The sequence below is a fragment of the Capsicum annuum genome, chromosome 12 (genome assembly GCF_002878395.1).
Source record: "Capsicum annuum cultivar UCD-10X-F1 chromosome 12, UCD10Xv1.1, whole genome shotgun sequence".
In the NCBI taxonomy this organism is placed as follows: Eukaryota; Viridiplantae; Streptophyta; class Magnoliopsida; order Solanales; family Solanaceae; genus Capsicum; species Capsicum annuum.
Window position 1 is genome coordinate 215,033,750 of NC_061122.1, and position 72,089 is coordinate 215,105,838.

General features: G+C 35.0%; 1 protein-coding gene across 1 annotated transcript; it reads left to right on the forward strand.

The window, feature by feature from the left end:
* Positions 1 to 24,212: 24,212 nt before the first annotated feature.
* On the forward strand, positions 24,213 to 30,694 carry LOC107851891 (disease resistance protein Roq1-like). The gene is made up of 5 exons (XM_016696984.2): positions 24,213 to 25,086; positions 25,734 to 26,826; positions 26,945 to 27,232; positions 28,153 to 29,619; positions 29,700 to 30,694. The coding sequence occupies exons 1-5, from the start codon at positions 24,608 to 24,610 to the stop codon at positions 30,498 to 30,500; spliced, it is 4,128 nt and encodes a 1,375-aa protein (XP_016552470.2). The 5' UTR covers positions 24,213 to 24,607; the 3' UTR covers positions 30,501 to 30,694.
* Positions 30,695 to 72,089: the final 41,395 nt, after the last annotated feature.

Consider the following 72,089-nt stretch of genomic DNA (forward strand, 5'->3'; position numbering starts at 1 on the left):
CACCAACTCATCATACTTTTTGATATCATTAAGAGTTGGGTTATCTCTTAATGGCTAGACAGCAGGTTCTCCTCTCTCAACGATATCCCACAAGTTGAGAGCCTTCAAATAAGCCTTTATTTTAGTGGTCCAAATATGGTAATTCTCCCTCGAGAAAATTAGAGGACCCGTTGTTGGTTAATTTTCTAGTGCCATATTTTTTCAGCAAATAGATCCAAGAAAAGGACATAAAAATAAGATGAGCCAATCAATAGAAAATAAATTCAAACCCCATAAGAAATGGTCTCTAATACTATGTCAAAAATAAAGGGAAAGAGGAGAGTAAAGTTATAAGGAGAAAAATATAAGAAAATTACAGCTGTAAATTGCTATAAAAGAAACTGCAGGGAAGGGAAAAACTGAAACTTTTTTGCTTTGTTTTTATTTTCTAGTAGTTATAAATGTCTAATGTCATCCCTTATTTATACTTATATAGGATAATTGTAGATACTACAAATCTAGAGTGTTCTATACAAATATCTCCCTCAAATATCTAGCACCCTCTAGTATCTAGATTTTTCCTAAATATAAATATCAAATAGACTACACTATTCCTTTCTAGATTCTTCTACCTAGAATCACCTAAATATCTAGATATTTTTTTAACATGATTATCCTAGAAATTACACTCGACTATTCTAGAGACTTAACTAGAAATCTATGATTCCAAAAAATCTACTTTAATATTTTCACAAAAATCAATTCCTGGTGAACTCTTAAAAGCCATAGAAGAAGCCAGATTCCCGATCGTGATATTTTTAAAAAGCTATGCATCCTCGAGATAGTGTTTAGAGGAGCTTGCACACATCATAAAGTGCAAAAATGAATTGAAGTAGATTATGATTCCAGTCTTCTATGATGTTAGTCCATCAGATGTATGCCATCAAAATCCCCATTCCACTAAGTCATTCTCCAAACATGAGAAAAAGTATAGAGATGATATGGAGAAAGTCCAGAGATGGAGGGATGCATTTACAGATGTTGGGAAATTATCGGGGTGCCATTTACTAGGTTTCACAATAGCAAGAGGAAAAAGGACCACATTTTTAGTGATGATTCCACACAATTATCATCTATACTTTTACTGATAAAGGAACAAAGATCTTGAGTATGTGTTTGTTTGATGATATAATTGGATCTAAAAATGTTATAATTCATTGTAGTTTATTTGAACCATCATGTGACACCGGGAAAAAAATATCACCTTTGTGACATTATTCTCTGATTGTTTTAGACGTTAGTCTATGAAGACTCTTTTTTTATCTTCTATTGAATTTACTCTGAGATTCTCTTCACAGTAATATAGGGATGAGGGATTGCATTAAGAAGTTTGTTGATGACATATTTCCTAAGTCGCTTCAAGTTATTTCACCTTTCCCGGAAAGCTTAGTGGGCATGAAATCTCAAGTGGAGAAAGTAGGGCAAGTTTGCCAAAAAGGATAGTTTTCCAAACTATTTTGCCAAATAGCCACAAGTTTGAATAAATTGGCCAAATACCCATTTAATTCCATATCACCACCAACTTTTCCAACTTAACAACTTCAACCCCAAGTTTTATAATAATTCACTTTAACCCAATATTTCCAACTTAATAAATTCACCCACAAGTTTCTAATAATACACTTTAACCCACTCCATCATACACCATTATATATACAAACAAATCTAGGTTTCCAAAATTATTTTAAAAAAAATTCAAAACTTAAAAATAGAAGGTGGTTATTGTACCTCCAAAAAAAGCTCCGATTTCGGCATCTTTTCTGGCGTTATTTTTCGACAATCAGCTCTAAATCAGTCTATAAACATCATAAGCTTGTCCATTGCATCCATTTTATCCCATTTGTTTGTTATCTTCTCAAACACACTTTTCACCATTGTTAAAAAGCTTTAAATCAGTCATATCACTCAAAAACTCTTTAGAAAGTACATTTCTTAGTATTTGGAGCTTGCATACGGGGATATGCCCACATGAGAAGGGTAATTGTCGTCGATGGCATACATTTGTATGGAAAGTACAGGGGTGTGTTTCTGAGTGCTATTGCATAGGACACCAAAAATTATATATTTCCAATTGCCTTTTGTGTCATGGATAAAGAGAACGATGCTTCTTGGACCTTCTTCTTCCAGAAGTTGAAGTCTATCATAGAAGATGAACCAGATCTATGTGTCATCTCCGATAGGCACATTAGCATTGCCAATTCCTTCTCCAGTATTTACAGTCATGCACATCATGGACTTTGCGTAAGGCACCTCGCTAAAATCTGCGTGTAAATCAGCACTGTGGAGAACATCTTTATCTGTTCCACGCTGCGGCAAAGGCTTATACTATTGATGAGTTTAGCAAGCATTTTGCCGAATTGAAGAATAATTGCCCCGAGGCAGCACATGTTCTTGAAAATATGCTTCATTTTGAGAAATGGAGTTGAGCACACTTCCTGGGCAATAGGTTTGATGTGATGACCACAAATATCACCGAGTCGCTTAACTTGGTGTTGATACATGAATGGGAGTACCCCATGTAGTACATATTCAATTCAATTGCTAAAAAAATGATGAAAAGTTTAGGGAGCGGCATGCCTTTTTTGATGGTCAAAACAACAAATTTATGCCTTGTGCAGAAAGGATCCTAAGGGATAACAAGAGTGTGAGCGGTTCCTTGTTATGACTAATGCAAACGGGGGTCTCAACCAATTCACAGTGTTCAGAAACGACATTAATACCAAGGTCAATCTATTGGAGAGGAGTTATTCTTTTCGAAAATTTAACTTGGTGAAAATATCATGCGAACATGCGATGACAGCTTTGCGAGCAAAGTATGGATGGTGTAGATTATGGTAACTCTATTTATGAGTACTCTTCGCCAATTTATAAAGTCGAAACTTACCTCCTCGCATACTCGAAAGCTATTAATGTTGTCCCTCCAAATGTCGAATGGACTGTACCACATGAAGTGCAAGACAATAAGATTTCTCCACCCCCTACGATCGCAAACTCGGAAGGAAGAAATTCAAACAGACTAAGGGCGTCGGTGAGACATTCAAGTCCAAAAGAAGGAATAGGTGTTCAATATGAAAGATATTCGCGGCACAAAAGAACTATATGTAGAATGGCCAACAAATCGTAGACAACTTTTTTTTTGCTTCAGTTGTAAGGCTACTATTTTGAGGGATAAATGTTAATTTCTATAGAATTTAACGTTCAGTTGTAATAGACTTAAAGCATTGTATATGATAGACTATGTAAATTCTATGGTATATCATTCACATGGTCTATAAAATATTATGTATTGGTTATTTTATTACTGATCAAACACGCTATGTTGGTATTTTTACCACCTTATCTCTCCAATCTATGCAATGAATCATTGTTTCCCATTTTCATTTAATGAAAAGCTGCAAAAATGTTTGTTCTCAAGAAAAACCGCTGGTATACGCAAGACAAGCATTTTTTATGGTCACACGCGTCGACTGACCATTGAGTGGAAATATGAAAGGATGCCTTCTATAGGTCTATAAATGAAGTGACCATTTCTATGTAACCCTTCAGTTGTACCTAAACCCAACATACCAGAAACCCTCGTCTTTTTCCCCGAAATTGAAAACATGACTGGTCATCAGTTTCCCCTTCGCCCAATCAAACGAGTTTTGCCTCATCACTACGATCTATTACTACTGCGTAATGACCTTGATCACCTTCTATGGCCTGGGAGAAGACCAAGCATACATAGAGTGTGAGCTCCGACGTATTACTCATTTTCTTCGAGAAATTCTGGAGGGGCTTGGCATGAACGGCAATGACTACATCACCCCCCACTATCCCCCTAAATTTAGTTTAGGTTTTTATTTTAATTTATGTATTTAATTTTTTTTTTTGAAATATTCATTGCAGAAGAAGCTTTCTTGGTAGGATTGTTGTTAGAAGAAAGCTTTTTTTTTTTTGGTTTATTTTGCTTGTTCTGGCCGCTGTGCCAATGGATGTATGATTCCCAAATTTTGCAATGAACCAATGTTAATATATGTATTTCTGATTTCAAATTTTATTTCCCTCGTTTTGGTTATTGTTGTTTTTTGAGTTTGCTTTATTAGATATTCAATGAATGCATCTGTAGATCGACTTGATTGAACACGTAGAGTAAATAAAGATCACATATATAGTCTATCATCGATCGTAGATTCAGTATTGCGTCGACCAAACATGGTAGTCAATCGTAGACTTTATGAGTCGATGGCCCATGAGTGGCTTGTAGTTTGAAAGAAATTAATTAAATTAGAAAAAGGTTAAATAAATAATCACATGATTTGGGGCTGGTGAAAGAAAATAAATTAATTAAAAAAGATTTAAACACATAATCGCATAATTTGGGGGTGGTTAAACAAACAATCTTGAACTATTGGTGACACTTAATAGACTGTCATCAATGTTGACCCATGTCAAATCCATGAAAAAAATATACTTGTACTTTGAGGATCCATTGACCCGCTTGGTCTACCATAGAGTTACATCTTCAGAAGTGCATAGATTGGTCTCCTGATTATTCGTAGACCACAAGTTCTATGTACACTGCTATATACCAACACTTGGATGTTGTTTAAAAATAAATAAATAAATTAAAAATAAATATAGTGTGCATTTGTACACATATAAAGGTGTGTAAATAAGTCACATAATCATATTAGAGCTTATACAAATTAGGGATGGTGAATTAAGGAGTGGGTGGGTGGGTATTGGTCGAAACAAATAATATCCTAAGAGTAATGCTTTTCGAAGCACAAGTATGTTTTGAGGATGTTGATTGTATTTGATGACTACCCATTCCACATACTTCTTCAATCACCACTCGTCAATCACCACCCCCAAATCAAAAGAGTATGTGGAATGGATAGTGATTGAACAATCATCATCCTCAAAACATACTTGTGCTTTGACAACCATTACTCTTAGAGTGTTGTTTGTTCGACCAATACGCATCCACACACTCCTTAATTCACCGCTCCTAATTTGTATAAGATCTAATATGTTTATATGACTTATTTACACTCCTTCATATGTGTACAAACCCACACTACATTTATTTTTTATTTATTTATTTATTTTTAAACAACATCCAAGTGTTGGTCTATAACAGTGTACATAGAACTATGTGGTCTACGAATAATCAGGAGAACAATCTATGCACTCCTGAAGGTGTAAGTCTACGATAGACCAGGCGGGTCGATGGACCCTCAAAACACAAGTATATTTTTTACATAAATTTGACAAGAGTCAATCTATGCACTCCTTAAGGCATAATTCTATAATAGACAAAGCAAATCGATGGACCCTCAAAGCACAAGTATATTTTTTACTGTAATATTTTTTATTTAACATATTATTGAGGGTCCATCGATTATGAGAGTCTACGGTAGACTTTGGTATCTCGTTGATAGCTGACATTGTTCATGATCTACGACAGTCAATTAAGTGTCAACACCAGTTCCAAAATAGAAAATACTATTCCATCGGTAATAAACGGCTACTTTTGTAATCCATCAGTGTTAACACTTCGTTTTTACTTCATATATAAGGTGTCCGTCCGTCCATCCCTCATTATTTTCTTTTATTCACTTTGTTTTGTTTTTAAAAATTATACAATGTCTTGAGCATCTCAAATATCCAATTCTAAAAATACTCTAATTTATCATTGTGGGAATGTAGCTGTCTTGAGGACGTCAGTCACAGATTCAAATCCAGGTCACAAATTTTATAATTGTGCAATTGCGAAGGTGAGCTCTGTGTGTCTTTTTTATAAATTTAAGTTTATCGTTATGTAATTATTAGTTTTTCTAGGATAATGGCGCATGCTCGCTTTTTAAATGGCTTGATGAGTTATCACCTCCAACTAGTCCATCAACATTGAGTCCGGGACCCGAGACATCAAATTTTCAAGGTTTGGCAAAATTTAATCTACTATAAAGGCTCCAACAATGCGAAGAAAATAAAGATTTTCTCATGACTTTGTTCAAAGAAGTCGAAGAACAAAGGGATCACTTCAAAGTATTGCTACATGACATGCAAATAGAGAGGGATCAACTCAAACAAAAAATGATTTTGGCTGAAGAAAGGGAGAATGACCTAAAAATGATGTTATGTGCTATAATGCTAGTATTCGTTCTTTGAAAAAGTGTAACATGAATGTAGTAATATTGAATAAATAAAAATACTTCTATTTTTCTATTATGTTAATACTATTTTTGATAGAATCATGGTCAATCAAACAACACATCAACTAAAATTCGAGCAGCATGGTAATGATAGACTATGCATGCGGTATACGACAGATTAAGTATGTATTCTATAATATCAAGCATACACTGTACCAACTATGACAACACCCTGCATATTAAAATTTCATGCCACAAATCAGTTTGATAGAAATAGATTCAGTGCAGAATCATAATAAATTTCATAAAATAAAAGAATATTTGTCATATCCTACCACCAGATACTTCAACCTTCATATTTGTGAAATAAAAAAAATTATCATAGCCTAACTACTCATCATTCAACAACACATTACCAATATTAACATTCAAATGTCTTTTTCCCTATGTTCCTCATAAACATAAATGTCACTGTTGATTTCATCACCACATCTTTTTGGTTAGCTTCAGCTCCTTCCATCACCACATCTTTTTGGTCAGCTTCAGCTCCTTTTTTCTCAACAGATGTAGCTGCTTCTTTATTCTCACCTTCTTCTCCTTTTTTTTTTCAGCATCTACAACAGCTAGTGCTTCTTCAACTTCCTTTTCTTCCTCAACTTCTTCTTTTTCTTCATCTGCAGTAGCTGTTTCTTTCTCAGCTTCTTTTGCTTCACCTAATGCTTTTTCTTCAACTTTTTCTTTGTCAGCTTCTTCATCAGCTTTTTCTTTTTCCTTGTCTTCTTCATCTGTTGCTGCTTCTTTTTCAGCTTCTGCAATTGCTTCTTTTCCACTTTCTTCTTGGCTCTTATCTTCTTCCATTTCTTCTTCTTCAACCTTCTTTTATTTCTTTTTTCCTCTTTTACCACAACGGAGGCCAACTCACCCTTTTTGCTTTTTTTTCTCCTTTTTCATTCCTCTTCTATTCACGAAGATCCATATGCACTGTATCATCATATTACTTAGTGTTACTAATATTTAAAGCTGGAAATTCATTAACAACATCAATTATTGAATGAAGTTACCTCACTCGTGTTGTCACTTATCCTTTTTTTTTCTTCAGTCTTTTCTCTCTGATATAGGAAACAATATCCAACAATGCTTCCTCGAGCATAGAAACCCGCTTATGAAGATCTCCATGGGATGAGGTGCCCGCTGCATCTTTGGAGGTGCTCGGAGAAGTATCATCATCAACGCGTACTCCAACGGGGTTACCACCTAAATCCTCATCATCATGACTCTCCTTATTTGAAGTAAGGACAGTCACCCCTTCTAACTCTTTCTTCAAGCCACCGAAGACATTATTCTTCACCTCATTCGTATATGGCTTAAACGTAATCATGTAATCCATTTTCGTCTCATGAACTGGAGGGATGATGTACGCGTGCACATTCTACAAAATATCAATTAATAATTACATAACATTCGATACAACATTAGTATTATTGCATAATAAAAAATAAGTTCATACCTCGGTAACTTTTCCTTTATACTTGAATGGGTCGCCTTCGATTATCTTGTCACTTTTTATAGTATGCCATCTGAGGATGCGGAGAATGGAAAAGGGCTCATCCATTGGTTTTCCAGTAAATTCTCCAAAATGAGGAAAGGCATCATAGATCCAAATTTGTAAGTAGTACAACAGTGAAAGAAAGAACTCAGAGTCTATGATAGAGTATAAGTAAAACACAAATCTACGATAAACTCACTAAAGGGTTTATGGTAGATACCATGAATGCCCAGGAAAATCTGAATAGAGCTTAGGATGCCTTCTGCTTCTCATCAAATACTTCCCTCTGCTTCTTCAGGTCACTTTTCTTCTTCAGATAGTCCATGGTCAGTTGAAATGTCTCTTTCCCACATAGATAATTTTTGAAGAAACTCAAATAATCGACCATTCGAATCAGTTTTGTGTCGACAACCTTCATCGAATCTTTTACAAGCAACATAGTGTGCAAGAACCACTGTAAACAACAGTTAAATTTTTGGTCCTTATTCAGCTTATTCTCTCGGATCAGGTGTAACAAGTTGGCCGTCGTGATATTTTTATTTTTCATCACCTTAAAGCAAAAACTATCCCCCTTTGCTAACATCTTCTTCATTTTTTATTCACTGGGGTATGATGAGATGTTCAGCCCCGTAATCAAACAAAACTCTTTCAAGATAAAACAGGCAGGCTTGTTGTTAACGCAGAACCCCATATCATGACGCATCTTATCGTTCTTCATGCGTTGCAACAACAAATAATGGACCAACTGCCCATTGAACTTGAGATGTTCCAGCAGGTTTCTCAAGTGTCCAAAATAGGACGTTTGAATCTTTTCACCAATTCCTGGTCAACAAGAACTTGCTTAAATTCTTGATAAGCAGTCATTCTTGATCTGACTGATATCTTTGTTGGGAAAGATCCGACTTCGTCAATTATTATTCGAAGGTCATACCGCTCCACAGAAATGCAGCTCGAAAGAAATGACACGGACAAAGGATCATTATCCCTATCATCACTATTTCTCCCACTTCTCTCGCTTTTTTTACTGTCACCACTGACACTGCGTTTGGCAACATCTTTACTAGACTCGACATAGTCGTCCATCTCCTTCAACTTCGAATCTGATTCGGACACTGCCTCTTCAATTTTCTTTTTTTTTTGAGATATTTTCAACTGCCCCGGCTTTTCTTTTTCTACTGCTACCAATAAAATCAGAAGCAATACCGTCTTTGCCTTTAGGAAGGATGATTTTTTTAGCCATTTTCAACACAATCTACACCAGCAAAACAAATCTCCCCATTTTCACTTCAAAGACCATAAGTCTATCAACAGAAATAACTCAATGCTCAAATGAGCCCCCCTCCCCCCCAAAAAATTAAAAAATACCCTACCATTAAACAGTTGACTACACAAACATACAATAACTGAACCAAAATCCAACATGCAATATCAAAACACAACAATTGCTAAAAATCAAACTAGTGCATCTAATCAAACTAATTAGCTATTAATCTTTCAATTTTCACTATTTCAGCAATCATATTTTAAAAGAATTTCATACATCTAAAAATTGATTTCAATCTAGGGCATTCTCATTTCATAGACCACGAGTCTATGGAAAGATGACGGGTTTACGGACTGAAACAGGTCACTGTTCAGATCAAAATGCCAAAATATCTCTTCAAATAGCAATTATCCCACCATTCAACACTTCCTTGCTAAAAAAAATCAGAACTAAACCAAAACTCCTAAACAAAAGTTTCAAAATTCAACAGTGATCAATGAAAAAAACTGTCAAAAATGTCGCATAAAACCTCAACCATTGCTTCAAAATCAAACTTTTTACCTATAAAATTCTCATTTTTTTAACTACTTAATCAACCAAATTCAAAAAAGAACTTCCTACATCACTATGAATTGATTAGAAAAGAAACTCGTTTAAATGGATCTAGAAATGATCGAAACTTGATTTTAACTAACCTTGCGAAGCTACAACGGGCCCTTAGCAGCTGGAGAAGAAGATGAAATGAAAATGACGTTTTTGGGAGCAATGTTTCAAAACCGGGCGTTGGGAGAGAATTGAAGAGGAGAGAGAGGGTTTTTTTTATATTGGAATAAGTGGAAGGTGTTAGGTGTATTATATTAAATATGTAAAGTTGTAAAAATGATGAAATAGTCCCTTGGCCCACGTGTGGGCCCCACTTTTTCAACTTTTCCCCACTTTTTACACTCTAACCCTAAAAATTAAATCAAAAAAAAAAATAGTGGGTATTTGACAAAATAGTTTTGGTAAGTGTCGTTCTTGCCAATTTTTCCCGAGAAACTAGCCTCATTATATGATATGGAATCAAATAATGTTCACTTTATTGGGATTTGGTGTATGGGAAGCATCGAAGGGGCGGACCCACGTATATTTTTGGGGTGCTCGAGCACCCACTAAACTCGACGTAGAAGAGGCATAATTATATAAGAAACAGTGAAAAAATGATAAAATATATAAAAAGGCACCCAAAGAACAAAAGCAGGGCTGGGTGCTTTGGCTTTAAGCATAACTTTCATGTCTCGCATCTTGGGATCGAATCCCAGCAGCTCATTGTTTGAAAAAAAAATTTTCAAAGCACCCACAACCTAAAAACTAGCATGGCTAGCACAAGTCGTCATTCGCAAGCTCTTGGGTGAAAAGATGACCCTTACTAGTAAACATGAAGGGATGATTATTTTAAAGAATATGCTTCGCTGGAAAAAAGTTTTGTCCATTCTCGATGATGTAAACCACCGAGAACAGTTGGAATTTTTAGTTGGAGAGCCTGAGTGGTTTGGTATGGGTAGCAGTTATTTTAACAGCAAGACATAAGCACCTGCTAATCAGTCACGTTGAGGATAACGTGTATGAAGCCCAACTATTATCCGACGATGAAGCACTTGAATTGTTCAGTAGGCATGCTTTTAGGGAAAAATTTCCAAAAGAAGATTATATGGAACTTTCAAGACAAGTGTTTACGCATGCTAGTGGACTCCCTTTAGCTCTTAAAGTTTTGGGTTCTTCTTTTTAGAAACGAGACAAAGAGCAGTGGAGAGACTTAATTGCTCGGCTTAAGAGAATCCCTCATAATGATATTATAGGAAAGCTTAGGCTTACTTTTGATGGTCTGGACAAAGGTGAGAAGAAGTTATTTCTAGATTTTGTATTTCTAGATATTGCATGCTTGACTAGAAATGATTTTGAACTTTATATGGAACCTGTACTTGAGAGTCGTGGTTTTCAACTGCTAAGGGTGGATTACCTTCTAGAGAAATCTCTGTTATCCATCGACATACATAATAGAATCGTGATGCATAATATGTTACGAGATATGGGTGAAAATGATATACGGGAAGAGTACGTTAACAGCAGAATATGGCTTCTGCAGGAGGTTCATGACCTTCTCAAAGGAAAGTTCGTAAGCAATACTTAATTAGTAGGAACATTTTCAAGAGGATGCAACGGTTACCAGTACTCATAATTGGTGATGGAGCTTTTAGCTCAAACTTTGATATCACATATCTTCCTTCCAGCTTGAGGTTTATTGAGTGGCAGGGGTATTCTTCAAGTTCATTTCCAGAGAGCTTTGAACCATCTCAGCACGTTGTGCTTCGTTTATATGAAAGTCAGCTTGTTGAACTTTGGCCAATATCAAAGGTGTGGCGTTGTGCTTTATTCTCTCTTCATCGCACCGAATTCCATAATTTGTTTAATTTACTTAAGCTATTTAATTACAATTGAAATGCTACAAGAAATAAATATTATATTAGTCCATCTTAGGGGTGTCAAATTAATCCATGAAGTCATGATCCGCAAGTTAATGACCCATTCATATACATTACCAATTGATGCGCGGTTGCTATTTTTTGTTACTAAATCTACAAATGGATATAAAAATATATTTGATAAATCGGTTGTTTGTTTTTCAATTCCATTTGTAAATGTTTGTTTCCATCAATTCCGTTAGTAATAGTAAATTTGGTAGCCTTTTTTTTTGTGTAAAATCATTATGTTCTACTAACACCACCACCATTTTTCCTTACACATTCGGACCCATACAACACTCTTGGGGTTGAGTTAGGCTCGTGGAATGGTGATGAATCTGACTTTGATATCGTATAAAAATATGATACCTGAACCTCCATCCTTAAGGCCAGATAATGTTAGGTACTTCGGGAAAGAATCGATTCAGGGGGCGATATATAAATTCAGCTCGTCAAAAGGAAGACTGAAATCTTAAAGTTCAATGAAACAGAGAACTCATATCTCTTCATCTCGTTAAAGGGAGACTGAAACCTTAGAGTTCACTGGAAGAGAGAACTTCAATCTCTTGTTTTTTGCTGAAATATGACTTATTGATTTATTCTCCAAAAAACCCTTTTAAATAGGAGTATTACAAAAATAGTTTAATCCTTATGAAAGTATGAAAAATAAAACTCAAGTCTAATTCTAATGAAAGTAGGAAAACATAAATTCCTATTCTAGAATAATAAATAAAACTACTAAAATATAATGAAATATTTAATGAATTGACTTCCACGGATCCACAACATTACTCCCCTCACGTTGAAAGAGTTTGTCCTCAAGCTCGAATTTCAGGGAATAGTGTAAACTAAGTCATCCAATTGCAGCCCTAGCCAACTTTTCTTAAAATTGATGTTGATAGATTTCAGCTATAACAGTTTGCCAAAATGTGACTAATTTTTCCATTGGATTGCTACTTTCACAAGGTCCAAATTGCTAAAACTAATGTTTTTGTACTTCTTCCCAACTCATTTGTCTCTTTACTTATTTAAGTTGATAATACCCTAATTGTGCTTCTCCCAACATATGAAACCCAACCACTTCCATTTTTTTCTTCCGTTCTATGTTGATTTTCAAAAAGTTGTTCGCAACGATGTCCCTAAATTAATTGATCGGTGTCATCATAAGTATGAAATTCTATCTTTGTATACCTTGGTACTGTCAAATGAGAATTACCACTTATTGGATGATTTTGATCAGTCAGTTGAATAGGGGTTTATTGCATTTAGTAGTAGGAGTTGTTGATATGTCAATCGTTGGGGCGCTACTTAAGTGGGTTGTTGGTTTTGTGGAGCCGATTTCCAAGCTAGGCAATTGTTTTTGGATGATTTGGACAATTCTTTCACCGAGGCATTGTTCTATTGCTGCAATTTTAGAGCTCATTAGGGTTTCTGTAATTGCACATTCTTCCTAGAATTTGGAATTGATCTCATCTCCATTGTGTTAGGCTCTGATACCAAATTGTTAGGTCCTCTAGGGAAGAATCAATTCATAGGACGATATATAAATTCAGCTCATTAAAGGGAGGCTGAAACCTTAGAGTTCAATGGAAGAAAGAACTTTGATCTTTTCAGCTTGTTAAAGGGAGACTGAAACCATAGAGTTCAATGGAAGAAAGAACTCCATGTTTTTTGTTGAAATATGACTTATTGATTTATTCTCCAAAACCTCCCTTTAAATAGGAGTATTACAGCAATAGTCTAATCCTTATGAAAGTAGGAAAAATAAGACCTTATTCTAGAAAGTCTAATCCTAATAAAAGTAGGAAAACATAAAACCCTATTCTAGAATAATAAATAAAACTACTAAATATAATTAAATATTTAATGAATTGACTTCCACAGATCCACAACAGACATCATCTCAAAGCAAGTGAACTTGGCCTAAAATATCCAATTGGGTCTGAACTGCATAAAAAAAAACTAAGGTATCATCCACGAACAATAGGTAAGACATGATATTGCCTCTGCACCCTCAGTGTCGTACTGAAACCCTTCAAGTAACCTCTCAAAATAGTTTATCCATCTGCACAATGCTTCCATGACTTGAATAAATGTTTCCTTTTCTCAAACTCCTTGAACTTGCAAAGAAGCCACATGGGTTACCATTCACCAACACAAAAAATCTCCCTAAAGAGATGCAAAAGGAAATTCATTTACTCCATTTCTCCCTAAATCCCTTTTGAAGCATAATGAAATCAAGGTTTACATGATCGTATGCCGTTTCAAGATCAAGTTGATACAACATACTTAACACTCCTTGCTTCTCCTTGAATCCACCACTTCATTTGGTACCAATGTTGCACCCAAGACATGTTTGCTCTCCAAAATAGCATTCTATGAAAAAGAAACAGTCTTGTTCAACACCTTACTATGTCTAATGGAAAGCACCTTAGAAATGATCTTGTAGACACTCCCTACTAGAGTCTACACTAATAGGTATATAGTCCTTTATGCTTGTAGCCCCCCCCCCCCCCCCTTTAGGAATGATGGCAATGAATGAAACATTCATACATCCACCTGTATCTTGAAATTCGACAATAGTATTCATCACATAGGTTTTGACTGCATTCTAACAATGTTGAAAGAAAATCAAAGAGAAACCATCAGGTCCTGAAGCTTTGTCTCCTGCATAACACTGCACTGGTTTCTTCACTTCCTCCTTCTTGATTGCCCTCTCCGACCACTCACACTCTTTCTCTCCAATTTGATTGAACCCTTCCCCACCCCCACTCTATACTCCGACATCGGCCTTCACTTTTCACTTTGCTTCCTTTTTAAACAAATGTTCATAAAAATCTATAGCTGCCTAATCTACTTCCTTCTTTCCTTGTTCCCACGTGGCTCACTCTATTGACCTTCGTTGACTCTGAAATTCCTCCTCCTATTTGCCACTGCTATCATGTGAAAGCATTTTGTATGTGATTCCCCCCCCCCCCCCCCTTCAACCAATAAGGCCCTTGATTTTTGTCTTCAGTTGACCTCTTGTACTAAGGACAAATGAGCTAGATCCTTTTCCAACTCTTTCTTCTAACTCCCTCTCTATTTCTACTCTTTCCAACTCCCCCACTTCATTTATTATCTCCTCATTCTCACTTCTTTCCTCCCAAACATTATTTTTATTCCACATCCTTATATCTCATTCAAGCAATTACAACTTCTTGGCAAAGAAGGCCCCTCTTCCATTGCATAACTACTCTACCAACTAGCCACTCTTACCCTGAAATCCGCCACACCAACACTTTGTTTGGAAGGTGGTTTGTCATGGTTTCATAATGTACGGTACTGTATGGTATGATGTACAGTACAATATAGTACAATACAATATTTGGATAGACTGTATCGTTCACTGCGTTTTAATGACGGTTTTATTGTTTGATTTGACAGTATGATATTGTATTGTAACTAGTAAGTTTACTAAAATGTCCTTAATTATTATAAATGTTAAATTAAATATTAATAAAATAATTTTCTTCCTATTAATTTATCATAATTATGTCATGTAGATATATTAAGTTGTTAAATTCATGCAAATTCTAACAAAGTCAATAAAATAGTAGATCAAATAAATATAACCGGATTTATTTTTTATAGTAACAAATTTTATTTATTTTTGGTGTTTTAAGGCATGACACCGACGATAAGTACAAAGTTTGAATATATTTTTTGTGTATGCTATGGGTGTGTTCGGTATGAATTCAAAAAAAAAATATTTTCCAAGCAAATAAATTATTTCTTTCTTATTTTCTTGTTTTCGTAACAGAAGTAGATTTAAAAAAAACATTTGTATATATCTAACACAAAATAATGAAAATGAATATGATAAAGGGTGGCGAAGTTAAAAAATTAATTTTTTTTTAAAAAAAATATTTGGGGGTGGGGGTAGTGGAGTAGGGGCTCGGGATAGAGATGGGTTCGGATGAGGGTCGGGTAAGAATAAGTTTTTGAAATATTTTTTTTTTAAAAAAATTGGGTGGGGGTTTGGTGGGGGTGGGGTCGGGTCAAGGTGGGGGGCGAGGATGGTGGGGTGGGAGGTCGGAGTAGGAGGTGGAATTAAATAATATAAGGTGAAGAAAAAAATAAAATTATATAATATTAACTAAGGGTATAATTGGAAAAAGATAACCAAACCATGAGATACCACCAAATTGGTGGTTACATAAAATGGAGGTTTCCATGGTTACCAAACCATGAAATTAAACCATACTTCCATAATTACCAAACCATGAAATTAAACCATACCATTTTAAGAAACAATCAAAACAAACATGATTCTCTTAATAAATATATCATCCAAACAGAGGGTAAGCCACATATTCTCGAATCTGAAAGGAGATCTCATCTGCCTTCCTCTACTACATCCAACAAGATAGGTGAATGGTCCGATTACAATCGCGGAAGAGGAGGCATTTGTTAATGGAAAATCAATAAGAAAAAATTTATTTATAAACTAACTCTTTCATGGCCCTGGAAATCACCCTATACCCAAACCTCTCCTCTCCTCTGGGAATCTTATAGTATTAAAATTCCCCTAACACCCAAGGTATATCCCACTTCCCCATACCAACACCTAACTGCTCCCAAAAAATATCCTTAAATTCTCCCACACATGCCCATAACTATCCCCAAAACCCCACTCAAATCTATTCGAATGAATAAATAGCTTGTTATAATTATTACTCCTACAAGCTATAATAAAAGGTTAAGAGATGACTCAAGGGTTAGTCCCAAGGCATGGAATGCAGAAATAAAATTCACAAAGAGGTTAAGATATAAAAAAGTTTTAGTTCACTCTTTGTCAAGTAAATGTTGGGACATTTAGGTGAATTTGGAGGAAAAGACACAAGCCCATATATTTAATGAGGTAACATGGTTACTTACTTAAAATTCAAATTAGGTACAATGTTTTAGTAGGTTAGCAAGATACAATTTGTGTCAAAGACAATTATGTGCTTTAAAATAGAAGTTTGAAATTAGGTACATATTTGATGGACATATTTGTATTGAAAACAGTTTCTCTAGCCCTTCTATAAGGGGTAAGGTCTGCATACGTTTTACTTCTTCCGTTTCATTTTAGTTGATCCTTTTTCTAAAAATATTTGTTTCGCTTTAGTTGTTCCTTTGAAGAAATCAAAAGGATTTTATTATGTTCTTCTAATACTACTCTCAAAATTAAATGATTAAACAAAGTGTTTTTATTCAAATTTATATTTTCAAAGCATAATTAATAAGACTAATTTAGTAAAATAAACACCTAATTAATTCAAAAAGGAGGGAGTACCTTCCCCATACCCTACTAATGGAGATTAGACTGAGTACAGGGGCAGAGCCAGCCTTCTTTAGGGGGTTCGGACAAACCCCTTTCGACGAAAAAATATACTATTTATACATGATTAAAATTATTTTTTATGTGATTATAGTAGGTGTTGAACCCTGTTGGGTACGATGTAGTTTTAATGATTGATAAACTAACAAAGTGATATGAAACATGTCAGTCAAGCTGGTTCATAGATGCATTGTCTCATGTAGCTGAAACTTGTAGCAAAATCATTGATGATTAAAGATAAGGGTCGAAGAAATCAAAAACCAGATGAGTGATTAATTCTGATAAACTCAAGAAAATAAACATGTTACTTGAGCTGGTCCAAGCATAGGAAGACAGGTTTCAGGTTTTACTGATAGATGCAAACAAAGATTGCTTAAAGTCAGGAATAAATGAGCGAGCCTAATTCTGATATACTCAAGTTACTTATCACGTGAGAAATTGAAGAAGTTGTGGTTGAGTAAAATACTTGAAGATAAGCTGATTTAAAGAGTTGGAGTTTGACTATAATACTAAGGAGATAAGAGTTGGAATTGAAGAAGGAGTCTCACTTGAAGTAGAACTCTATGCAATGAGAGTTTTAATTAAATGAGGAGTTTGAAATAAAGAATGACTCTTTGGAGAGCTGTGCTTAAATAGAAAATGTATTATTCGGAATAACTTGCGCACTTATAGAGAGAGAAAAGGCTAAACACGAGCAAATTAAGAAAGTTCATAATTGGGAGAATTCTGACTGAAGATTCGAGTACTGCCAGTATAAAGGAATAAATTGACGAATCTGTGAAACAGGATAGAACTTTACAGTTCATGAGTCAGTTTAAATGTATTGTTCTTATTAAGTTGTAATTTATTGCTTTCTCAGATTGATTGTGTAGGAACAATACTGAGCTGAGTTAACTTCAAGTTTGGGATAACTCGAAGTGGGTTCAACAGTCAAGGGTGATTGTTGAGTTATAGGAATTAGAGTTTATGATTCTTAATTGTTGAGTTATAGAAATTAGAGCTTATGATTTCTAGTTATTGAGGTATAGAAATTAGAGTTTATAATTTCTATTGTTGGTTACAAGAGTTTTATAATCAGTCGTTATTGAGACTCAGAGTTATTTAATGAAGTTGGGGCTAAATCCTGTAGAGGTGCAGGTCGTGGTTTTTGCACTTTTTTGAGCTGGGTGTTTTCCACGTAAAAATCATTGTGTTCTTTACTTACTGTCTTATTGCTTCCTTGGAACACGTCAGACAACCCGTTCCATCCATAGGTAACTCTTACATTAAAGTCACTGATCAGTAGGGCACGTACTCTAATAAACCCCCTTCGATTAAGTTTTCTTTGAATATTGACCCCCTTAGTTGAAATCCTCGCTCCGCCTCTGACTGAGTATGATGTTGTTGTATTTGATGAGCATATTGAAAAGGTGAAACTTGTCCTGTTTAGTTTAAATTAAACGTAGTTTCTATCAGAGAGTCAATATGTTTTATATTTTGTTTTGCATGAAAACAGAAATTGAGCAACTTGAAGCATTTGGATCTCAGGAGAAGTCTCGGGTTAACAAAAAGCACTAATTTTGGTGATAAGCCAAACTTGGGAAGACTAATTTTATGGTACTGTGAGAATTTGGAAGAGGTCCATCCCTCTCTTGGATATTGAAGAAAGCTTTATTTATTTGGATTTGACAAGTTGTACAAAACTTGAGAAGCTTCCAAAATTTGTTTCCATGGAAATCTCTTGAGACTCTCCACCTTGAAGTATGCACAAGTTTATTAAGATTCCCAGAAATCTGTGGAGATATGCGGTGCTTATCAACACTGAAGGTAGGATCCCCCAGGATAAGAAGCTTACCCCTGTCTCTCACCGGCCTGAGCCATTTGTTTTTGTATGGGTGTGAAGTTCTTGAAAGTATTCCGGACACTATTCAGAACCTTAGAATTCTGGAGATTATACTTCGTAATAAACTTGCAACACTGCCAAACAGCCTCTTTGAATCAGAGCAATTGGAGCTAGTTAATATGTACCATAATTCTAGATCGGTAGAGCTCTTTGTATCTGTTGGGAGTTCAAAAGAAGCTTCAAACGTTAAGCTTATTCAAATTTGACAACTTAAAGAAGCTTCCAAGATCTATTCAGATGGAATCGCTTGAACAACTCATGATAACTAATTGCCCCAAATTAGATACATTCCCAGAAATCAACGGAGATATGCATTGCTTGAAAGAAATGACTCTGGATTCTATTGGGATAAGAGAACTGCCTTCGGCCATTGAGAATCTGTTCGGCCTCGAATCTCTCAATCTGGAAGGTTGTGAGGATCTTGTAAGTCTACCAAACAGCCTATGTAATTTGAAGAATCTTCAACATCTTTATCTTTGTGGATGCAAAAAGCTAGAGAAGCTTCCAGAAAACATTGGTGATCTAAAAGAGTTAGAGACACTTGATGCAAGAGAAACTGCAATCTCCCAACTACCTCCCTCCATCACCAAGCTTGTCAAACTGGGGGAGTTAAGTTTCTCGCGTGTTGTACAACATGTGTGGCATTCCTCAATTTTTGGTTTCCATCAATTGTCAGCTTTATCCTACTTGAATGAACTTCATCTCAACAATCTCAATATTTTGGGTGGACTTCCTGAGACTTTAGGATCTTTGCAATCTCTGGAACATTTGGATGTTAGTGGAAGCAATATTTCTGTCAAAATGTTACTGAACTTCCAGGAGAGCTACCATCAAATTTAAGGCAACTATTTGCAGATTATCATTTAGCCTTTAAGAGCATCAGAAATCTAGTAATTATCTTAAGCTGCGTTTGCTCACAATATCATGGTGTGGACATGAAAAATCCAAATGTCGAAGTGTCTCAAGTGACCAAGTTAATGTGCTGAAGTTGCTACAACATTTCCTCAGAACATTCATCCAGGTTTTTATCTCTGCCTCATATATATGAATGTTAAATATTCGTGTCAAATTGATTTTTATTAATAATAATTTTTGTTGCAGTGTGAATTCCACCACAAGAATTATTTTCTCATTTCTTTCCCTGAAGTTAGAAGTCCCGAGTTGTTCGATGATCAGTTTATAAATCAAAAAGACATCTCATTTGAGCTGAACCCATCTTGGTATACCGATAAATTCATGGGGTTTTCGATATTTTGCGGTTGTAATGCGATTTATGTGGGATTAGTGGCTACATTGGTCTGCAAATCTGACCCTGAAAGAAAACATTCCTTGAAGTATGTCACCAAGTGTTGGTTCAAGTCTCCTATCATGTGTTTCTTCTACATACCATTTAAAACATAGTGCCACACTTCTGATAATAAAAAAAGGGAAGAGCCCAAATGATTATTACCTTTTTGAGGTATCTACAGAGTGCAGAGAGAATGCATATTGGGGAATTCGCCTGGAGTATGAGAATAAAGATTGGAGATGGAGAAGGAACCAACGAACAACACAAAGTCCCAAAATCTTTCCAGTTCCGCGAAAAGATACTTCAGTAACAGCTAAAAGTGTCTGTTACATTGTACTTGAGCAACCAGAGCCATCTCTTCCTTCTAGTTCACTGGCGTCTACTGAGCATGACATTGCTACAGATAGCGGACTATACTTAGGGTATGAGAAAAAATCTCTAGAGGTGGATCAGGCAACAATGACAGTTCAAAAGGAACATAAATCTCAAAATGTTCAGCTGATTAGAGTTTGTGGTAGCCCATCAAGGAAAATGGACGATACTTCAAGAAAGAGAAAGAGGAGAAGAAATAGAAAGAAAAGGAGAAAGATAGCAGGGACAGATGAGAGCAGCTTGCATGACTTTGATGGATCATGAAAAAACACTTTGCTAGCATGCACCTACATATCATTTGAAACACTGTGCATGCTTCTGGCAATAAAGAAGGGAAGAACACTAGAGATTATTACCTGTTGGAGGTATCTTCATTTTACGGGAATGAATTACTGTGGGGAATTCGCCTGGAGTATGAGATAGAAGCAACGAGTGATGCGGAAGTCTTTGTTTGAAGTAAAGAGAGTTACTGTAATTATGTCGGATTCAAAATTAGTAGTGCATCCCTGATGTCTGCACGTTTTTATGATACATATGCTGTTCTATGTTTTTTTTAATGATTTGTACCTTAATCTTCTTAACTGTTTGCAAAATAAAAAATTACTTTTTCCAATTATTTGCAAGGGATAGGAAAATGTTCTGTCGACAGCCCTCCCTCCTTTTGTCTTCTTTTATTCCCCAAAAGATTCAATTGACTGGTGAATATGAAGTAAGATGGTGTTCAATGGAGGAATTTCTTCTTACTTTATGTTTGTCATTCAGTTATGTTGATTTATTTAGAGAAAATGCATTGTTTCCGTCCTAAATTATATATGAAATTGCTGAGACACACCTAAACTTTAAGAGGGTTCTATTAGCACTAAACTAATTAAAATCAAATTTTTGGCAATCTTAGTGCCTATGTGGCACATACGTGTGCCTATATTTTTGGCAACCTTAGTGCCTATGTGGCACATACGTGTGCCTATATGGACCTTCAGTGTGTTGATTTACTGATGTGCCATGCCAAAAACACGGTTTTAATTAGTTCAGAGATAATAAGACCCTTCTAAAGTTCGGGTGTGTCTCAACAATTTTGTGTATAGTTCAGGATGGAAACAGAGCATTTTCCCATTTATTTATGCGAGAATGGAGAGTCTATTGAGAGAATCTGGTGGACTATGGAACTCTTCGTGGTCAGTCTTTTTATTTTTCTTTGTGCTTTTTGAGTGTTTCTTCTGAACTGTTACGAAAAGTTTGTTTGATTTTTCTTCAATTTCTGGGTTATTGTTTTATCTGGTATGCCGATGAATTTATATCACTTTACAGACGAGGTATGATTGAGTCATGTTAGAATATGAGTAGGAATAGTATATAAAATTCTACTTGAAAAAGAATTATTATGTAGTGTCCTATTAGGAAAAAGATTAAAATATAATGTCTATAAACAGGTCTTCAATGTAATAATGTAGTTACAACAATTCAATATTATTCTTCTCTTATATTTCTTACATGGTATCAGAGTTTTCACTATCTTGATAAAAAATCAAAGAGTTTCCGCTACTGGCGAGCGACTATAATCCATATATGCCACCCGTTTGGCCAATGATTATGTTAGCAAAACTTGGGTCACCGTGTATCTTTTTGGTGACTATTTTTTCATATCTGATTGCGTCGATCGCGCATCTATCCGATGACTACTTTCTCATATCATATTTGCGTAGCACCGTATATCTCTCCGGACTACTTCTCGTATTTAATTTGCATAGTACCGTGCATCCTTTCGGACTATTTTCTCATAGCTGAATTACATAGCACAGTGAAATGTGATGTTCTATGCGTTTTTATGGTGACTCCTCATTTTTGATTTGCGTAGGGCTGTGCCATCATTTCGATTATACCCATATAATTTTTTTTTTTCAGTAGGGTTGTGCCATCATTCCAACCCTACCCATATAATTTCTCTTTTTCAGTAGGGTCGCCATCATTCCCACCCTACCCATATAATCCTCTTTTTTAGTAGGGTTGTGCCGTCATTCCCATCCTACCCATATAATTTCTATTTTTACGTAGGGTAGTGTTGTCATTCCGACCCTACCCAAATAATTTTTCCTCAGATTTAACCACTTTTCGGCCATCAAATCTAATAATTAGGCGTGTCAGCAAGTTTCATCCAGTTCTTCGGCGACTTTCTTGTTCAAGATCTACTCATCGATTTTGAGTTGACCCATGTAGTTGATATCAGTTTTCGATAATTTTTTAGCGACTGATCGACTTTCCGGCGATGTTTACTACTTTTCGAATCACTTTTCAGTTTATTCCTTCTCAATTGAGGTCTCCCAGACATCCAGAGTAGTCATTATCAATTTTCTTACATATATCTTTATCAAGTCCTTCACCGATCCTCATATTAATTACATCCATAACAAGCTTGGTACATATGTATTCTATGCTTCAGCTTGAAGAGAGTGTTAGAATATGATTAGGAATAAGAATAACATATAAAATCGAATTGTTATGTAATGTTCCATTAGAAAAAGGATTAGAATATAGTATCTAAATAGAGCCTCAATAATATAGTTACAACAATTCAATAACTTTTTTCTTTTATATTTCTCACAAGTCAAAATGGAGAAAACTTAAATTTTGCCCCAATTTCATTGTATTACAAGCTTAAAGAGACTACACACTCTCTCTCCATATATCTATCTATCTCTATCTCATCATTTTTCCCCCGCAATTAGGAAGTTGGACTTGGACGCATCAGTTCACTCATTTTCTCAACAGGATGAAGAATTCAAAGATGATATGGATAAGATTCAAAAGATGAAGGGATGAATTTGCAGAGGTCGGAAATACATCAGAACATGATCTGAATAAATTAGTAAGTAAACTTTCTTTTTCTTTGTGTTTGTTGACCCAAATGATGTTGCATGGAAACTTCATAAGTAGTTGGATCCATGTTTGTGAAAAAAAAATGTATATAATACCAATAAGTAATGATAAGAACACACCTGGATATTATTAACAACATTAAATTAAGAGTACGTTCGCCTCAACAAGCTTAAAGTCTAACGGCTTGTATCAGTCTCACTGACTCAGTCTCAAATCCATTATTTTAACTGCAATTTGTTTTGGCCAATTTAGGTCTACTCCCATGTTTCACTTTTTAATTTCTCACAAATAATGAAAAAAGTATCGTTATGAAAGATAGGAAGATGATTGCAAATTTTCCCGTGGACTTTAATTCTGTAGTCTCATAGCTGAGAATTAGTTTGCCGTTGAGGCTTCAAATATTTCTCTTTACTAGTATTTGGGTACACGCATTGCACTAGTAAATATTCAATAATTCTGTATAACTCAAATACGAATAGTCCTTCAAACTGAACCACAGATTAGTCCAAAATAGAGGCAGGATTCTACTACAACAACAAAAAATAAAATAAAATAATTCTACAAAACCCATAGTGTTGGAAGTTTGTATCTTTCCAATTTCACAAAGAACTTAAATTTATTTTCAATTTTTTTTTTACTCTCTTCCTAATAAGAAGGAAAATCCTATGACATCTAACAAGGGAAAAGTATATTTACAATTCACACAAAGAGATTTTACCTGAGGATAACACAACCTTTGTGAGGATATATAATACAGATATGTGAATGTCAAGGACTATGGTGTTTCCAGGCTGAACATGCATGAGTTTCTCACCATTGTCAGTGTCGAGATATGGCTGCCCCGCCACTTCATTGGTTCTTCACAACTGTCCAAGAGCCTTTGGTCTTCTTGATACAGGGGATTAACTAAAACAAAGCTAGCTTCCATGCCTTTTCAAGCTTGTAAGATGATGAACTGATTTTTTTCAAGACAAATCAAAGAGTCATTACCCAGTAGGATGTGTTTACCTGGACTATAATTTAAAAATGAGACGAAAAATCGAAGAGTGATTTATTGGCGTTTCCAAGTCTTTTGGTGCAACAGAAACATAATTTTACTTTACTTTTTAGTTGATTAACATGTAAGTTGAAGATAATGTTCAAGTAAAGGGCAAAATTGTCATTCAACTTTTGAAGGGTATTTTAGTAATTCTATTTTAACTTAATGGCTTTCTACATACATTATAATATGATGACGATATGATGATTTTGCAGCAGAACAACTATATAATATGAGTTTCCTTGCCATACACCCAAAGCTGATTTTCCTTGTTAGGCTTTAGCATATTCTTATACAATGTCTCATGCTTCTTCTTCCAAAATTTCTAAGTACGATGTGTTTTTGAGTTTCAGAGGTAAAAATACACGTAGAACCTTTGTGAGTCATCTCTATAATGCTCTAGACCAGAGAGGAATCCACACTTTCAAAGACGATGAGCGGCTGGAAACAGGAAAACCAATTTCTGGTGAACTTTTGAATGCCATAGAAGAGGCCAGATTCGTGGTCGTGATATTTTCAAGAAGCTATGCATCCTCAATATGGTGCTTGGAGGAGCTTGCACACATCATAAAGTGCAAAAATGAATTGGAGAAGATTGTTATTCCAGTCTTCTATGATGTTAGTCCATCAGATGTACGCCATCAAAAAACCCCTTTTGCTAAGTCATTTTCCAAACACGAGGAAAAGTACGTAGATGATATGGAGAAGGTTGAGAGATGGAGGAATGCATTTGCGGTGGCTGGGAAACTAAAAGGGCACCATTTACAAAATTACAAGTAACATTTCTTTCCTTTTTATATTTATTTATTACTTTTCTTGTCTTAGAAGAGAAAATGGGGGAAACTTTTTTTCTTATTTTGCATTTTCGAATTTGAATTAATTAAACTAAATACCCGATCGGGCTCCTCTCCATTTTTTCCCCAAAGTCCTACTTGGATTGGGAACACATATCATGTTTAAAATTAATCTCTAAGATTTAATTGACTAAAGCAAGGTGCTAACCATGATCTAGATAATTAATTTCATAAATTTGCTTCCAAAAATTTAGTAATCCTACAGTCATAGCAACACATTATCATGTCCATTAATATATTAAAATTTCTAGTACTTATAAATCATTGATTGAAAATATTTTGCCACATATTCTTGTGAAATGCAAAACATATAGGCAGGAATTATGAATAATTGGTGAAATTAATTTCAATCTTATCAGTACTCTAATACACAGGTAAGGCTTCTAATTTCTAGTATAATGTTAGCTTTCCAAAAGTAAAATGGTGAGTTGATAATAACTACTGCTAATTTAAACTTATGTGTGGTATCATTATAGCCCTGCGTTTTACTTCGTCCATTTGAAGCATCTTGGGAAAATGGGTTTGATTTTTAGAGTTTATGGATTTGTTTTGGTTGTTGTAATGTGTAGGGATGAGGGAGAATGCATCAAGAAGGTGGTTGACGAGATATCATCCAAGTCCCTTCATGTTATTTCACCCTTTTCAGACGGTTTAGTGGGTATACAATCTCAAATTGAGAAAGTAATCTCACTATTAGATATTGAATCAAATGTTCATGTTGTTTCAGTTGGAGTATGGGGGATGAGTGGTATCGGTAAAACAGAAATTGCAAGTGCAATATATGGGGAATATTTCCATAAATTTGATGCTGGTTGTTTTCTTGATGTTGGGGCGATGTACCAGAAAAAGGGAATAACATGGTTACAACAAGCTCTCATTCGTGAGCTCTTGGGTATAAAGAAGACTATAACTAGTGAACATGTAGGTGCCACATTTATAAGCAATAGGCTTCGCCAGAAGAAAGTTTTGATCATTCTTGATGACGTAAACCAACGAAAACAGTTGGAATTTTTAGTTGGAGGGCCAGAGTGGTTTGGTAGGGGTAGCAGAATTATTTTAACAGCAAGAGATAAGCACCTGTTAATCAGTCACGCTGGGGATAACGTGTATGAAGTCCAACTATTATCCGACGATGAAGCACTTGAATTGTTCAGTAGGCATGCTTTTAGAGAAAAATCACCAAAAAAAGATTTTATGGATCTTTCAAGGCAAGTGGTGGAGTATGCTGGTGGACTCCCCTTAGCTCTTAAAGTTTTAGGTTCTTCATTTTATGGACGAGACAAAAAGCACTGGAGACACATAATTGATCGGCTGAAGAGAATCCCTCACAATGATATTCTAGGAAAGCTTAGGCTTAGTTTTGAAGGGCTGGACAAAGATGAGAAGGAAATATTTCTAGATATTGCATTTATGGATATTGCATGCTTCGGTGGTTACAATTTTGGTCTTTATGTTGAACTAGTACTGAGAGACGTGAGTCGTGGTTTTCAACTGATAATGGATCATCTTATTGAAAAATCTCTGTTAGTGACCGGCATAAATAATAGAATTGTGATGCATAATATAATAAGAGAAATGGCTCAAAATGTCATACTGGAAGAGTACGCTTACAGCAGAATATGGCTTCCTGAGGAGGTCCGTGGCCTTTTAAGAGGGAAGTTGGTAAGCATTATTTAAAGTAATTAATAATTTCATAAGCTCTTAGTTCTGTTAATTTTTTTTTTTTTTTTGGTTTCATATTTATTTATTGGCAATTATATGTACATTTCATTCTTTACAGATGACAGAAAAGGTGAAAAGCCTATGTATTCCAAAAGATTATGATTTTGAAGATGAACTTGTCAATTGTAGCAAAATCTTCATGGGGATGCAAAGCTTACAAGTACTCATAATTGGTTTAGGAACTTTTAGCTCGGCCTGCGCTATCACTTATCTTCCTTCCAGCTTGCAGTTTATTGAGTGGGGTGGGTATCCTTCAATTTCATTGCCAGAAAGCTTTGAACCATCACAGCTCGTTGTACTTCGGTTTTATAGAAGTTGTCTTGTCGAACTTTGGCCAATATCAAAGGTAATAGCTGTTCTCTCTTTCTCTCTCTCATTCCAATACAACAAAGTTTCAGTTTTTTTTTTGTTTGATAGGTTCAATGCTCATGAATTAGATGAAGCATGGACATTGAAGTATTACGCGTTGTTTTGAAGATTTGACAAACTTGTTGAGAAACCAAATATGCTACCTTAAGAAACTGGTCCATTTCTCAGAGTCAACTCTAACAGTCATAATGCTGCTGCCACAGTGGCAAAATTGCAGAATATGGTCCCCCTCTCTTGTCCATATATATTTATAAGAAGTAAAACCTATTTATGTAGATATAGAAATCATTTAAACTCCTTCTGCAAAGCCACCGAAGTATTCCAACAAGACAAAGCTGCAACAACTGAAGAACATGTTCTTACTTGACTGGTCATGATGAGTTCTAAGTTGTTGAGCCTTTGTCTTTTGCTTTTAGCATTGTAAACCTACTCCTCTTTTGAGAATCTTTCGTAGGTATTTCAGGTCAGTTTTGTTCGGTATGCTGTTGACTATGAGTATTTCCTTGTAATAGAGTTATTGTAGAGAGAAATTACAATAGAGTTATTGTATGGGGGAGGGATTAACGGTTAAATTCCTAGGTTGCAATAGGTTGTAGTCTAAACATTGCTCAGGTTTATTAGTGGAGTTCTGGAAAATCCGACAAGGGTAGATTGCGTTTTTCTCTCTTGAGCAAAGAAGTTTTCACGTAAATATCTTGTCTTCTTTGCTCTCTATTTAAGCTGTAGAAACAAGTTGAGAGCATGGTTCTCAGTGAAGTGAACTCATATAAACTATCACTTCTCTTTACTTTTCCTCCATAAAATAGAATCACATATCTCTACTAGGAGTAATATATAAGCTAGATGGTACTTCATAGAAACATTATGTTTATATATATTTATTTTTAATGAAAACAGAATTTGAGCAACTTGAAGCATCTGGACCTCGGGGACAGCCTTGGGTTAACAAAAACCCCTAATTTTGGTGATATACCAAACTTGGGGATGTTAGTTTTGGAGGGATGTGAGAATTTGCAAGAGGTCCATCCCTCTCTTGGACATTGCAGAATGCTTACTTATTTGAATTTGTATGGTTGTGTCAAACTTGAGAAGCTTCCAAAATTTGTTACCATGGAATCTCTTGAGACTCTCGACCTTTTAAAATGCACAAATTTAAAAAGATTTCCGGAAATCTGTGGAGATATGCGGCGCTTATCAAAACTCTATGTAGGATCCCCCAAGATAAGAAGCTTGCCCACGTCTCTCAGCGGCCTTAGAGATTTAATGTTAAGAGATTGTGGAGTTCTTAGAAGTATTCCAGACGCTACAGAAAATCTTGAATATCTCTATATTAAAGGTTGCAAAACACTTGCAACGTTGCCAAACAGCCTCTTTGAATCACAACAATTGGAATATCTTCATATATGCCTATGTTCTGGATTGGTAGAGCTCCCCATATCTCTTGGAATTCAAAAGAAGCTTCGTCGGTTAGAATTAATAAAATGTTTGAACTTAAAGAAGATTCCAAGCTCTATTCAGATGGAATCCCTACAACTGCTCAAGATATCTAATTGTCCAAAATTAGGTACATTTCCGGAAATTAACGGAGATATGCATTGCTTGAAAAAACTGACTATGGAGTCTACCCGGATAAGAGAACTGCCTTTGTCTATTGGGAATCTGAGCGGTCTCACTAAGATCATTCTGGAGGGTTGTGAATATCTTGTGAGTCTACCAAACAGCCTCTGTAATTTGATGAATCTTCAACGTCTTTTCCTCCGCAGGTGCAAAAAGCTAGAGAATCTTCCAGAAAACATTGGTGATCTGCATGAGTTAAAGGAACTTGATGCGAGAGAAACTGCAATCTACCAACTACCTCCCTCCATCACGAAGCTTGGCAAACTGAGGGATTTACGATTCTCACATGTTTTACAACATGTGCAGCATTCCTCAACTTTTGTTTTCCATCAACTATCAGCTTTATCCTTCTTGAATCATGTTCATCTTGGTAATCTCAATATTTTGGGTGGACTTCCTGAGGATTTAGGATCGTTGCAATCCTTAAAACGTTTGGATGTTAGTAGAAGTAATATTTCTTGTTTACCCAAAAGCATCAAAGAACTCTTACACCTTCAGCATCTGAACGTACAATTCTGTCAGGATCTTAATGAACTACCAGAAGAGCTACCCCCACACTTACTGATTCTAGATGCAGATTATCATTTAGCTTTGAAGAGCATCAGACATCTCGTAACTGAGTGTCGCAAGATGCGTAAGCTCATAATATCATGGTGTGGGCATGAAAAATCCGAATGCCAAAATGTCTCAAGTGAACAAGTTAATGTGCAGAAGTTTCTGAGACATTTTCTGAGAACTTGCATCCAGGTTTTTAGCTATCCCACAAATATATGAATGTTGAATATTTTCTTTAAATTGATTTTTATTAATAATAATTCCTATTGCAGTGTGACTTCCACCAAAGGGCTTCTTTTCTCATTTCTTTTCCCAAATTGAGAATTCCGAAATTGTTCGATTATCAGTTCATAAATCAAAAGGCGATCTCAATTGATCTGAACCCGTCTTGGTATACTGATAAATTCATGGGTTTTTCAATGTGTTACGGTCCTAGTGAAGGGAATGTGAGTTTAGTAGTTACATTGGCCTGCAAATCTGACCCTGAAAGAAAACATTCCTTGAACTATGACATCCATGAATACTGGTTCGAGTCTCCTATCATGTGTTGCATCTACATACCATTTGAATCATTGTGGCATGCTTTTGGCAATAAAGAAGGGAAGAACCCAAATGATTATTACCTTTTTGAGGTATCTGGAGTGTACAAGGAGGAAGCTTGTTGGGGAATTCGCCTGGAGTACGAGAATAAATGTAGGAGATGGAGAAGGAAACTACGAGCAGCGCAAAGTCGCGAACTTTTCCCAGTTCTGCAAAAAAACACTGAAAGTGGCTTTTCTATGGTACTTGAACCATCTCTCCCTTCCAGTTCACGGGCGTCTGCTGAGCATAACATTGCCACAGATAGGGGACTATATAAAGGGTATGAGAAAAAAGCTCTAGAGGTGGATCAAGCAGCAATGGCAGTTCAAAAGGAACATACATCTCAGAATGTTGAGCTGATTTGTGTTTGTGGCAGCCCGTCAAGGAATATGGACAATGTTTCAAGAAAGAGAAAGAGGAAAAGAAACAGAAAGAAAAAGAGAAAGATGGCAAGGACAGATGGGACTAGCTGCTCTCATTGCACCAACTAGCTTGCATGACTTTGATGGATCATGAGAAAACTCTTACAGTCTTACTTTCCTTAAAAAAAAAGGGTCACCTAAAGGAGAAAATCGGGGTTAGCCTAGATTATATCTTGAGAATTTCCGTGTTATGTATATTTTTGCGCTTAATTTTATGTTCCTTGGTTGTAGGAAGCATCTGTCGGATTGGATTTTCATTATTAGTTCCCATTTCCGTAACATGCATTTTCTATATGAATTAACTATCTAGCCCAATCTGAAAGAGTTAAACCATAACCTACTTTGAAGGCCGGACTGACCAAAATCAGTCCGCTACACCTCAACCCACGATCTTAATTCTTACGAACGATCTCAAAATCAACTAAAACCAAGAAATATAAAATCTACGTGTCAAAATAAAGCCAATAATACCCATATTGCCTACTTTTAGTTCAGGGTCAAATGAAATTCCGAAACAGGTTTTTGAAAAAGAAGGGTAAAATCAAAACTTTATTTCAAAAATGCGGTTTTCGTACTTTTAGGAACCTATAGTTGAAAACCCAAGTCAAATCTAGTTAAAAACGAGATTCAAATCGAAGAAAATCCATTTTTAAACTTTACCGGGTAAAACTTTTGAAATGCTCTTTAAAATCAAGAATTGAAGTTGTTTTGAAGATGAAATCAAGGAAAAACAAATGATTATAGGAGTAGGAACATTAGTCATGTGAAAAGGAGTAAAATTTGGGTTTTAAATCAAGTGATAAGGTTTTTGGGTTTTGAACAATAATCAAATCAAATTAAGAAAAGAGTAAATTCTTGCCTTAAATTCGTAAAAGAATCGAGAAATGGATGTTAATCTAGCTTCCCAAGAGCCCACAAACTTCACTTTTAAGCACTCACACTATATTAGGGTTTAACTATCAAGAGGAAAGTTAGAGAATGGATAAAAATCATGAAAAAGTCTTAATTTATACCCAGTCCAGGTCATCAGGTATCGCACTCCTAGGTGTGCGATCACACACACTGCCTCAAAAGGGGATATGGAAATCGCCACCCCATCTTGTGCAATCTCAGTACTCCCTCTGCACCTGGTGCGTCCGCGGCACCCTCTTGTGCGATCGCACAAGCACCACAAAACCAGCTAAACTTGGAAAGTTTTCCAAGTTCCCATCAATGCATTGGGATTCATTCGGAATCAATTTACCTAAATGAACTATGTAACCATGCTAAATTCAAAGCTTCGAACTCAATGACTATATTCAATTTTTGAAAAGATGTCATTTTCACAAAGTTGATCCATGAAATCTAAAACCACAATTTTCAAATCAAGGGCCGAAATGAGATTTAAAAGCCACAGAACTAAACCAAACATTTTACCATCCTAAAATCAATGTTCTGTATCTGTTGGCGTAGTCCGTTCAGCCATCCGTGATACGGATAAAAAGATAACCACAAAATTCTATAATAAGACTCTCGAAGCCTCCAGAAACTATAATATTGCACAAATGCTACCAAAATGCATTGAGAACCATTCCAATCAACCCCCACATGCCAAAAATACCACAATGTAACTATAGGAAGTGGTAAAACAGTCAAATCACACAAAACACATATTTTATCAAAATTTTAGGTCGTTACAATTTGAGACCTGATTTGTGCTCCGTTTGTGCTCAACTTTTGAACATAACTTCTTTGTCCTTCGAGGTACCTCGTAACATGTTCAATTTTTATTCTATTTACGGGCCTCAAAGGTCCGTTCTTGACCCAAAATTTGACCTGACCAATAATATGGTAATATGAATCTCATTTGACTCTTAATGACACGTAGATTACAGTTTTGATAGCATAGCGACATTTGGAGATCATGGAGTGAAGATGGACATTTAGTGAATGATTTAAGGATTTGCAGTTCAACATTGAGGTAGGCTTTTGTTTACTTTTCTTCACAAGATGATGTGTTTTATATATTGCATGATGCGAATGTTAAAATTGATTATCGATAGAACACCTTAGCTTAGTCTTGATTATTGAAGTTTGGGTATTAGATGGGTGAATTGACCCGTAAGGTAAAATACTTGTTATACCCCTATGAACCTATTTCCTTCTTCTTGGTTAAATATGGGATCCATAGTATGATTATGGTATAGTGCTAGATTTGGGATGTAGCTTAAGTGTTGGAAGCGTGATTAGTATGAATACGGACCTTTTAACAACCTTGAAGCCATACTTTAGGCGGAGTTGACTTAATTGCTAATGTTTTAGGTGAAATTCCTATCTTAGGGCTATTTATGGCTTATGTGTACCATCTAGATGTCAATATAGACACCTTAGCCTAGTCCAGGGCAGAAATTGACTAGATATGGAATTCGAGTATTAGAAGTTGGTTTCTCCTGCCCACCTTAGGCCAAGACTTGTGTTAGATCTTGTGGACATATTCACACATGTTAGACATAGTTGAGGCTATTAAGCCTTTAGTATAAAGTTACTTCGTGACTTGGTGAATGATGATGGTTTTCCCAGATTATGACTAATAGCTTGTAGCTATGATATGACTTTCAGATTTGACCTATGATGTGGTCTATCGATATGCTTAATGATATAGGCATAGACATAGTTATGATAATGTGGCCTATAGACATGAGATGCCCTATAGATATGATGTGACCTATAAATATAGGAGGGCTTATAGATATAATATGGCCTATAGATGTGATATGTCTTATATATATAATGTGGCATATAGATGTTATATGACTTATAGATACAATGTGGCCTATAAATGAGATATGCCTTATAGAGATAATGTGGCCTATACACGTGATGAGCCTCATAGACGCAATTTATGGTCTATATATAAGATATGCCCCATAAATATAATTTATAGCCTATAAATATGATATGTCTTATGGATACGATATGGCTTATAGATATGAGATGCTTACGTTTATGACTATTGATATGGGTTCGGATATGTATGTTGTCCTAAGGCCGTGATTATGATATTATAATTATTTCGGACACATTATTGGGCCCCAGGCCATATTATGATATCGGTTGGACATCTAGGAAGTGTTTATCCTTTTAAAGGATATGGTTGTAGTTTATAGATATATTGATGCTTATGTTTCTATTGTTTGAATACTGATGATAGTATGCATAGATACGGTACATTCATGGTCATTAAATTGGTAAATGATACGATTCCAACTAAAATATGATATTATTACTGTTTTTCCTAAATAGGAGTTAAAACCCACTTTTCTTTGCACTCTCTTAATGAATAACCTATGCATAAAGAGATTTGAAAATAATGTTTTAAAGATTCGATCGAGACAGATTTTGATCTATGATTCTGATACTACTCTTTACTCCGATCGTGAGAGATTCTGATCCTTTCTACACTTTTATAATAATTTTTAGTTCCAAAGTTTACCTTGAGCAATGAATTTATGGACTTACACTCTTTTCAGCCACGTCTTAATTCTTTGCACCTATTATATATCTATATACACATCTCTCCAGTATAGGATGAAAGAGGATGATGGTATTGATAATATGAATTCTGGGTAAAACTCGATGATAAAATACAATATTGATGTTTATATATATATGGGTGTGCGTGTGTGCACACGCATTGATGATATACTTATATATCCGGCAAGGCCGGGGGATGATTATGATGATATGCTTATATACCAGGCAAGGACGGAGGATGATTATGATGATATGCCTATATACTAATGTCACGATCCGAGACTGATCCCTAGTCGTAACACGGTGCTTAGAACCACAATTGATACCAAGCTAACCCATGAGCTAGCATGATACTTGAGCAACTGATTTAGAATAAATAAAAGAGCTAATTTTGTTGTGCGAAAACATAATCATGACATAATCTGGATAAAACTGAAGAGAGAACTAGAATTTATATTTCATGACTCTAACTGACTATTTATGAAACCTCTACTATACTTTCTATAGATAGCTGGGACATGCCTCCAATCACCACTAATCAATACACATGAATAATCAAAGAAAATTACAGGAACTACAGCTGACTAGAGTCCCCAAAATAGAAGAACTCATCACATACCGTCTGAAAGCTGCAATTGTCTGATTCTAATGTGTAGGGTACAACTGGCACCAACATTATGAGGCAACATAGCACATAGACATATATGTGGATCAGTACTTTGGAATGTACTGAGTAAGTGGGAGTGAATTCAATACGTAAAACTGAATAGGTACATAATCTTAAAAACATGCATGCTAAGTACTAGTAGACTCACCAAGAGACTGAAATAAACTGAAAGCTGGAGTATATTAAAGAATGAGTAACAAACATAATCTGATAAGCTGGTGAATCACTACACTTAGTTATTTAATCTTTACTTTTGTAGAACAAGTAGAGTTGAGGCTGGGAAACGACAAAACATGAATACTGTAGTAAATCTCATATAAAACTAAATAGAATGTAAAACTGAACTGAGGATCATGCATGGGTACTGCATATGAAAAATAACATGGACACGTTTAATGCAAGATCAAGCATAAATATATTTCTGAGATAATCTGAAAGACTAAATTCTGTATAAGTAAATAACTGAAAATCTATACACTTGGTTAGAAAACCTGAGCTAAGATACACTGATACTGTACTAAGACAGTGGGAGCTGACTACAACCGACATGCCATAATCTGAGCTATCAGGGTCCAACTTATAATCCAGTTGGAAGGGTGTTGGTACCTTGCCAGGGGTACTAACACATGACTGGCAATGTGGATCTAGTAGGCTGATGTCCCGAAGGACGAGGGTGTCATTGAAGGATGGTTCTAATAATGGCTTGGATTTTTGAGGTGTTACAACCTGGCACGGCTGGAGGATTATTATGAAGATATGATTATATATCCGGTAAGGCCGAAGGATGATTATGATGAATTCTTATATAACCAATATGGCCAGAGGATGATTATGATGATATGCTTGTATACTCGGCAAAGTCGAAGGATAATCATGATGATGTGCTTATAAACCCGAAAAGATCGAAGGATAATTATGATGATATGTTTATATACCCAGCAATGCTAAAGGATGATTATGATAATGATGGTTATGATGATAATGATAATGATATTTATTATACTTACTATTTCGAGTTTGGATATATATTATGATCCTCGGATCGATTATGATATTTTGGATTCTGTTGTATTCATCTTTGTATGCGCATTGCCTATCACCAGTATGCGCCTATATCTATCATCCTTATAAGGGGTTGCATAGGTATGGGTGATGAGTGTGGCTTATAGTGTGTTGTATGTTGATTGAACCTTCTAAACCTAGGGCAGTGAGGGTTCGTGAAAGGCCCGATTGGGTATTATTTGTCTGGACTAGCCGATTACTTGCTTTGTTGTTGCTATTGTTATTATTGTTGTTATGATCATTGTTTTGGCTAATTTACGGTAGCTTTTTAGTGATACAATATTGAGATTTGAGGTATGATTTTTACTCTTTCATCTTTCGATTATATTATTATGTATGATTAACTCATGATTAGTTGTATGGATTAGAAACCATGAGTATACTAGCACTAGTTCCTACTATGATTATGAGGTCCTAGGATTCTAGTCTGATGACTTAAGTTGTACCTTGAATTGACCTTTCTTATACCTATATATGTATATCTATTTATTTGTAGCTATGGTATTACTGTATATCTCTCCCTTCCATCATTTTTTAGATTCTATATTCATTCTTTGGGCTTAAGTATTGTTATATATCCCTCTTTTGCTCTTTATTCATATATTAGACGGTGATATACGATATAGTGGTGAGATTCCTAAGTAGGACTTGGATAGGACAGTCCATCCTTAATAATTCCTTAGCCTTATTATGTTAGTTTCTTGGATATTGGTAGGATAGTTGCCCTTACTATCTCAGTATCTTTATTATGTGGTTGTTGGACATTTGAGTTTAGAATCCATTTTCGTTTATATGTTGTATATATCCGCATTATCTTTGGAGCTCAGTCAGTAGTTGCCTACTGAGTACCACATGTTAGGTACTCATACTACACTTTTGCATCATGCAAATCATAATACGGGTTATCGCCGGTGTTGTGTATGTCATGCGGAGAAGCCATAGTTTGGAGACATAGAGTGAGCTCCTGACGTTTAGAGTATTACTTTCCTCTCTCTTATGTACTAGATTAGTCTCTATGTTGTATTCAGAGATGGTTGTATCTTATGTATGTTAGTCTTTTATTTCATCTATTCTGCATTCTTTCCTTCATTCTTTTGGTAGTTCGTCACTAGTAGTTTCATATTACGAGATTGGCTTTCCTACTGGTGGGCTATAGTAGGCGCCATCATAACCTGAGAAATTGGATCGTGACAACAACCAAACCCTTGAGGCTTTGAATCAAGAGAGACTGAGCTATTGAGCCTTACTAGAGCTGCTGAAGAAATTTTAGTCCAATCATATCTAAATAAGCATAATTACCTAAAACAGTAAATTTATGTACCATATTTATTAAACATCGAGAGTTTGAAAAAATAACCAAACACAATAATATTTTCTGAATTTCGTCTTGTATACATGGTGAATAGTTCTATCACGATGCAGAGCTAATTTAAAAAATTATTATATTATTGATATAGAACGAATTTCAAAAATTGTCTAAGTTCAATAATTATCCAAAATATCATTATTTTGAAATTTTCTTTTTAAATAAAGGGTTAGGTGGTGTTGAATGGACCTTACAAGACAAATCCATTTTGGAAACTCTAGTCTAGAGTAATTACAAACAATCAAATAGTTTCATAGTGCTTGAGGTTTCGGAAGGAGGAGATGAGAAATATTAAGTGTTTGAGATTATTGTTGGGAAGCCAAAAGTGTCTTTTTGGAGAAAAACACTTATTTTGATAAGTAGGGTGTTTGAGCAACTTATAAAACTACTTTTAAATAAAAGGAGAAGTAGTTTTTCTATTATTAGGAAGAAGCAAAAGCAGAAATAAAAGCAGAAGCAGAATTTTTTTTTTCATGACAAAGATCTTTATCACTTATACATATACACCAATATATCCAATATTAATTAATTAGCATATTAAAGTCGTATTTTAAAAAATTATTCTTCATTTTTACATCATAAATTCTTTATTTTATTTTATGATTTATATATTATTTTTATTTTATTCCTCACTCCTTTCCTTTTAGAAAAATCAGAAATATAATTGATGATGATGATAAATGAACATACATAAACACAGGGCAGATCTTCTACAATTATGGAGATAATACGTGATAAGATAAGGAATGAAATCATTGAGAATATTTGTGATGCATGAAGGAATACTTATTTTTGTAGTGAACTTTTCCATATGTAGTGATGAACTTTTTCATATTAGATTTATTTTTCTTGATGTTTTTCCGCATATTTAAATCTTTATATTAATATTATATCAGTATTTAATATATCTTTTTATGTGTCTATATATATAAATATTGATTGAAAATTTTGTAATACGCAGTTTTTAATTGAATAAAAATAAAAACTTGATTAAAAATATCACACAACAACAACAACAACATATTCAGTATATTCTCAAAAAGTGGGGTCTGGGAAGGATAAGTGTATGCAGTCCATACCATGACCTTAGAGGTGAGATGGAGAAGTTGTTTCCAATAGACCCCAGGCTCAAGATAAAACAATCTAGGCGAGGAATAGTAAAATAACAAGATACAATAGAAATCACCACATCCAGTAATACCATACACAAGATTCACCACATAATGCAATAAATAATACAACATCCTTAAATAACACTAACCTTCTACCCTAATCTGCCTCTTCCACAACTTCCTATCTAGGGTCATGTCCTCAGTAAGCTGGAGTTGCTCCATATTCTTTCTAATCACCTCCCTCCAATACCTTCGATCTACCTCTACCTCGATTGAAACCATCCCTAGCCAACCTCTCACACCTCCACACTGGGGCATCTGCCCCTCCTCATCACATGTCTGAACCATCTTAACCTCACTTCCCTCATCTTGGCTTTCACTGAAGCAACTCTCACTTTATCTCGAATAACATCATTTATAATCTTATCTTTCCTAGTACACCCACATATCTATCAAAGTATTTTCATCTCCATCACCTTCATCTTCTAGATGTGGCCCTTCTTAATAGGCCAACACTCTGTCCCATACAACAAAACACTTTTTAAAAAAGATTAACAAAACATAATTTGTTTATCAAAAAAACTTTTCAAATTAATAAACCAAACACAATTTGCATTTTTTTCAAAAGCACTTTTTGAAAAAGCCATTTTATAAAAGTTCTTCTCAAATAAGTAGTTTTCAAACAAAAATCTCAAACATGCATGTAGTCTTTCTTTTTTCAATACAATGGGTTCAATTCGAACTATCAATATAATGTTAATGTCTTCCTTCTCAATAGAGATAGAGCTAGTTTATAAAATATACAAATATATAGAAATTCATAAATTATTTATATTATCATATCATTTAAATAAAGCCGTTATAAGATTTCATAACTATTAAATTCTAGATTAGAGTTACTGTTCTTAGGCATATTTATGAACCTAAGTGTCATTATCTATGAGTGTTTAGCTTAGCTTTGAGGATAACTTGATGTGATTATTGAAGTATAAAGTGTTCTTTGTGTATTTGTGTGATAATTTACATGTTTAGTGTGTTTAAGGTGCGTTTGAAATAAGTCAAGAGTCAAATTGATCAAATAGAGTTTAGACAAGAAAACTAGTTTCAGCTGTCCTAAGCTAGAAAGTACTTTTGATGAGCTTTATTGTATTACATGGACTAATGTTTGTTCTAAGTTATTTTACGAGCCACTGGAGTAGCTATGAAAGCTAAATGAACATTGTCATAGGTTGTTGGAGGAGATCACTGGGGTAACTATGAAAGCTAAATGAAGCCTATGCACAAGCCAAAAGAAGTGGGGAAACAAGGAACAAGTTGCCGTGCGACATAGAGTAGTTTCCAGATAAGAAAGACATAGGAAACTGTAGAGACAGATGGCCCAGGTCCTAAACTCCAGACAGTCCTCCTAAACACCTGTACAGGAACATGGAACCAAGCTACAAACTCTAGGAAATTTCTATAGGCTCTACAAGAGGTGCCCAACGCCCAAGACAAACCCAAATGCAGGTCCTATTCTATAAAAAAAAAATGAGTTCTAGTCCTTGAATGAGTTAAAAAACTTGTGGGTACCTATACCTAATTCTTGTAAAATTTGTTGTACATAACATGGAGGCTATAAATAAATATTATACACATAGAAATGGGGCACCCTCACACCACACAAAATCAAAACACAGACACTCCAATATTGACTAAAACTTGGTTTTCTAGTGGGACATCATGTGGACGACCTAAGGGGATATATAAAGAGAACTTAGCCATAATTACAAGACATATTTGGATCATACACAAGTTGGGTAGAAAATAATACATCAAGGATATCAAACTAGATTATTTTTTCTTTTACTTTTCTTGCTAGAAGTTTTATTTTATGAACTGATATATGGTGATTCTTTGTAAGGCTATAAGTGACTAAACACCCTCTTTCTAGGGTTGAAGCTACAATATGATAACTTAATTATTATTTATTAATTGATTTATATGTTTATCATGTCATGTGATTATTCCCGCATTCTTTGTTTATTGTTCTAAAGAATCGTGAACTTTAGAATAAATCTATAGTCTTTAAGTGAACTGACCATAGAATCCAAGAGATGTACTGAAGAATATAAGGAGTGTGAATCACATCTTATAGAAATTTAGGAGTGTTTTTCGGTTAGGATAAGGATATATCTCATTGCCCCACTTGTTTAACAAAATGGGAAAATAGCTAACGAATTCAAATTAGAGACTCACATTCCCGCTCAACAATGTAGTTGTGAGACTAATTTAGTTGGACGACCTAGAAGATAACCGTCTTGAGTTATACTATTATCCCTGCAAATCAACAATCATGATAAATAACTTAACCGATTCGAAATCATAGTTATGCATGATTGTGAGTATGTCTTGATCCTAGAATCCTTCGTGATATAATTTCAATCCCAAGTTTATCATCTTTAATATAGTTTAGTATTTATTTTTATCGTTTAAACTTCATATATATTTTGTTCTATTGCTTGAATAAATAATAAGAATTGGTTTGTTATAAGTGAATAGTTAAACGAGTAGTCCTTGTGGTTTCGACATTGGTTCACAAGAGCCACTATATTACTTCCATGACCACGCTCACTTGCGTGTGCCAAAGTGTATCGATCTGAGACTATCCCTAGTCATAAGATGGTGCTTAAGGCCACGAGTGACCCCAAGCTAACCCATGATCCAACACAATCTTTAAATATGAAGGAGGATGACAAAATACTATGTGGAAATCATTTAATAAATGTTTAAATTGTCAAGTCAATAAAAAAGGAGTCTAAAACATATCACTAAAAACATAACTAACCGTCTGACTGTCTGAAAGCCTCTAAACATGATGAGTTGTTGGGATAGGTCCCCAAATAACTCTGACTACTAAAATAAACATAAACTTAAATACTAGCAAGCATGATAAATAATATAATTAGTCTTCGACTAATGTGGACTCACCAATGTTGTAGCTGAGTGGCACATGAACTGTCTATGTATGATCGGGGAACTGAGTATCTGAACCTATGTTATAAGACAATATAACACAAGAGAGTATGTGGTTAGTACTTTGAATATACTGGTATGAAATATGATAACTGACTGATATATATGTAAACTGAGCATGAATGCATGGACATGGAAATAGAATGCAAAACCAAGCATAAACATGTAATGACATAATTTGAATAACTAGATAACAGATATATGGACACTTGATGTAGTCTGAATACTAAACTGAAACTGTGGGAGCTAACATTTAACCGACATTTAACCAACTTTAAAATAACCAATAGGAGCTCTATACCTCCTACCATATAGAGCCTCAAACAGAGCCATCTGGATACTGGAGTGATAGTTGTTATTCTAGGAAAACTCAATCAAAGGTAAGTGATCATCCCAACTACCCTTGAAATTGATAACGTAAGCCCACAACTCCTCTATGCCTAACCATCTATCTGCGGGTGAAAGTTATACTGAGGCGAACTTAGGTACTAAGACCCTTTTGAAAAGCCTTCCAAAAATAAGAGGTAAATATAAGATCATGTAAAGTTCTAGCCTATTTTAGTCCTTTATAGCATGTCAAAAGAGGTCCCAGACTTAGAAAATTCTAGTCAAGTGTTGACACAATCTCATTTGGCCTCTATATTTCAATGGTATCATTCACGATCATTTTGGCCATAGATTGTTAATTTTTAAATTGATTCATAATCAGGGTTATCTATAGGTCATCTCTGATGAGTTTTGAAATTTTTGAACATCGTATGATCCACGTTTGGGTGACCAAAATAGCAAGACAACGCGATCATGATGCGTCTCATTGGCTATCGCATCGGCAACATCGATGCGATGCATCGGAGATCACGTCAACCCCATCAATATGGTGCATCGCTTTTTGTATCACTAGGAAAGTTTTGTGTGTTAAGTTACGGGTTTGTAGGAGTAATTGAGTTATTTTCCCCTTAAAATACTCAACCATAACACAAAATTAAACCTCCCAAAGGGAAAAATTCACTCATTATCTCACAAATACTCTAAAAAACAAAGCCCTAGTTTCATCAAATTCAAGTCCAAGTAAAACAGTCTCAATAATAAAACTCAGATAGTTCTTCAGATTTTAGGACTATCAAATACAGTCAACTCAAATACATTACGGAACTTAGATAGTTCCATCAGATTCAGGACTGTCAGCTACAGTCACCCATATTATCAGTTATACTCAGATACAGTTACCCAAGTTATTTGTATTATTCAGATATGATCCTTCATGTTATCAATCATATTAGTTACTAGCATGTCACGTTATCTATATACAAATTCAGAAATCACAAAATCACTTTGTCAGTTACAATTACGTATTTATGCATATATTCTCACGTTCATGTTAGACAGTCAGTTAGCATTATTCATGTATGTGAAACATTGCATATGGCCTACCTCACATGTATACTCGATACATATGTACTGATGCATTTGTGCTATGGTGCTTTCTTTTTATGTTACACCATAGGTTCAGAGACACGAGTTTCAGATCAGCAATAGATTCCAGATTCAACAGTTAGAGTAGGAGTGAGTCCTCATCCTTCGAGGACATAATGATTTTATAGTATCTCATTGATTATCTTATTTGTTGGAGTTAGTTGGGGATATCTCCCATCAACTTCTTATTCAGATTCTTCAGATAGTAGAGGCTTTCAGACTAGATACGGACTATTATATTTTAGACTTCAGTTTTGTTGTGGGTATTCTATTACCTTACACAGATGTTACGTTATTCAGTTATGTTCATAATTGAACCTTAAGGCCTTTTAGTGTATGTTTCCACATTATAATGTTATCTTATACAGTATACAGGTACAGATATTAGTCATGGGTTAGCTTGTGGTCCTTCGATACATGAGCACCATGTAGCATTCTGGTTAAGCAATTCGTGTTGTTACAAACTTGATATTAGAGACTAAGGTTTAATAGAGTCCTAGGAAATCTGAAATCCGCATCTAGTAGAGTCTTGTACATGGGTGTGTTGTACGCCACAATTATGTGCAAGAGGCTATGAGATGTTTAAGAACAGTTTTCCTTTTTTCAATATTCATGTCGTGCCAGTGAGCATAATCATAAGTCAGTCTCTCAGTCTAATCCACTTTTTCTCTTTATTTCAGATATGTCTTCTAAGAGAAGAAATCAGTCAGCCCCTTAGCCCAAAGAACCTTTGGGCGATTATGTTTCTCATGTAGAGTTCAAGATTGCATTTACCACTCTTGCTCATTTAGTAGCTGCTCATAATGAATGGCCAACAGTCATTCCGACCAACCTAGTGGCCAACTCAGCTACAGTGAGGATTCAGGACTTCACCCGAATAAATCCTCCAACCTTTCTCAGGTCTAAGGTAGATGAAGGCCTTTAGGAATTTGTAGATCAAGTTCAAAAAATGACAGACGCCATGGGGGTGACTACTGTTGAGAGTGCTGAGCTAGTCGTATACCAGTTGCAGGATGTGGCTCATGGTTGGTTCAAATAGTTAAAGTTTGAAAGATCAGATGATGCAGTTCCTATAGAGTGGGAGGAACAGAATAAGAGAGCGAAGAAAGGTAGTTTCAAATTTGCTCAGCCTAAGTCAGAAGGAGGAAACTGTTCCCAGTTTCTTCCTAAGTCATCAGTTCCAGCTCCCTCTATAACTAGTGATCCAGTTCCTAAGTTCAGAGAGGGTAACAAAGATAGAGCTCCAGGATCTAAGATCAGGGCAGTGTTAGCAGTGCCCGTACCTACCCTCTTTACCTGACTTGTGGTAAGCACCATCAGGGTGTGTTTAGAGTAGGTAGTGGAATTTGTTTTGGTTATGGCAAGACAGTCCATAGAATTAGAGACTGTCCGCAGCCAGGTCCTCAGGGTAAACAAAATCACTCTTGGTAGTTCTTCAGGTTTTAGGACTATCAAATACAGTCAACTCAAATACATTACGGAACTTAGATAGTTCCATCAGATTCAGGACTGTCAGTTACAGTCACCCACATTATCAGTTATACTTAGATACAATTACCCAAGTTATCTGTTTTATTCATATATGGTCCTTCATGTTATCAATCATATCAGTTACTAGCATGTCACGTTATCTGTATACAAATTTAGAAATCACAAAATCACTTTGTCAGTTACAGTTACGTATTTATGCATCTATTCTCACGTTCATGTTAGACAGTCAGTTAGCATTATTCATGTATGTGAAACATTGCATATGGGCTACCTCACATGTATACTCGGTACATATGTACTGATGCATTTGTGCTATGGTGCTTTTTTTTTTTTATGTTACACCATAGGTTCAGAGACACGAGTTCCAGATCAGCAGTAGATTTCAGATTCAACAGTTAGAGTAGGAGTCAGTCCTCATCCTTCAAGGACATAATGATTTTATAGTATCTAATTGATTAGCTTATTTGTTGGAGTTAGTTGGGGATATATCCCATCAACTTCTTATTCAGATTCTTCAGAAGTAGAGGATTTCAAACTTGATACAGACTATCATATTTTAGACTTCAGTTTTGTTTTGGGTATTCTATTACCCTACACAGATGTTACGTTATTCAGTTATGCTCATGATTGAACCTTATGGCCTTTTAGTGCATGTTTCCATATTATAATGTTATCTGATACAGTATATAGGTACAGATATTAGTCATGGGTTAGCTTGTGGTCCTTCGAGGTCATGAGCACCATGTAGCATTCTAGTTAAGAAAATCGTGTTGTTACAAACTTGATATTAGAGACTAAGGTTTAATAGAGTCCTAGGAAGTCTGAAATCCACATCTAGTAGAGTCTTGTACATGGGTGTGTTGTGCGCCAGATTTCTGTGCAAGAGGCTATGAGATGTTTAAGAATAGTTTTCCTTCTTTCAGTATTCATGCCGTGCTAGTGAGCATAATCATAAGTCAGTTTCTCAATCTAATCCACTTCTTCTCTTTATTTCAGAATATGCCTTCTAAGAGAAGAAATAAGTCAGACCCTCCGCCCAAAGAACCTTTGGGAGATTATGTTTCTCATGTAGAGTTCAGGATCGCATTTACCACTCTTGCTCATTCAGTCGCTGCTCGTAATGAACGGCCAACAGTCATTCCGACCAAACCAGTGGCCAACTCAGTTGCAGTGAGGATTCAGGACTTCACCCGAATGAATTCTCCAACCTTCCTCAGGTCTATGGTAGATGAAGACCCTTTGGAATTCGTAGATCAAGTTTAGAAAGTGACAGACGCCATAAGGGTGACTACTGTTGAGAGTACTATTTAGATTTTAATTTTGTTTGTAAAAGTAGAGTTATAATTATTTAATTTAGTTTGATATTGATCAGATTTAGAAAAGAGTTATCTTTCGCTTATTTCATTCAAATTTATGTATTTTTATTTAGTTGCTTATGGGTTATTCCAGTAGAAGGGTTAGCTTGGGATCACTTATGGTCTCAAGCACCATGTGATGTCTCGAGACCATTTTTGGGGCATTACAAACTTAGTATCAAAGAACAAGGTTCAAGTGTCCTAGGGTGTCTGTGAAGTCGTGTTTAGTAGTCTTACGGAATAGTACAGAGAAGTTTGTACTTTTCTTTGACAGGCTACGAGGCATTTAAGAAAAGTTTGCTTTCTTTCCTACTCTAGATCGTCCAGTAAAGTTGTTCTCTCTGAATCTTTTGCCTAGTCATGTGTTACCCTAAAATTCCTTATCTATGACTTATTCGTGAGATAACACGATTAGTAAGTTCTAATTCCTCCCTAGGTAATGCTTTCAGATTTGCTAGCAGAAGTTTCAGAAGTCACACAAGGGGACTGAGAGGAGCTCCCTAGTGTGTTAAGTTCCTTAAGTTGAAATTTTATGTTCTCATCCTTAGGATTGTTCAGTCGATACCAAATTAGACATTCATTCATATTCCTCATTATTCCTTCAGTACAGATAGTGCTTATGAGAAGAGATAGTGTGAACCTAGACTGTTAAATATAGTGTGCATTCGAGGGATAGTATTAACTTCAATGTCATGATTTATAAGTAGTAGAACCCTATTATAGTTGGAAGTATAGGTATAGAAGAGTAGTGATAAGAAAAGTGGGAATGCCGATTGATAGAAAGTGTAGAGATAAACTTATGCATGTTAGCGAGTTGTGCTAAGGTGATATGTTTTGGTGTGTTAGTTTAGTGAAAAGAAGAGGAGTTATTAGTTAAGGTGAATTGTTGTTTGCTTGAAGTACTGAGGAAATTATTGATGGTATCTATTATGTTTGAAAAGTATAGGATATTAATGAACTATTTGGTGGTTTAGTATCTTTAATTTAGGCTTCCCTTGAGGTCACAAAAAGGAGTTTAGCTGAAACTTATAGAGCTATGATAGTAATTTATTTGTGTAGAAGTAGTATGTGCTAATGGATTATAAGGAGATAGGTTATATGATTTTGACCAATTCCTATTATTATGAAGTCCTAATGGACTAGTGTTTCTTGATGATTTATTTCATAGCTTCCAAGTGAGAATTGTATGTAAGGTGGGTTGTTAAATCATGTTTAACACTAGACATTAAGTTTGAACAGTTGATGGTCATCAAAGTGGATGTAATGATTTTTTGGTTAGTGATTCTAGTTGTTTGGAAGTGATCAAGTAGGCTTGAACAGTGTATGCAAGAGTTTGAGTTTAGTTATTTTTAATTAAGTATGATGCTATATGTATGATGAAGAAGTATGCCCAAGGTGATATAGGGTTGCATTATTTCCATGGTTATTATATGTTGTGTGTGATTAGTAGTACCGTTGAGTTGCTAAATGGAAGGAGACTAGTTATATATATATATATATATATATATGTGATGTTCTTAATAGCTAAGTTAAGGAGTTATTGGTAGATGATGTTGAGCCTTTTTAGTATGATCTTGATTCTCATGTTTTACAAATACAAGTTTAGAGATGTGATATTAGTAAGCTATGACAAGAGTAGTTTGGTTTATTAAAGGTTGATTATAACTGTGTTAAGAGTTAGGATCTAAGCTTGAATCCTTGAAGATTGAGCAAATAGAAATAAGCGTTGAAAGCTCTAGATGGTGTGAACTCAGGATATGGTGATACCCATGAAGATGCTAAGTTAGTAAGTGCTCAGGATATTATATGATGACTATTGATCTATAGAAAGATAGAGTAGTATCTCCGACGGAGGTATTAGCATTGGGTGTTACACATTAAGATACATTCTTTCAGGGTAAGTTTAGTTTTATATGTATTGAATATACCCCAGACTCAAGAGTAAAGTGATTACAATTTAGATTGAAGTTTATTTAGTGGTTCACAGACTTAGATTTATGGCTTAAAGCCAAAGGGGGAGATGATAGAATGAGTAACCAAGTCAGACTTCTAGATTCTAATAAGTGATGCTACTGTAGTATAGAAATTTAGTAAGAGAGGATGATGCTCAACCCATTCTCATCTCAGTCCAAAGTTTTGTACTTTAGCTATCCTGATATTTACTCATGGCTTATGTGTTAGTTTCCTGACCATAGCTCATGTTTATGCATATAATAGAGAGTCATTTACTCTCCCAATTCCTAGTAAGAGGAGTTCCAGTTCATCCAGCTGTTAGAATCACATTCCATAGGTTATGAACTCAAAATTTGGGCCTTACAGTATGTTCGGTTCAAGTACTCATGCAACACTCTTAACGATCACTGAAATTCAAATTTATATCATACACACCCTCAGATTAGATCTCTTTAATAAATTTATGTCATGAATACTCTATTCCTCAGGCCTCAGTAAAGTGTCAAGTTATGCTTAGTATCCCTTCATGTTTTGGTCCTTGGTATTCTAATTTTTCAGTGACCTTCCCTCGATCAAGATAGTGATGATGAGCAATTGTGTGGATGAGAGATAGTAAATATGTTATGTTTGGGAAGATTGTTGTAAGCTGGTTTTATGTAAGTCTATAAGTTTGAAAGAATATTTGAGGTGAAGTTTATTTTCTTGTGTCTGACTCGGTTAGTTAAGAATCTTTTATGTGTATCATCCTAAGAATTGAATGGTGCATGGAGGTTATTATTGATAGAGGTATTAGAGAATATGTGAGAGATACTCTTATGGGTATTTTTTTAGAAGTGCATGTGTGAATATGAAAATACGCTTAAACGTCATGTTGGTGTATAAAAAGATAGGTGTGTGGTGCATTAATTGAATTCTCGTAAGAGGTTGAATTTAGTTATTAAAGTGATAAGAAGAGTCATCCTAGTGTAGGTAGTTGTGTGACAATGCTTGGGGTGTTGAGTTCATAGTTCAGGCTAGTATTATGAGGTTATGTGTAATACCTTGTGATTCTGAGTTAGGCCTGACCGCTATGAGAGGATCTAGTTTGGTTAGACTTTAATAGACGGATTTATCAACGCTCATGCGAGAATTATAAGTTGAATCAATCAAGTATGGTATTTGAAAGTAATATTATAGTTGAGGGAATGTTTGACAAGTGTTTCTAAGCTTTAAAGTATGAAGTTGCATTGCTTAAGGACAAGTACTTCTATCCTAACTTATGATTTATAAGTTTATGTTCCATGCTATAAAGCTGTAGCAATGTTGTAATTCCTTATTCAGATATTTTGTTCAGATCATTCCCAAAGTTCCTTACTCCCTAATATCATTAGAGTTTCTTAGAAAAGTGTTGAAGAAATATTCCATCTGAGTATAAGAATTTAGTATGATTCAATCCGCATAGCCAGAAATCTACTTTAACAGTCAGACAGACAAATCTCTACAGTTTTTCCATCTCTTGATTTAGTCTAGTCTCACTACCTAAAATTTCATGAGTATGGCTATTTCAAAAGGTAGTTTGTTTGCATCCAAGTAAATTGTGAAATTCAGCTTAGTACATGCATCAGTTTCAGATTCAGATATTAAGTCATGATTCAGTCCATAAGTATCCTTCATATCATCTCAGTTTTTTCCTAGTATTTCAACAAATTCAGTATTATTCGAGGATGAACGATCCCAAGGGGGAGATGTTCTAATGCCCCAAGTTTTCATGGATTTTTCATGTCATAAACCTCTCATTCTTTCCTCATGAAATCAAATCCAGCCTAAAGTAATGGTTAGTCGTAAGTTGACGCTCTCGTTTCAATCTTAGCCATATAGCTATTCTCATGAAAGTTCATGTACTCATAGATCAGTTCAGTAGCCCACTAAGTTGGGATTCAGTTATGCAGTTTATTTTAGTTGTGCATGATAGCTTCTAGCCTCAGATTCCTCAATGATTTTAGCCTAATTAGCCATATTTGAGGAAAAATGTTCTCAGGGGATAGATATTGTAATACCCCAAACTTTTCTACCTTAAATTTGTTTCTAGAATGTTAAGGGATAGCTTTCAAAATGAATAATACCAAATTCGCCCAAATCCGTCACTCGGTGAAGGAGTTATGGCATTTTTAAGTTGACAGTGTGTCACCTAGACTCTCAGTGCATCGCAGAACTGAGCAAATTGGCAGATGTCAAATTCCAATGAGATTCCGCGATTCCACCGCATCACAGAGGAGTCCCATTTCACATTTGTTAATTTCTAGCAAGGCTATGAATAGTGGCACGTCGCGCCAGTGGCCAAAATGATAATCCAAGGGGCACAACAATTGTGTCACGTTGCGGTGATCACCCAATTCCCATTCGTCCTTTTCCAGTGAGCCACCAAGATAGTGGCGCATCGCGGTGGCCCAGTAAATCAGGATTTTACTGCTTTTCCAGTTTTGTTTAAAAGCTCAAGGGGGTATTTTGGTCAATTCCCAACCCCCAATCCATCCAAAAACAATATATTAATCATATTTGAAAGAACTTTATGCTTTATTCATCATTCTCTTCAAAACAAAATCCTAGTTCATCAAACTTCCTCCTCAAAAAATTCAAAATTTCTCCATTTATTCTCCAAGGCAATTCAAGATTGAGAATCCCCAATCCAAGAACTCTAAGAAGTTGTAACTACCCGAGATTACCCCCTAGTCGTTACTCGATGCTTATAGTCCTGAGAGACCATAAGCTAACCCATGAGCTGGTACCTGCTGTGAGCACTGAATGATATAATCATGAATGCGAAAGAATAACTGAAATGCCATAAGGTTTTAATAATGGAATAACTATTGAATTATGAATATGATAAAATACTGAAAACTGAATAGTCTGAATAACTAACTATAATGTCTGAAAAGTCTCTAAACCGGATACTATGAGTTGATGGGGCAAGCCCCAACTAACTCTACTAACGACTGAGATAAAGACATGAAATAAAATAGTCTATCCTCGGGTGATGAGGAATCACCACTACTACTGTACTACTGAGAATCTGAGGGACTAAGTGCAATCTGGGAACTGAGCGCCAGCACCTATGATATGAGACATCATAGCGCAAAAGAAAGGTATGAGATCAGTACTTTGAATGTACTGATATGCTAAATGAGGTAGGCTAACATGGAAGGATTCATGAATAAGAGTAATGATTTATCAGAATATACATGTAAAGCATGGAATATGGAATAGAGAACATGAAATATGTAGGTACTGAATATGCATGAAAGTCAATAAAATACTAAAAATACATGAAAATCTATAGACACTGAGGATGCATGACCAAGCATATGACATGAACTGGATGAAATCTACAAACTAAACTACTGGAAATAATTAAAATCTATATGCTTTGGTCGAGCAATACTAAGACTGAAGAACTGAACTGGAACTGTGACTGAGACTATATTTGAGACTTTGGGAGGTATCATCTAACCGACATTCCCCAATTTGAGCTAATTGGGGTCCAACTTGTAACCCTATTTAAAGGGTGTTAATATCGTACCACGGGTACTAACACTGGCTGTGTGGATCCACTAAACTGATATCATATCCAAAGGACTAAGGGTGTCAAGCCTGAATTGATAGGCGACCCCTGCAAGATAGTCAAGCCTAATCTGATGGGTGACTAATGATATCCTACGCTGGCTACATAGTTCTGGAGTTTAGGGACTATTACTAATGAATCTACCTATCTGATGGGGAAGCCACCATCCCTACACTCGATCGGTGCTAAATCCTACCCCCAACTAAATGACATTGAAATGCTAGACTATTCTGAGTTAACTGACTATTCTGATAATGCTTATGATAAATCTGAAGTTATTCTGAAGATACTGAGACAAAATTAAGTAAACATCTACGAGTTCGAGTATTCAATACACCTAGGACTAAAAATAATAGTAGTAGCATGACACTAAAACATTGAAGGACATAGCATGAAGACTCTTATTAAATCAATTGCTCTTGTAGGCATTTTATCCTATACTTATAGTTCATGGTTTAAAATAATCATAAAATTACTAAAGGAACGACATAATTGACATGAAATTATCATGAAAAATACTAAGTCATGATTTAATTCAATAAATGATAACACTAAAACATGAGGATTCGAATAACAACAATAACTTCATTAAAACATGGTATTAAATCAAAGTTCATGGAGATAAATGGATGAAATCATGATTTAAAATCAAATAACTTAAAAAGATCATAACTTTATAATTAAAAGGTTACTTGGGCTCCATAGATGAACATCGAACATACCTTAATGGATGAATTTGAAAGGATTGATGGAGAGTTCTTGAGATTTGACCTTGATTCTTTAGAGCTAAGGTTTCTTGTCCTTGAAAAAGATGATTTTTAATTTGAGAGAAAGTGAATAATGATGAGTATTTAGGTCAATTAGGAGTTAAATTTTGTGTTTAGGGTGAGTTTAGGGCTTAGGAAAAAGACCCAAATACCCTTAAACAAATTTAAAAAGGTCAAGCCGAACCGGTTAACCGACGGGCTTGGTCCGGGCCGAATTAATCGGGCCCAACCAAAAAATTAAATCGGCCCGGGACCCAGTACCCTACAGCCCATGAGTTGATCGAATCAGGTCAAACTGGGCCAATTTTATTAAATGACCCGGCCCGTTTGATAGGCTTAGCCTAAAGTGTTAATTTTCAATTTGTAGCTCAATTCTTCTTCTACCAACACTAATGCTTCCATTATTGCTGAGTGTTCTTAGTCGCTGCGGCGGACTACCGACGACATCGGTGGAGGAGAAAGAAGGAAGGGCAATCGTCGAATGAATAGCCCAATGGAGATTCGATTAAGGAAACACAATCATTTAAATAATAAGTTGACCACAATTTAGGAACTATTAATTAAGAATTTGTTGTAGCGACTAGAGGAAGATGCATTGAATTGATTTAAACAATATAATCATTAATGAGCAAGCCAACTTTGAGAAAATTGTATAGTATTGAGAAAACTAATTTGAAATATTGACAATTTGGTGCAGTTTTTGAGGTGTTTTTGAATAAATCTGATGCTTGAATTCAAGAAAGAAAATGAAGTCGATTTTTTTGTGTAATAATGTATAATATTGTATATTATTATATATGAGTGTATTATACACCTTTTATAATTTGGCATAAATTTATATATGGAATTATTCAATAATATACATAATTATACAAATATGTACGTATGTATATACAATGTTTAAACAATATACCTATATTGTATAAGTGTGTATAAAATGGAGAGAAAGATGAAACTCACTAAAATAAAAAGACTATATTGAATATGCAATAATATACAATACACTATATAAATATATACAAAAAATGGACTCCGTCTTCTTCCTCAAATCCAAGCACCAATTCATCCAAAAACACCTCAAAACTACACCAAATCATTCAAAATTTCAGATTTGACTCCTCAATACATAACCGATCTTTTATAATCATACCCACTTGAAACAAAGCTTATTTATGAAAATATTGAAACCTCAAATTGCAGAAAAATTTTTGAAATAATGTTGAATTATTCGAGCTGTATTGTGCATAATTCACTTTGAATAATAAATTGCTTGAAGTTTTTGGGGAGAAATTGGGAAAAAATTGATGCAAATTCGAGTAGTAGCATCTAACATTGACACGGTTCCTACCTTTCAGTATTGATTTAGAGCAGGGTGAGCTTACTGTCGTTCGAGGCTGATCCTCCTGTATCTTTTCCAGTTTGTCTTTTATACACGAGACTGCTTGTATATATTGTGTATATTTGGATTCTGTCTAGTACTCTAGGTATCATTTAGTAGTGGCTCTAGTACCGACCTTACCAGAACTTGGGAGGGATTCGTTTGTATATTTGGTCCTTTTCCTTCTCTCATTTTGATATATTATATATATTTCCTTTCTGTTTATCACTTGTCATTAGTACAACTATTATTATACGCGATCTTTTCTGGTTTCTGCCTAATAGCCCGTTACCTATTATTCCGGGCTATGATTTGGCTTGCCTACTGGAAGAATAGGGTAGGCGCCATAAAAAATTAACGTAAAAATCGTGAAAAAGAAGCTGAAAATTTCGTATGAGAAATGTTGTTCCCTATATAATTGAATAGAAAAATCAGTTTATAGTGAATGGTCAAATCAGATTTTGGGCTATAAAGTGTAAAGTATATTTTTGGCTATAAAAATATAAAGTATATATTGCTACTTGTACTTTTTTGAAATTTGCCCATTAACTTATTCCTCAAAGAGTTATGTCAAGCGAGAAAAAAATTCTGTAAACTTATGCTTGACTAATTAAATACTTCACAATTTATTTCGGACAATTTAATTCCTACAAAACTTTGTTGGATGAGGTAAAAGTTATAAAGATACTTTGGCTCATACATTTTCATAAAATAAGCAGCAGAGAGAAAAAAATAATCACATTTGAGCGCAAAAATGAAATATCACCCCAAAGGAATTTATACAAAAACTTATAGAAGTAGCACCTACATATCACTTTTTGGTCCGGCTTCGAATAATAACCACACCACATTCACCTGTGGAATTTGAAACTCCACGACAATGACTAGTTTTCAATTACAAATTTGCATGAGATGAAAAGTGCTTGTTTATGTAAATTTTTTCAACAGCACCCCGCTGCTTCTATGAGAAGTTAAATTTAAAAAAAATGGAAGAATAAACTCTGGTGTCAACCTTCACATATTAAAATTCAGGAAGAAACTCAAATATGACATTGAACTTTAAGAAAAGAATCAATTATGCCATCCATTAAAATCGGGTTCACCTATGCCATCGTGGTCCAATAAATTGTCCATTCATGCCATTATTTATTAACGGGAAAAGTATCTGGTTTTGGCATATATATCATTCTTTTTACACTTGGCCAATAATAATTTAGCCATATCTCTAATTAAATCAGCCAAAATTAAAAATCCACCTAAAATTGAAAATGAATATTTCGGGTTATCATGCTGATAATATTACACCTCCGATCATGGGTGGTTTTGTGTTGATTGGAAGTTATGATCCATTGGAATTAATTCAGATAAATATATTTTAAAAAGTTTTCTCCATGTTTCAAAAATACTACAATAATTTTCTAAAGGTACATCCAATATAGCAAAAAGAAAACCAAAAATTCGACGAGAAAAAAGAATTGGCATGACACATTCTTTTTGTACGTTCTATTTGTCTAAGTCCTGATGGATAGATTTTACTCAGTACCTGGGCTGATCAGAGTTAGCAGATATCCGTGGAATTAATCAAAATGCATGAAAGCTAGCCCAATTAAATGAACCTCTAATTCATGACCAATTGTGTTTGCACCGGCAATCCAAAAAGGAGGCGAAGTAGTGGTATCATATCTTTCTCTCCATCATGAACACCAGACTTTGCTTTGAAATTTGTGGGTAAAGAGCTCACTTATTGATTTATAAATGAATTCATGGACTCTGTTGAATAATTCCTTCTCCCAAGCTTATAAACCATGATTTGCCCTAATACAACAATTCAATCAACCTTTTGTTCGAAAGAACTAGTCCTTGTCCATCTTCTCAGGTACTATGGAACGTCCAAAAGTTCATATACTGATTAGACATCTTCACAATAACATTAAAATTTTCGTTAAAAAAGAAAAGAACCCACGAAGGTCAAGTTTTCCAATTTAGTGAATGATGAACATTCTTATGAATTGGCCTTCTGCACACTGGGCACATCTTACTTTCAACATTCATGATCCTGCACGTAACTTCTATTATGTAGCTCGGACTCTTCAGCTGGGTCAGTGTCGGATCCTCCAAAATCCTCTGAAGATCTTGATCTGCCATAATTTGCCTCTTCTTCACATGTTCCAAAAATTGATCTTACTTCTTTCCGTGGAAATAATTTGATCAGTCTCGGCTACTGGCCTTTCTTCTGCATAACTCTCATCATGAGTCATGACAAGCCCCCAAAGATTTCAGTATAATGACTGCTGCTCCTGTTGCACCATTAGTTAAAGTCAACATTTTTGGTACTAATCAAATTCTTGATCTTTCAATATAACATAATGGTAATTATCTTGTGGCTTTAATTGCCAAAGAAATTACCTAAAACTACAACATAAGTGACAAAATGGGTGATGTAAGATATCTCAACTTAAGTTTCAGACAGGTCTTGCTGCAGTAGACACATTGATCCTAAATTTCACTAAACTATGTCTGACATTCTTGATGTATAAGAAAAAAACTATTCATCATATTTAACTCTTTTTTGATATTTGCTCTCTATTCAACCACTACTTGAATATTCTTTCTGCCGTACCAAATATATTATATAAGGAACATCTTAAACTCCGGCCAATATTCAAACGCCATCAAATAATATGAAACATCGATAGTACACAGAAGGCATATAGTTGCGCATCTTAAGGCTATTTCCATATGGAGTTCGGTTTGAAACATCAAGTGTAGCAGAGTTTTTTGACTGCATTTAGACCAATCAATTGAAAACACAATATCTTTTTCATGCTAACCTTGTGGTGGTAAGATCTAACAATCACAAATTTCGACAACTTCCATTTGGTTTCAACACTCAATTCAGGCTCCTCTGAGAACCCACAAAGGGAAACTCTTTTCTTGCCGTCATGTCTTCCCTCAACTTGCTTCACAAACAGAGAACTTTCCCATACCTTATGATATGCAACACCGTATTAGGAAAAAAAGAAAATGTGTGTGTGTTAGAAAGGAGATCAACTGAAGAGACCAATGTATAAAAAATTGGATATTACATGCCACAAATCCATATAGGTAGCGAGGCGAGCACACAAGTGAATTTCTCTTGTCCTATCCAACAATGACAGCAATAACGATAAAGATGATGCATGATAAGGTAATCCCCTCTGTGAAAATGAAACCTGAAGCTGGCATAGATGATTATTAACAAGAGAAAGTAGGTGTAAGAGAATTATCAAAATGCTGATTTACTATTCAATGTAAGAAAGGAAAGTATTAGTAATACTTTTTTTCAGAATTCTAGTTGAGAGCTACAGTTACATTCAATATTAAAAGGATATTAAATGTTACCCAACTTACTATTTAATGAAGTTGAGAAGATATTTTCCTTTCCAAAGGAGAAAGAAACACGAGAAAATTGAAGGAAAGATTGGTGACATTGATCAACTTAAAGGGTCAAACATCATTAGGATACATGATTAAGTTAATTATGGACTTGATTAATATTTTTAAAATTTTCTAATCTTTTCAAAAATACAGATCAACCCACACCCCTCTTCAATCCAAATCAACCAGTCTCTCTCCTCTCTCTCTCTCAACAGCTTCTCTCAACTCTCTCCCAACCAATAGTTCTGTAAAATTCTCCCTTTAATCCCCGGCGACATCAACCTCTGGTGAAAAATAGTCGGGTGAGTTCCCTTTCGACTTTCAACCGTCAATCGACGTGAAGACTTCTCCGGCAGCAACAACTTCGAGTTCTTCGTCGTCTCATTTGTTTTTCACAGGTAAAAAATTATGAAGAAACAGAGGAACTTGAGCCAACTACTCTTCTAGTATTGAAATGTGGACTGAATAAAATTCTAATTTCTGGCATTTCTTTTTCTTGTTGTCGTACTCTTGATTCAGATTTATTGGTGATTTTTGTTCACAGTTGATGTTCTTAGTGGAGACCCTTTCTTAGTGTGTGTGTATGATGTGTTGGTGTTGCTGGGTTGATTTGTTGATTGTCTTGGTAAAAATGGTATTGCAATAGATGAAATATCTGATGCAATAGATGAAGACATCTGATGCAACAGATAAAAATATCTGATGCACCAGATTAAAATCTGATACAACTATAAAAATCTAATGCAACAGATGAATAATATAATAGATCATTCATCTGTTGCGACAACCGACTCTTCTATTTGGAATAAATCTAAACAATATTGATCCAACAGATAACTCATTTTGCAACAGATGAGTAATATGTTTCAACAGATAAATGGTCTGTTTTTATTATTTCCAATGGTTTACTCATCTGTTGCAACGGTCAGTTATATGTTGCAACAGATAACATACCTGGTGCAACAGATTAGTGATTTGTTTTTATGGTTTCCAATGGATTACTCATTCGTTCCAACAAGTTGGTTATATGTTGCAACAGATAACTACCTGGTGCAACAGATTAGTGATCTATTTTTATTATCCAACGGTTTACTCATCCGTTGCAACAGGTCAGTTATATGTAGCAACAGATAACATACCTGGTGCAACAGATATTCATCCATTGCAACATGTTCGTTATATATTGCAACAAATAAACTATCTGGTACAACAGATTAATGATCTGTTTTTACTGTTTCCAACGAATTACTTATCCTTGCAACAGGTTGGTTATATGTTGCAACAGATAAACTACCTAGTGCAACAAATTAGAGATCTGTTTTTATTATTTCCAACAGTTTACTCATCTGTTGCAACAGATCGGTTATATATTGCAACAGATAACATACCTGGTGCAACAGATGTGTGATCTATTGGAACTGTTATTTTATCATTGTGCATATTAGATTTACTGTTATCCCTTTTTAACGATGCATTAATCAATTATAATCTATTTTATTTTTCTATTAATTTAAGATAATATGGCTCCCAAAAGAAAATAAATCGAATCAAGTCCAAGTAAAGGAACAAGTGCAGCAGCTCGGCTATATCCACCACTTTATGATCTTACTTTACAAACGTTCTCTCAATCAGGAGCAGAAGATAATGAACACGGGGAGGAGGAATGTCTCAAAAGAGATGATCCAAATGCTAATAGCCTTTCTGCCGAAGAGTTGGTCAAAACCTTCAGCATTAATCATTATCCTGTGAGAATGCAGTGCGATGGTGCCACAGATTTAATGGGTGATTTCGTGGTTAAGTCAGCCATGAGAAAATCTTTTGACGCCTTCAAAGAAATACTCTGAGAACAAAAATTGGATGCTTATTTCAAGAAAAGCTGCTTTGGGCAATATCTTGATTTGCCGAAGGACAACAATGCTCGTTTCCAGATGAAAATGATATACGATCTTCTCAAGCGTAGGTTTATGTATGAAAACAAAGACAAAATGGATGAGGTGTGGATAAATTACTGTACCATGCTTGTTTGTTTTGGTTGGAAGGAGTTTGTCATAGTTACCAGACTAAAATGTTATCCTTCTTCTCCTTCTCAAGTTATACCTACTCTGACCCAAAAAAAAGTACCCCGCACACTTAAAAAAAGTAAAGAAAAGTCGAGTGATTATGATGACCTAGTGTCGATTGTTGGTCTAAGCTTCAAAAATAAAAATTTAATAGAAACGTTGAAAGGTAAAGGACTCTCAAAGAAGTACAAGCAATCATTGTGCTTGGTTTTGTTTGTACATAGTATTCTTTGGGCGAGAGACGTTAACAACAACATAAGCATTAGTTTAATAAAGCTCTCCAAGAATCTTGAGGCATTTAACAACTATCCTTGGGGTTATAAAAGCTTCAAAATAACTGTCCAATATTTGTTGACTTTGCTAACACCAAAGACAATCAACTTATATGGCTTTCCATAGGCATTCATGGTAAATATTTCTTTTATCATGATATGATTCATCATTTTTTATTCAATAATGCTTTTGATTTATTGGCGTTATGTTATAGGATTGGGTATTTGAAGCTATTCCTTATTTGAGACAACAAGTGAACTACAAGGAAGAAGTTTTTTGTCCAAGAATTCTGTGATGGTTGCAGGCCAAAATCAATAGAAATGCAAAATTTCTTGATCTTTTCAACCCCCCAAGGAAGCAGTAAGTCCAATTCTAATCAAGTTTTTATTTTAATTAATGATTATCTTAAACGATTTCATCATCATTCTAATATATTACCAATTTATTTTAGATTATCCATCTATGGCTTATTCCGATCAACCGAGATTTGAAGATGCCATTTTTTCTTACTTTACAGTATGTACAAACTTTACCGGACCCTAAGATCGTTGATGGAATAAAAATAGAATTGTTTGGAGCAACAACCATTACAAAAAAACAATTTTAGAGGGTGGGTTTGTTGCTGTTGACGATGGTAGTGGTAGTGGTGCTGCTGTTGGGGCTAATGATACTCCTCTTACCATTTTTGAAACAACAAGCCATTATGATTATGATCTGATTGTACAAATTTTTATCCAGATTTTGCCACATCTAGCGAATGTTCTGCATGCAAATGTCAAGATTGCAAGGTGAAACACGATGGAGAATTTTATATCCATGCACTTCACTAGAGATTAAGGTGGCTAAGAGGAGAAGGAAAGATAATTCCAAGGCATCATCAAGCATCGAAAAAAAGCAAAATTACAATGCCTCTATCTTTGTCTTACATCGATGTTCAGTGTGCAAGAGCCACAGGAGAGTAGCATGAGTCGAAGAAGGTGAATGTACATCACCTATTCCAACAAACAAACTGGCACATTTCTGTTTCAACAGATGATGCATCTACTAAAAATTATCAAATAGATCTATACATCTGTTGCAACTGTTGTCTAACCTGTTGCATCAGATGCATTATCTGTTGTAACAGATGAGTCTTATGTTACAATATATGGGTCATCTGTTCAAAATTATCGTACTTCTCTAATTTGCCTGTTAGAATTCATCCCAATAGATGATCCATCTATTGCAATATAAGGCTTTTCTATTGCAATAGATGGATAATCTGTTGTATATCTGTAATTAGCATTAACAATTCTGGCTTTCCAGGTGGATGTCATAGTAGAAGCCACTGCTGAAGAGCATAATATCACAGTTGATAATCCATCAACTACTTACAAAGAAGAAGAAAAACTAGAGCCTGTCAGTTCGAGAGAATGGAAGAATTACCCATTTGAAGGGTTCAATATCATGGACGAGGCTCTAAAAAAACTAACACAGTTGATCAATGACTATTTAGAATTGATTGCCGGTAGGCTGTTAAAGAATCATGTCGGCAGGTACATAAATCAATTTTTAAAGATATTGGTTTATACAATTCTTGTTGTAAGAATGTGACATTAACACATATAAGTCATCATGTAGAAAATAAAATGACGAACGCTACAAAGTGAAAGAATCGAGTCTTGGTTTTGATATGTTCGACTTTATTGTTGTACATCTCGGAATGAATAATTGGTTCTATTTAATGTCACAGCCCCAAACTTACTGGAATGATGAGGTTTAAATGCAATACATATTACTATTAATTAATACTTTATTTAATTACATCTGCGTATTAATTTTTTTGTCACATAATCTAAAATTTTTGATAATATGTGCAGCACATCGATGTTATTTTTTACTACCTCCGAAAGAATGACAAGTTGCGAACGCAAGAACAATACGGATACAGGACAGATAATTATTTGTACAAAGTTTACATCAATAATGCCTACGATAGGTATTATCAACAACAGCCAAAAGTTTTCCAAAACGAGGAATGCTTCATCAACATTATCAAAGGTTTTAGCATTCCAGCTGGCTTACCTTGGCATTTGATCGATGAAGTGTACATACCAATCAATTGTGGTGATGAATTCCATTGGATGTTGGCTGTCGTCATTCTAAAAGAGAGGCACATCCGAGTTTATGACTCAATGTCGGGAAGGAGACGTTGTGGGCCTTCATTTGAGATAAAAAAGCTGGCCAAAATATTTCCTACTTACCTTGATATGAGTGGATTTTCGAACCAAAAGGTTCGTACTAATTGGTCAACGATTGAAGCATACTGGGATAAAATGGGTAATTTATTTGATGTACAATATGTTGAAGGAATTTCTCAACAAACCATTGATGGCCTGTAAGTATAAGTTTCATGATTTAGTTTCATTGCATAAATTTCACAACGCTTGCATGAACTGTAAGATATGAATTATCTATTTTTTAAAAACGCAGAAATTGTGGTCCTTTTATTACTGCTTATGCCGAGTATTTGAGCGATGGATTACAAGTACCAAATGATGGACTTGATGCTAGATTACTCCACAAAAGATATGCTGCTCTTTTATGGAAATATGGAGAAGCAAAATCTTAGAAGCCGTACGCAAGCGACATTAAAGATCCACGATGACCAAAGCTGAATTCCATAACACCGGATGAAGAACAACTTGTCCATATTGATTAGATATTTATAGATCGAGTCTATCAATGTAATAACCTATCCTCCTTGGGTTAACTTGTTGATTTATTTGTAGAGTAGATCATTTGTACCCATAATGATTTTTTTTACATTTCATTTATTTGTTGAGTTATTTCATGTAATTTTGGAGGCTTTGACTTATTTTATGTTGTCTATGAATATAATTTAATCCTTAGTTTTGAACATGTTAATTGAAATGGAATACTAAATTCAAATATCGCAACAGATAATACATCTGCTGCAATATACGACATATCTTATCAAATAGATTTAGACATATATTGCAACATGAGATGCAACACGTAGATCATCTGCTGGAAATTAAATAACAGGTATTCCTGCTTTCTTGATTTTTTCCAATAGATTACCTATCAGTTGCAATAAATAGATTATATGTTGTAACAGATTGAATATTTGTTACGATAGATAGACTGAAAAACATCTATTAATACAACAGATGACTAACCTATTCGAACAGATAATTAATCTATCATAACAGGTATTATATGTGTTACAACATATATAAAATCTATTGCATCATAAAAATTCAACTTGGCCAGACCTAAAAATTATTGCCACTACATGTAAAGTGAAGTGGCTTGAAATGAAAAATTGTTATCATGTTCGTTTCTGTCTTTGTACATATTCCTTTTTATACACGGGCTCCAACTATTTAGTTAGTAACCTATAAGCCTAGACCCATTGCATCTTTCCCATAATGGCCTCGCACATACCAGTCATTTCTGTGCAGGTCAGCAAACACTCGATGTATACAAGCGAGTACGGCCCGTATGCTGCACCAGTTTTATTTTTGGGAGATCGATGTTCTTATTTTGAACTTTGAAATCTCATGATTCCTTCTTCAAGACTTCAGCTGGTAAATGATCCATCAACTTACTCTGAGTTAACAACTTGGGCAACAACTTCAAGAGTGGCTGCATGTGGGCCAAAAATGTGTCCTCACTGAAGACAGGTAAGTTGCAGTCATAAAACTTAATCTTTTCCTAGTAGAGTAGTATATCAACAGCGAGAAAATGTTTGACTTCCACGTTCATGACTTCAAGGATTCTCTTTGCCTTGGTCCAGCTCTCGCCGTGTGGATATGGCCTCTTCCCTCTAACATATTTAATCGCTTCTTCATCCCATTGGAATGTAGAAACTAACTTATCAAATCCCGAGCCACTGGAATCAACTAGCTTATGGATATCAACATACCTATCCTTGAAATTGTTGTAGAAGTTGAGGTCCATTATCCTATCGACAACATTATAAGCATCTGGGTATGCTAATTGCCCGCCCTTTATGAGGCAGAGAATTTCATCAACATACTGTGGTATAAGAAGATAATTTTTAAATAGGTTAGTAATTGTAAAGAATAAAAACATAGTGGAAAAAAATCCGATGTAGAGGGTTCTCTGAATCAGTTCACAAATTACCCAGCCAACGCACTTATGTAACAGATGTGTATTATGTTGCAACAAAATACCAAGCTGTTACAATAGATTACACATCTGCTACATAGATTCTTCTTCGTGGAGTAGATTGGAAGGCTAGGTTTGCAAAAGTAAACTTACATTATCCTCGTACCACACACACATATTTGTTATATTCGTGCAGTCTTTGGAAGCAAATGAATGCATGGTGTATTCTTTTTGAACCTTCATCCTGCCATTCATGATTTTTTGCAGTTCCTTTTTATTCTCCTTGCCAAGTGTCGCGAATATGTCCACCTTCTTCAACGGACCCTGAACTTCAACAACTCTTGGAGCGGGAGGAGTTGCAGTTTTTGCTGTTTTCAGAATGGAGACATTTTGTCTAATTTTTCTTCTCTTCCTTCTAACCACCACCGTAGGAGTGCATGGCTCTCTTACCTCGTTGGATAGTATGAAAACCCTCCTAGATTTCAACTCCTCGACAGCTTCAGCAATAGCCTCTACTTTTTCAAGTAGTTTATCCTCTTTATCCTTGTACACTTTATATTTGCAATGAGAACATAAGAGTGGGAAGGGGTGAGAGGGACCACTGTAAGGGTGGGAGGGACCGGTGTAGGGGTGAGAGGGACCTGTGCAAGGGGTGTTTTCAAAAGTATTTATTTTTTGCTGAGCACCAACATACTCATAATCACGACTGGCAGCAGCAACAACATCAAGATAGCTGCCACCATCATAAACAACTCCACCAGTAACACACCCAGATGAAGCACCCAGATCTGTTGCAGTTTGAGGTTGGTCGTGGAGAGCTTCAACATTAGGGTAACCTTGCCTAAATGCTTTTCTTATGGATGTTGCTCCAGCCAATTTCTTCTTTATTAGTTGAAAGAAGACGTGCTGCATCATTCGGAGGGTTAAATAGATCAGCATCCTGCTCTTTAATATTATTTTGTCGCCCTTTGCAGCCGCCAACCACCTAAGGATCCTTAGATGAGAAACCTCATTCGGGTAATCCTTGAACTACTTTCAGAGAGGAGGAATGGCTTCACATGCCCAAGCCTAAAAAAAATATAAACAGGAAGCAAGCAAAAAAAGTCATAATAAGTATATTCATTATAAATTAATGGATGAGTAAAAATAGTGATCAATTTTATCCTGAAAGCCCAGGGAAAGCCATATAATTTGATCATCCTTATGGATAACATTGTCAGTAAATATTGGGCAGTCAAGTAGTAGCTGTCATATCCCCATGGATAGTCGTTAAATTTTTCAAAATCATCAGCAAGCGCCAACAAACCATCTTTTATGACTTTCCTGACGTCTTTTGCCAATAAAATGGAATGGACAAACCAAACTAAGCACAATTTCTCCCTGTAGTACTTTGGTATGTCTTTATCCTTGAGATATGCCATCAAATCCGCTGCTTTGTAGCTACTACGTCCAACAATGCCAAACAGTCCTTCTTTTTTACCCTTGCATTTGTTAGACCCTTTGTGGGGTATTTCCTTGATAAGAGGTTCTTCTGGACAATCACATCTCAAGCTCGTCACTATGGCAAACTCTTTCAACCCAAAACAAACCGGCATGCCACAGTAGTTGATCCATATTTCATCCATCTTTTTTTCTCCCTCTTTCGAATCTTTATCATCCCCTGCCTACTTGATCCTGCACTTGAGAAGACCATATATCATGCTTATTGGGAAACGGAGATGCAATCCTTAGGCAGCTCTAGAAAGTATGCAAAGCAGCTCTTGTTAAAAAGTTTGTCTATGTTTTCATTCTTCATAATTCTTATTAATTCATCAAAATATTTCCCCAACTGAAATTTAAGTACAAATCAGCAGTTACTTTATTAGGGCTATCCATCAACATCGCAACTCGAAACATGTCGATACTAATGGTTTTGATAGAATCATGCTAGAATTTTGATATTATTTTATGCCCCATTGGTGAAAAGGAGTTATCACTTTCCTCGACTTCATTTTGCCCCTATTGAGATTGTTCAGGAAGTTCCTCCGAATCTATCTGTACTCTATCCATTTTTGTTGGGTGGTCAAAAGTTGATCCACTTTTAGTTTTTTTTTTCTTTTGGAAGACATCTTTTAACTACAAACAATAGAAAAACAAAAAATACATTGCATTTGATGTCTGCATAATTTTTTTAAAAAAAAGGTAAGACAAATCTCAATAAATTATTCTACGCTACATTATAAAAAAAATACTCCAATGGATAAGCCATCAGTTGGAACAGATGGAGAATGTGTTTGAAGACCTATTTAATACCTCCTAACAGATATTCCACCTGTTGCAACAGATGGACCACCAACACCACAACCAATGCCACCATCAATTCCACCAAGACCATCACTAATGTCACCAATACCAACACCAAGACCACCGATACTACCATCAAAAACACAAATACCGACACCAAAAACAACATCCACCAACAATACCACAAATACCATCCAACAATACCACGATAGTCAACAAACACTGAGATAAAAATTAGAGTTTTCTCGGGTACTTCCTACTTTTTTAGCATCAAAACACAAAATTGTTAACCCATTCTCACAGATAATACAACTAAAAGTCTTTTTTTCATCATTAACTAAAAAACCCTAATTTTTAGAATAAAGAACAAATGTAGAATTTTTATCGAACTCTGTTACCTATTAAGACATAGAAAATGATGGATACAAGCGAGAATGAAGTCAAAAATAACAACTATGTGATCGTAAATGGGAAGAAAATCAATCTGTTTTGAAAGGTTGAGCAATATGTTGTAGTTGTTTTCTGTATTATTGAGAGAGAGAGAGAGAGAGAGAGAAAGAGAGAGAGAGGAGAAGGAAATTGAGATTTGAAGTGAAGAAAAGTTTTTCCCCCAAATGAATGATTTGTATGGGTTGATTTGTAATTTTGAAAAAGAATGACAAATTTTGAAATTGTTAATTTGGTCCGAATTGATCTCAATTAATTTTTAAAATTTCAAAAGATATACTAGTTTTTAAAACATTAAGTTAATGAGAGCTCTTTTCAACTCAGAGTGATCGATTGACGACCCAGGTCGGGATAACGCAATACCAACGCCAATTGCAAAAACTCAATTGAAGTTGTAGTTGAGTCATCCCTAGTTCCACATAAATCAATTTAGGTAATATTAATCTTAACATTAAGTTAATGAGAGCTCATTTCAACTTAGAGTGATCGATCGACAATCCAGGTCTGGATGAACGCAATACCAATGCCAAATGCAAAGACTCAATTGAAGTTGTAGTTGACTTTATGAGCTCATTCATTCATTCATCCCTAGTTCCACCTAAATCAATTTAGGTAATATTAATCCTAACATTAAGTTAATGAGAGCTCATTTCAACACAGAGTGATCGATTGGCGACCCGGGTCAGGATGAACGCAATAACAACACCAATTGCAAAGACTCAATTGAAGTTGTATTTGACCCTATGAGCTCATTTATTCATACCTAGTTCCACCTAAATCAATTTAGGTAATTTAATCCTAACATTAAGTTAATGAGAGCTTATTTCAACTCAGAGTGATCGACCGATCGACTCGGGTCGGGATGAACGCAATACCAACGCCAATTGCAAAGACCCAATTAAAGTTGTAGTTCACCCTATGAGCTCATTCATTCATTCCTAGTTCTACCTAAATCAATTGCAATGAAATCTGTTGGAGCAAACAACTGAGCTAGTGGAAATTTCTAATAGATATTCACATCTATTGCAATAGATGATATATCTTATTTAATTAACAAATACACATTTGAATCTGTTGTGATAGATGACTAAGCTGTTGGAAATTTTCAAACAGATATTGGTATCTATTATAATAGATGATATATCTGATTTAATTATCAAATAGATATTTGCATCTACCGTCACAAATGACAGAGTTGTTGGAATATTTAAAAATATATTGATATCTGTTGTAACAGTTGACATATTTAATTATCAAATAGAAAGGGTTTTTTAAACAAATATTTGTATCCGTTGTAACAGATGACTGTGCAGTTGGAATTTTTAAACAGATATTTCTATCTATTGCAACAGATGACATATCTATTTGAAAATCTTTTTTTCCTTTCAATTTTAAAGCAAAATTCTGTCCGAGTAGATAAATAAGTAAGTACTACAAAATGTGGTAAAAAATGAAAAGTTTCTTTTTCTTGAATAACTCAATAATGTATTCATTGAGTAGTCTTATCTTGTCTTTTTAATGTATCTAGTCATCTGTTACAACAAATACCAATAGATATTTAATTATCAAATGGACATTTGCATCTGTTATCACAGATGACTGAGCTATTGGGATATTTAAACAGATATTGATATCGGTTGTAATAGTTGACATATTTAATTATCAAATGGAAAGGGTTTATTAAATAGATATTTGTATCTGTTGTAACAGATGACTGTGCTGTTGGGATTTTTTAATAGATATTGCTATATGTTGTAACAAATGACATATCTGTTTGAAAATCTTTTTTTTCTTTCAATTTTAAATCAAACTTCTATCTGAGTAGATAAAGTAGTAAGTACTACAAAATGAGGTAAAAAATGAAGAGTTTCTTGAGGAAATTGAAGAATAGGTGTTTTAAGTCTTGAATGAAGGATTAGTGACATTGACCAACAGATAGGGTGACATTGACCAACAGATTGGGTCAAACATTATTAGGAAACTAGATCAAGTTAATTGTGGACTTGATTAATATTTTCAAAACTTTCTAATCTTTTCAAAAATACAAATCAACCTAACCCACACCCTCTTCAATCCAAATCAACCACTCTCTCCTCTCTCTTGATAGCTTCTCTCAACTCTCTCCCAACCAACAGTTCTGGAAAATTTCTCCCTTCAACCCTCGATGATAAATAATTGGTCTTCAGGTTTCCCTTTTTAATTCAATCAAACTATCTCTCATCTCTCTCTCGACAGCTTCTCTCAACTCTCTCCTAACCCACTGTTCTGAAAATTTCTTATTTCAATCCTCGGCGACTTCAAGATTCGACTACAAAAGTTAGGATTCCAGTTCTTTTTTGACTTCAATCGACGTGATAGCCTTGCTCTCCGACCACAATAGCTTCGAATTCTTCATCGGTCCTTTTCTTCTTTCACAGGTAAAAATTTATGGCCTTTTTAGTTTTGAAGAAAATGAGGAACTTGAGCCAACTTCTCTTATAGTATTGGTTAACAATTTTAATATTTTTTGCACTAATTTGAAAAGCGGTCCGAATAAAACCCTAATTTCTAGTATTTTTTCTCTTCTCTTCTCTTTTCGAAGTGAATTATGATATTTTGTTGTTTGTTGCATTTTTTTGAATTTTGATTTTTATTGTTTGTGTTTATAAAAATAAAAGTACAATTTGGTTTGATTTGTTCTGTTCTTGTTCTTGATAAAAATGGTGAAATTACTGTTTTTGGTTTAACAAAATCGTACTACTATTTTCTCCAACAGATTACCCATCTGGTGTAACATATTAACCATCTGATGCAATAGATTCATCATATGATGCATTAGATCAACCATATGATGCACCATAGGAACCATCAGATTATAATTTTGATGCAACAAATTAATAATCTGATACAACAACTTTACCATATGTTGTAACAGATTAAGCTTCGGATAAAAAATCTAATACAACTAATTAACCATCTGGTGCAATGGAAGAACCATCAGATTAATGCTCAAATGCAACAGATAAACCTCCTATTGAATAAAATCCTACCAACTCTTCCTACAGGAAAAGTCCAAGACTTGATTTTTCCAACTGATTATTCATCTGCCTCGATAGATGACCCTATGTTGGAAGAAATCTAAATAATATTGATCGTTGATAACTGTTCCAATAGATCACTCATGTGTTGCAATAGATGTGTGACCTGTTGCATAGACCATTCGTCTTTCTCAACAGATGAGTGATATGTTTTGTATTGTCACAACAGATTAGTCAGCCGTTGCTACGGATTATTGAACTGTTCTAATAGATCACTCATATGTTGCAATAGATGATGTCACAATAGTTGTGTGATCTGTTGAACAAACCATTCATCTGTCTTAAAAGATGAGTGGTATGTTTTGTATTATTGCAACAAATTACAAAGCCTTTAATTGATCATTATCCTGTGAGAATACAGTGCGATGGTGCCGCAGATTTAGCAGAGCCATGGGAAAATTTTTCGACGCCTTCAGAAAAGTACTTCGAGAACAAAAATTAGATGCTTATTTTAGGGACAACTACTTTGAGAAATATCTAGATTTGCCGGAGGACAACAATGCTCGTTTCCAAATGAAAATGGTATATGAACTTCTCAAGCGTAGGTTTATGTATGAAAACAAAGAGAAGATGGATGAGGTGTGGATAAATTATTGTGGCATGCCTGTTTGTTTTGGTTGGAAGGAGTTTTCCATAGTTACTGGACTAAAAATTTATCCTCCTTCTCAAATTATACCTATTCTAACCCAAAAAAAAAGCACCCCACACACCCAAAAAAGGAAAAGGCAAGTCGTGTGATCGTGATGACCTGGTGTCCATTGTTGGTCTAAGATTCAAAAACAAAATTTGATAGAAGTGTTGAAATGTAAAGGACTTTCAAAGAAGCACAAACAATCATTGTTCTTGGTTTGATTTGTACATAATATTCTTTGGGCAAGAGACGTTAACAACAACATAAGCCTCGGTTTAATAAATCTCTCTGAGGATCTTGAGGCGTTTAACAACTATCCATGGGGGTATGAAAGATTCAAAATGACTGTCAAATATTTGTTGACTCCATTAGCGCCAAAGACAGTCAACTTATATGGCTTCCCATGGGCTTTCATGGTAAATGTTTGTTTCTTCTATTATGATATCATTCATTTTTTTTGCTCAATAAAGGTTTTGATTTATTGGCGTTATTTTATAGGCTTAGGCATTTGAAGCCATTCCTTATTTGAGACAACAAGTGAACTACCGGGAAGGAGTTTCCTGTCTAAGAATCTTAAGATGGTTGTTGGCCAAAACTCTTAAAAATACAAAATTTCTTGATTTCTTCAACCTCCCGAAAGATGCAGTAAGTATAATTATAATTAATTTTTTCTTTAAATTAATGTTTTTTCTTGAATGATCTAATCATCATTCTAATATATGTAATGATTTATGTTAGAATGTGCATCCATCGCTAGTTCCAACCAATCGAGAGTTGAAGATGCCATTTTTTCTTACTTTACGGTCTGTGCAAACTTTATCGGACCCTAAAGTCATTGACAGAATAAAAATGGAATTATTTAGAGCAATAGCCATTGCAAGAAAAACAATTTTGGAGGGTGGGCTTATTGTTATTGATGGAGCTGTTGATGGTGATAGTGGTCCTGCTATTGGTGCTAATGATGCTCCTCTTACAGTATGTAAAGCAAACCATTATGAGTATGATCATACTGGTTATACAGATTTTGCCTCTCCCAGCGAATGTTCTGCATGCAAATGTCAAGACTGCAGGGAGAAACATGATGTAGTGATTAATGCTATTAATGCATTAACTGCTTCAGTAAAGGAATTGATATCTAAGGGGGGTCTCGTTCCATCAAATAGATTTTTATTTCTATCCTCCCTATTAGAGATTAGGTCTGAGAGAAGAAGGAGAGTGATTTCCAGGGCATTATCAGGCATCCAAAAAAGCGAAATTGCAACTCCTCTATCTGTGTATTGCACTGAGCAACGTACAATGTCCAAATAAGAGCAGCACGAGCTGAATAAGGTGAATATATTATATGTCTTCAAACAGAAAAAACAAACAGACACATATCTATTTTAACAGATGACACATCTGCTGAAAATTATCAAACAGATATATACATATGTTGCAACAGTTGACTAACCTGTTGCACCAGATACTTTATCTGGTGCAACATATGTCTCATCTATTTTAGCAAATCAAACAACTCTTCGTACAACTTTTATTTGTACCAACAGACGACCTATCTGCTGCAACAGATGATTCATATGTTGCAACGGATGGTTCATCCATTGAAAATTATCACACAGAGTCTTTCTCATGTTGATGTCTTTGTTGAGATCTGCACCCATAACAATTTTTTTACATTTTATTTATTCTTTGACTTATTTCAGCTAATTTATGAAGGCTTTGATTTATTTTATTTTCTCTATGAATTTTATTTATTCCTTAGATTTGAACTTATTAATTGAAAAGGAATACTAGATTTAAATATTGTAACAGATAATGTATCTGTTGCAACAGATGACACATCTATTGGAAAATTTGAACAAATCTAAACATATGTTGCAACAGGTAGGTGATCTATTGGAATTTATCAAATTGGTCTTCCCACTATTGCAACAAATGGACTTTAGATAAAAACATTAAGATAATGCAACAGATGACACATCTATTGGAAAAAAAGAATAAATTTAGACATATGTTGCAATAGACGACACATCTATTGGAACAATCGAACAGATTTATACATATGTTGCAACAGGTAGGTTATCTGTTGGAATTTATCAAATATGTCTTTCCACTGTTGCAACAGATGGACTATAGATAAAAACATCGTGATAATGCAACAGATGACCAACCTATTACAATAAATAAACTATATGTCAGAATAGGTAGGATAACTATTACAATGGATGAAGAATCTATTGCATTACAAAAATTCAACTTTTGTTGGACATAAAAAATTGTCATTACGTTTAAAAAGGTTAAATTGAATTGAAATAAAAAAAGGCGCAACCCATCGATGGTGTTCAACTCAAACACCTAAAATAAAAAAGGCATCAAGTAGACATGTTCATTTTAAAGACGTAAAATAAAATAGGCATCAAATGTGTTAGTGTCAGTCCTAGCACATTTCGCTGACTAGCTGTCACTTGGCGCCCAATGGTCATTTCCCCCTATTGTCTTATATATTCATCTTCCTCCTAAAGTTTAACCCTAAATTCCCAAATCTTCTTCTTCATCGTCATCTTCTTTTATCTATCCAAATTCTTCAAA

Coding starts and splice junctions, on each gene's coding strand:
- LOC107851891 (XM_016696984.2), top strand. CDS start 24,608: ATGTCTCATGCTTCTTCTTCCAAAATTTCTAAGTACGATGTGTTTTTG. Junction 26,827..26,944: donor GCCTTTTAAGAGGGAAGTTG/GTAAGCATTATT, acceptor CATTCTTTACAG/ATGACAGAAAAGGTGAAAAG. Junction 29,620..29,699: donor TTCTGAGAACTTGCATCCAG/GTTTTTAGCTAT, acceptor TTCCTATTGCAG/TGTGACTTCCACCAAAGGGC.